This window comes from Elgaria multicarinata, chromosome 5, assembly GCF_023053635.1.
Source record: "Elgaria multicarinata webbii isolate HBS135686 ecotype San Diego chromosome 5, rElgMul1.1.pri, whole genome shotgun sequence".
In the NCBI taxonomy this organism is placed as follows: Eukaryota; Metazoa; Chordata; class Lepidosauria; order Squamata; family Anguidae; genus Elgaria; species Elgaria multicarinata.
Window position 1 is genome coordinate 63,001,257 of NC_086175.1, and position 72,089 is coordinate 63,073,345.

Below are 72,089 nucleotides of genomic sequence, written 5' to 3' on the forward strand. Positions count from 1 at the left end.
GGAATCCCCAGTTTCCTAGATAATGTCTAGGAGCCATAGGATTTCTCCCTAAAGGCAGGATAATGTTAAACTAATTGCAGCCATCCTAAAACTCAAGAGAGATGGTGCCAACTGAATCTCTTTTGGGAGGGAGTTCCACAGTCTACACACTAGTCTGCATCTTTTTGGAACTGGTCAGAAAGAGAGGAAGTTCATTTTCACACGTATTGTCTAGTAATATATTGGTTTGAAAATCCAGTAGCAAAAGAGCAGGAGAAAAATCCTCACTTTTGCTGGACCTCAGGTATTGGAATCACCAGATAAATGTGTCTAAACATGCAATTTATTTTATTCCTGTTATTAGGGCTCAGAAAGGACAATCACAATGGATCCAACATCAAATGCAACCACAGAAAACCCTGATTTTCTAGTGAAGGGAGATCAGCTTGAGACTTCTCCAGCACATACCAGAGGTGTCCAAGATGATACTGCTGCAAGAGAAAGTATTCACACAGACACTGGAGACAAACCAATAATAAGAGATCCGCTTGTGCAGATAACAGATTGGGATAAACAGACTTTACCTAGCCAGGATGAGGAATCTTTGAAGCGCTCAAGATATCGGATAGGAGGCTCTGCTGATAATATATTATCTTTAACTTCTTACCAATCTCTTCTGCCTCTTGAATGGAAGGTTTTGAGATCTAGCCAGTCACAGGGCACACTGGCAAATTTTTCAGGTGTCACTCAAGAAAGCACAGATGGAGGACATAAATCAGCTTCAGACAATAACCAAGATATTGTAGATGATATAATTGGAGATGAAGCCTCTTTCAAAGTGTGTACTAATGTGCTTAACTATACTCCAGGTACTGCTTACACAATAGACTCTAGAACAGCTTTTCCCATAGTACACACTGGATCACTAAGGCCCAGAGATACAAACTACCCAAAGCAATCTTCAAATGGTTCACAGTGCATACCTGTATTTGATCCAAGAACAGAGAAGCTTCCAGAAGTTGGAATGCAATTTAATCAAGCACATAATTCAGGTAACCAGGAAAATTTCCTAGCTTCTTTTGAGTTGCTGAGTGATTCAGCAGTGTAATATTGTTCTTCTTTTTATCTTTTTTTTTTTACAGCCATTGATCAACAAGATCCAGGTTTGATTGACCAGCTTTGGACAGCAGCTGCTTCACCAAACAATTTATACAATACCTCAGCATCAATTAGCTGGGAAAGCCATTCTAATAATCATGAGGTTAAAAAAAAAGTTGTGATTTCATGAATGTAATGTGAATTCAGATATTACGTATGTGTTTGGACTGGAGGTTTAGTTACATTGGCCCAGCATCTTACTTAAGGATTAAATATCCAAAATATATTGGTAACAATACAAAATCTTTCACACAGGGATCATTGGAAAGGAAAGGTGCTGGTAGCGGACAGCATTCATAAAAACAAACAACTGAGTGTGGCAGTCAGGAAAGAAATAATAAAGGAATCAAAAAAGCTTCACCAGCTGATTTTTGCATGTCCAGCCTGTTTCAAAGGGGTAGAAGCAACTAAGCTTGGGGGCATGGTAATCTGACTGGTTGGCAACCCTACCTAGAAAAATCAGAATACAGAGTGATAATGCAAGTGAAAGAGAGACCCAGAAAGGAGATGGCATAATAATTTGAATGGTTGGGAAAAGTTTGGTTTATACATTTGTTCTTCAAGACTGTGTACAGGTAAATTAAAAACCTAAAATCCCAATAAGCAATAGTAATTAAATAGCGCAAAATAAAACCAGCTTCAAGGAGTAAAAACGATACAGCACGTAATAAAACCAGCCACAAAAATGAAAGAGTGCAAAGATCTAAAAGTACTCAAATAGTTCTTAACATGCCTGGAAGAATAAAAAAAGGTCTTCACCTGGCACTTGAAAAGACCACAGTCTAAGCAGCAGGTGAACCTTTCTGGAGATGACATCTGACAGATGGGGAGCCACCACTGCTATATGAAATGAAAAACTCCAAATATAATTTTTAAAAGGTGCCATAGAAGGATACAGTGTCTGACATCCTTGATTCTCTTAAGGCATCTGGAAGTTATAATTATGAACAAATGCTTCATTTGAAGCAAGGATAAAGAGCAGCTTGCCTCTAATTTGCCTAGAACACCACACACACCCCAAGATACTGTCATCACCCTCCAGTAAGTCCCAACTATTGCATGATAATTTATCATCACAGTGCATGGTGGTTAGCACTAACCACTCCAAGTGCTCCTGCCACATGTGCGCTAACCACACTGCTAACCACCCTTCTTGAGTGTGTGTAGCTTCACATTGCACTGCTTTGGGTGCAGGAGCAGCCGTTTTATAACTCGAGAACCACGAGAAGAGGTTTTCATGCCTCTTAGCCATTGGGTGAGTGGGTGGGCGAGGATGTTTTAGCTTTATGTGGTGGCTGCAGGTGTTTGTATATGGGAGCACAGAGCTGTGCTGTTAGCAGCATGGGATTAAAAACATCTTCCCCGTTAGGGCTGTTGTGGGCATCTTGATAAGGGGTTGGAGTCTGTTGCCCCCACCCCGCTCACCCTGCCAGACTGGGGTAAATGAACCCTCACCCAGCAAGCCACTGGCAGCTTAGCAAACACCATGTAGCTGCCTGGCCCCTTAGCCAACCACCATTATGCAGAGAAATGGTGGCTCATTATTCTGCATTAAAGGTCTCTTACAGAAATGGTGGACTTATAGCCACCATTTATGCAAGATTATTCATGGCAGCTCTATGGCAGCACTTGGTTAACCATGTGGACCTGATAGACTAAGTTATGCTAAGTTATGGTTACATGGCTATGTAGTCACCATGGTTAGGGAAAATGCCTTACATATGACATGCTAAGCCATAATGGTTAGTTCAAAATGCTTATACTTCATGGGTCAGTGTGTTGACTTAACAGGCCCAATTGGTAAAAAAATAAAATAAAAAGACAGACTCTGTGCACATGACGCACAAGAAAAAGGTATGGGGAAGGAAGAGGAAATGTAGATTTTTGCTAAAAACAAACAAAAAAACTCCACCCCAATATCCACCATTAAAAGGGGCTAAAAGATACAGCACTGAACAGTAACTATGGTTAAGCATTGAGACTGTTTCATCTCACATTGTAGTTATGGAAAATGACCTGAACAAATAAACATAGCCGTTGGTTGTGTTAAGCCTTCTTGGATATGCCTTGAACTGTAGTACTAGGTACACAAGATTGCATCCCTTTTATGTTACTCTGGGATAATGATCCACCACTGGTTTCTGTTCTCTAGACAGTGGCAATATATGTAGGTCTGGGACTAATAAACTAGGGATCAGAAGGAAGTTGCTTCACCAGAATCCCTACCTAGGATGTTGTCAGTGCTATCAGCCTTGGCTATGTCCAGCCCCTATCTTCCTAGCACTGCTTAACAGAGCTTGATAATTCAGCCTCGGTGTACACAGAGCGGAGATGCATCACATTTGTGGCAGAGTTTTGTTGTGGCATTTAGGGAGACATTGGGGAGCAGAAACCTATTTCCAACATCTCTCACTCGTTGTATTGTGGCATTTGTATGTATTGCAATCCCTTGCATTCTTGCTAATGGTAAATGCACCAAAAGGTGGGGGGGACAGCAAACTTTTCCCCTTTGACCTCCTTGAGCTCAGAATGCAAAGCTGATTGTATAAGTGTCACGGCCCATGTTGGATGCTGCACTCATCATGCTGCTTGATCATCTGGAGGTGAAATAAAAAGGGAGCCCATCACTTGTGTATGGCGCAATGTGAAATATGCAGTGGATAGATATGACATCCACCCTTCCAGATATCTGTGCAAATGTATTCTAAGGCCACAGCTAGACCTAAGGTTTATCCTGAGATCATCCAGGGTTCGCCCCTGCCTGAGCACTGGATCCCTTGTGTGTCACCTAGATGAACAGGTTTGACCTCTGGACGATCCAGTGATAAATCTCAGGTCTAGCTATGGCCTAAGTCATTAAAACGAAATCCAGTGAAATCCACAGCACATGGCATAAAATGGGGGGAAATAGTGTTAATTAATATTGTTACCCAGCTTGATGGTTTATAGAGATCGTCTTAATTGTAGGCAGGCAGCAAGACACAAGTCTTTAGAAGTCTGGATGGTATATTTGTGCACTTAATATGGCCTGGGGATGTATTTTGCTCAGAAGAGACCCTCTTGTCTTCCTTGCCTTTTACATGTTAAACCAGACTTCAGCAGCTGCTGCTCAAGCTGTGCATTTTGACAAAGCCCTGCCTTCGGGCTTGGTGATGGTTAGATTCCCAACACAAAAGCTTTTTCTGGATATAAATGGAAGGCACTGCCATTATAGAAGGATTACTGGTGATGCTGAATCTGAAAGCATGAACGCTGGCCAGCGGAATAAGATAGTGGAGGTAAAAAAGAAAGTGCTGTTAAACTGGGTGTTCTTTTTATAAAACCTGAATAGAACAATGATCACTCGCTAATCGAAAACAATAGCATCGTGCTAGCAGCTTTTTTAAAAAAAAAAACTTCTGTAAAACATTTCAATCAATGTCTAAAGTATAAAATGTATGATAGTGCTTACATGAGTTGTACTGCAAACAGAATCCAGATCCCTCAAATTCTGTCGATATCTGCTGGTGTGTTTTTTTCTTTTTAAAAAAGCTAAAATATTTTGATTTCTTTCACAGATCCAGGCTAAAGGGACTTTTGTCTCAATGTACTTAGCTGTTTGCGAAAATCTGCTTTTACCTACTATTTTTCTCATTTTGAATAGATTTTTATGCTCCAGCTGTCTAATTATTCCCAACGATACTGTTATGTTGCATTACTGTAAAATCGCTGAGCTTCTACTAATCCCTATGATGTGGTTTCTGTAGCTTCAAAAGGTTAGCACATGCAAACATCAGCAATTCGAAAGGTGGAGAAGGAATGTAAGTCTCACATTGATATGGTAGAAGTGTGTCCTTTATTATGGTTTGCTGTGCTTCGTTTAAAATAAGCCTACCACAAATCATGATGTCATTTATATTTATCATTTTTATATTGGTTAAAAGAAATTGAAACTAGAAGTGCTTCCAGATGAAGGACTCTTAGAGTTACCAGTCTAAAGGCATTGTACAATTATACCATATTTTTCTCCTCAGTTTAAGGGAAATGTGGTGGGAAAAGATGGGAGGGCATAAATTGAAGGTTTTTCTGGACCCCTGCAAAATTCTGTGAATGAGGCAGAGCGACTACACTGCAAAAGCCGCATCTGGAAGCAGCCTAAAAACCTTTTCTTGGCAATAAAATTATAATTTAAGTGTAAGGATATATTATTCTCAAGCATTGTGCTATTTATATAGTTAGCAACTGTTACTGGTATTGACCTGCTTCATCTGAGGGACATCTTCCTAGAGACCATAGGGTTACATCCTAATTGACTATGTAGTAAATAGTAGTTTGTAGAGACCAAGTCCCGGTTCACACGATCCCCATAGAGATCCCCACCTTATGCCTGGCACCATTTGCCCAATTACCCACCTGAGTGTGACTGGTACTAATCCTGGCAGCCTGGCTTGTTTGCGGGGGAAACAACCCTCAAATAACCAGAGAGAGGAGTCCACCCTGAGAGATCTGGACTTGCAAGCTTCCTACCTGCAGACAGTGCTTTTCTGACGCTTGGACTCCGACATTGGAGAGGACACAAAGGAGGCACATCAGCAAATGCTGTGTGTCCTGTGTACAGTAGTATTACAGCTACTACCCTCCAAGAGCTGCTGTACAAACATACAAGTTGGGTATGACTGGTAGCAACTAAAAACAGCAGCCCCACATCATCTTCTCCCCATGAGTAACATCTATTAAAAGAAAACACACGACATAGCAGATCATCCAAGTTTCCCTGCTTCACTTCAGCAAATCAAGCAGAGCCAGGCCTGGGAAACTTGGGAGTGCTGTCATGTCACATGGCACAGTTTGGATGACTAAACATTACTAGGGTGCCATTCCTTATACTAGAAAGCAAAATTGAGAGCTAGACCCTCAAAAGTGCTAATAGGGATAGAAACTGGTACTACGGTGATCTTACTTTTTCATTTTTCAAATTATGACAAAAAATGTATGTTCAATAAGTGCTATTTGCAGTTTGAACCTAGCACCTGAGCATCTGGGTTGTGCTTCTTTGCCATCTTTCCTGCATAGGGGATATTTGTAGTTAGCGTGATTGACTTAAGTTGTTTTATTTTTGTATTTTATTGACCTATCTGCTTTGAAGGGGGCACCAAGTAGCTGTAATGTGGTGTATAAATGCTGTAATAATAATAGTAATGTACAAATGAAGTCTTGAGATTGTACAAATGCACAAGCCCTGTGTTGTGCTTAAATGAGATCTTTAAAAAAAGAGCTTTTCTGACTGTCTAATAAATAGAAAACAGCATGTGACACAATATCCAGTACTATGTAATAATTCTCATTTGATAGCACAAGTGAAACCAAATGCTTGAAATATTATCTGACATTTGTTTTTGTTTCTCGGTTAAACAACAAAGACAGTGGAGTCTCCTGCGCTGTCAGAGTTTCTGCTAAAATCGCCAACTGAGAACAAACAGGAACTTGATCAGCCCATGAAGAAAGTGCAAACTGAAGGCCAGCTACTCTTGCAGGGACAGAGTCTGCATCTTGCTGATGATGGCAAGCTTTATAGGAAGGTAAAGGATTTCCTTATTTATTCATTCATTCATTCATTTCATTTCATTTCCATAGCTGAAGCTCTCTGGGCAGTTCACAAGAATTAAAACCATGATGCAGTGTAAAATATGGGAGTTTAAGACCACAATATAAAAACACAATATAAAACTACAACCAGAATAAAACTGAGCAGCGATACAGAGATTTAAAATACAGATTTAAAACAGAGCTAAAAGTCTAGGATGGTAAAATGCTAAAATACTGGGGAAATAAAAAGGTATTCACCTGATGCCAGAAGGAGTACAAAGTAGGTGCCAGGAGAACCTCTCTAGAGAGCTCATTCCACAACCGGGTGCCACTGCAGAAAAGGCCCTTTTCCTGGTAGTCAACCATCTCACTTCCTTTGGCAGGGGCTCACAGAGAAGGACCCCCTGAAGATGATCTTAGGGTCTGGGCAGGCACATATGGGAGGTGGCGTTCCTTCAGATAACCTGACCCCAAGCCATTTAGGGCTTTGAATGTAAATACCAGCACTTTGATTCAGGCCCAGACATGGACTGTAAGCCAGTGCCGCTGGAAAAACAATCCTGCTGTCCTGTTTTGGTCCAGCTGAAGTTTCCAGACCATTTTCAAAAGCAGCTCCGTGTATAATGTTTTGCAGTAATCCAGTAATCCAGAGCATGGATAACTGTAGCTAGGCTATCTCTGTCCAGATATAGGCAAAGTTGGTATATCAGCCTAAGCTGATAAAAGATGCTCCATGCCACTGAGTCCACCTGTGTTGCCCTCATCTAGTCCATGGCCAGACACTGTCTGGGGCCAGGTACTGATTTAGAACAGCCATTTCCTCACTTTGGTTTGATAAAAAAGAGAGGTAGGGCTGGGTGTCACCTGCATATTGATGACACCTCAGCCCATATCTTTGGATAATCTCACCCATTGATTTCATATAGATATTCAACAGCATAAGGGATAAAATAGAGCCCTGTGCAACCCATTGGCCTAGTTGCCACAGCACAGAGCAATAGTCCCCCAGCACCATCTTCTGGAATCAGCCATCCAAGTAGGAGCGGAACCACTGCAGCTCAATGCCTCTAACTCCCAGCCCAAACAACCTATCCAGGAGGATACCATGGTCGAAGGCACTGAAAACCACTTGAGAAGTTCAGGAGGATCAACAGAATCGTAGGGTGCGATACACTTTAAAAATAAATAGAGCAATTGGGATAAATGGCTCACATAGATACGAAGAATAGAAAAAACAAGAACGCTGTTCTGGAGATGTTCTTTTTAGACCACCACCTTCAGAGACGCATTTGGTGATGACCTGAGAGAGGAACTTTTTGGTTCCCAGGCTGTGGAACTCCCTCTGAAAGGGAGCTAGGTTTGTTCCTTCACCCAGCAAGCAAAGACCGTGCTTTACTGTAAATGGGTCTGGTGGGTTGGGTGCTTTTTTAAATTTAATTCCACAGATTTTTTTGCATTTTAATGTATTTATTGTTTTAATCCATTTTAATTGTGCCTGTAAGTCCCCTTGAGTGCCTTTTTTTGGTAAGAAGACAAGGTAAGACCTATTTCAGTAGTATGTCACTACCACTAGCAGATAGTGCAGTGTAGCAATTTTTAAATTTGCTCAGAAGCTTCTTGTGGTCCAGGATAAAAAAATAAACTCTCAAAGCCTTTGTTAATTTGTTACAGACTTAAGGAGAAGACTTCAGTGTAATAATACGACTATCCCCAAAATAAAATCTTTTTTGTCAATTCTAGGATTAGGTACTTTGGGATGTTTCTCATGTTACAAGTCTTTGCATTTCTGTTGCCAGAAAGCCCTATCTCCTATGTAATTAGTGAAGTGAAAAGTGATGGCTTTGGAACAACCCTCTGCATTAAGTTGAGCCAAAGATCTGTGCTTCAAGAGATTTGCAGATCACAATCCTGGAAGAACTGAACAACTGGCTCAAGACAGAGGGCTGAATTCACAACATAAAAAGCAGGGGACTTATTTATAATTATGTAAAGGTTACGTAAATTACTTATGTGCAGTGATAGAGGATACTTCATTAGTAGGACTGGGAAAGACCCCTGCTTATAACCACCTTGCACCTAGAAGAATTTGAAAAAAAAAAAAAACCTTCAAGCAACAGCTCCTCATATCTTATACATACTGTTTTCAACCTTTTGGGGCTTAGCAGCACATTTGGGATTTTGTGAAAGTGCTGTGGATACCACCACAAAATGACTGCTGGTGTGTTCATGGCCAATCACAGAATGATAGGAAGGTAAAAGTCTAATAATGAATTTGCATTGATTTTTACACGAGCTCCTATCCCACCCCATAAACTACCCTAAAATTAAAGTTTACGTTACTGGCTATAAAAATCACAGATTCAGCATTAGCCAGTGCTACCTTGACACAAAAATATTGCTCCAAGGCACGTCTTCTTACGGATCTTCATAATTTTTACATGGCATTCTGAGGAAAGGCAGCTGGTGGATGGTTGGACCTTTGACTGTCCTTTTTGTTTGCAGTAGTTAAGGTATTACACCTTGTTCATTGCATTATTCACCATTCAGTTCCTTTATTTTAAATTTTAAAAAAGGAAAGGATAAGACCCTTTTCTTAAATAAGCACCTGATAGCTGCAGGAGTGGAGTGGTGTATATAAATCATAACCAATTAGCAGAAATGTTTATTTTTACACATTATTTCCCTTCTTCCCTCCCTGTGAGTAGGCTCGATCAGCCTGTACTGAAAAAATGATATAATTGATTAATGAAGCTGTATTATTGCATGATTCTACTACTGGAAGTAGGGAGTTATAAGTAAACTGAAATCCTTCCAAAACAGATAATCTAAGTTGTACACAAGACTGGCAATTGCTGCAAGAACTCAAAGGATAAAAATAGTTCAGTGGTTGAACTGATGCTGCAAGCACAATACTGTACGCAGGGGCTGCAAGCACTATATTGCACACAAATTCAGAAAAGCTTAGAAGTATTTATACACAGAAAACATAACAGAGTGAGAAAGGAATATTATAGAGAAGGGAGAGGAGAAAAATATTAATATTACAATTACTCTTAAAAAAAACAGACAAAGAAAAAGTAAAGACAAAAGCATGTTACATTTTCTAACAAAATAAACTGATACAAATGAATTCATGTTGTAGGAGAAAGATGTTCTTTACAAAGAAGAGTCCTCTCTCAGCCTGATGAAATTTGAATGCTGTTCTCCTGTAGTCCTGCAGCAACTGATTGGTATGAAGGCCTTGCACTTTGTTTAACATTCAGTGCTTTTAATTTGTTCTAATTTGCTTTTATATCTATCAGTACATATGATGCTCTGTTAATTAATTTCTATGAATGTTAAAACAGCAGTTTAGCGAAACATTGAAGCCAAATTCTGCTCCTCCAAAGGCCTAGGATAGCTGTTAGGGCTCAGTAGAACCCCACAATTAACTGTAATGGTGGCCAGAATCCACCCAACATTAATTAATGCTGCAGCAGTACCCATTCTGTTCTCCGCCAGTTTGTCATGTGTACCATGCTGGAGAGATGTATTGCCATAGTGTGTCTCTACAATGACACAGTGTGGTGAAAGATGGTGAACAATGATCTCTTGGGCAGTTATGGGTATTTCCAGAAAAGCTATCAGTCACTGGCCCCATTCAGACAACATGCTAAACCATGCTGCTTAACCACAAAATAGTTAACGGAATGCATTCCATTAACCATTTTGTGATTAAGCAGCATGAAAGCGGCCTTAGACAAGTGCGTTATTTTTAAAATGGGTTCCAGGGCAGTATACATAAAACTTCAAGCTACGATATAAATTAGTCATAAGCGATAATATTGAGGAATAATAAAAACTGAGGGGTGATAAAGAAAAGTGTTCAAATAGCTAAAACCATACAATCAATTTCTTGAGCTGAAAAGCTTACAACAGTTGTATCTTCTTCAGAAATGCATTCGAGTTGGGTGCCACTATAGAAAACGCCTTCTCCTTCATCAATACATAATGCATTTCCCCTACAGATGGAACTCTGAGAAGGGCCTCATTTGATTAACTTAATGCAAGGCTGGTACAGGAGAAAGTACTTGCACAGTGATGTAGCAATGGCTAGCATTCAGACATGAAGTGAATTCACCTTTCCTTAATTTTGCCTCATTTTCCTTCCTCTACAAATACGAGACAAAGCCCAATCAAGACACTAAGCATATGCACATTACTGACTTTGGAGAAAGTCTCATTGACTTCATTGGCCATTATTTTGGAGTAAGCAAACATAGTATAGGACTGCAAGCTAAGCATTTTTATTTCAGTGGGGAAACATTCACAGCACTATCCAATGTCCAAATCCCATTGAAATCTATGAAAGTCACACCCAGGTAAGTGTGCATAGGGTTGCAGCCTTAATGACAATGGGGCTCAAAAGAGCTCTGATACGGCTGAATTGTGTCTACTGTGTGTTTCCATGTTGATACACAGTGAACCTTAAAAGCCAGATCAACGATCTTCAGGAAGCCAACGAGACTGCTGTCTTAGAGCTAGGAAAAGCAGATGAGGAGATTTCACACCTGAAGAATGAAATGGCTCAATTAAAATCTGAATATCTACAAAAGATAGCCGACTTCAAAGAAGAAAACCTTATTTTGAAGAAAAAGGTAATATAGCAAAAGGTAGCTATTAGTTTTCAATTTAGTCTTCCATGGTGCAACTTTAAACCAGTTATTTTATTTTATTGGTTTCATTATGTATGAAACCAAACCTAAAATTATTCAACAACTGATGTCCGTTTGTTTGGTACTTGTTACAGTTTGAACTTAGAGGACATGCATTACGGAATATTTACTACCTTTATGTATTTGTAGCACATAATTATTCATTTTACATATTCACTTTAGACTGGAGGTGGGCAACTGCAGAAAGTCCAGGGGGCATTTTCACCTCTGGACCCCCCATGTAGGCTGCATTCCCAATCTACCCCATGTGCGTGAGTGCTGGGGATTTTTTAATTTTTTTGTAAAAAATTAAAACAGCTTCCATAGCAGCTACGTGCCAAAACGATCAAAATTAGCTTGTTTTTAAGCTAAATTTGACTCTTTGGGTGTTCCGTAACCTCTGCAGATTCCTTCCCCTCTCCCCCCCCACCCGATTTTTTTTAACCAAACTAAGGGGTAATGAATGGGTGCCACAACCGGGACTGTGTGTGGCCTACATAGGCCATGTGTTGCCCATAGCTGCTTTAGACCATGTTGTAAATCAGAATTGGGCAGAAGGTAGATCAGAATCTGGGTGATTTGCAATAGATTGGCAAGAGTTTCTGACTGCTTAACTACTCAACTAAATTAGGCTGCGGAAATGGGACGGCTTGAGGTAACCAGGAACAGACTTATGTAACCTCATTTCCATTCTGGTACTGAAAATTAATTCTTAGCCTCAATATACTCAGAGGCAGCATGCTCTTTAATTCTAAGTGTAGTAAGAATTGGAGTAAAAAAGAGGTGTTCCCCCCTCCCCTAATCATGATGTCCATTCACCCTAATTGTAAATAACTAAAAATAACTCACTGCATACAGAAAAGTGGCATATCCAAAAAGGGTTCTAGTCTAGCTACTTTTCTACTTGCATGCTGTTTTTTATATGTAGTATTCAAACATGAGAATCCAACTTGCATTCTACAGTCCCAGGTTGGCTACACCTTATGATTTTTCAGCACATGCAGATGATGATGATGATTATATTCATTTATATCCCGCCTTTTTCCTAGTACTGGGACTCAAGGCGGTTTACAAGATTAAAACATGTACAATTCAAACATATAAATATAAAATTACAAAAGTTGAAATAGAATTAAACCTGCAGTAAAATTAAAACATATTTAAAACATTAAAAAAAACCAGTAAAAACAGAATCCAATACATTAACACAGGTCCAGAGTAGTTCCAAAAGCCTGCCGGAACAAATTTTTTTTTGCCTGCCTCCAAAAAGTGTAGCACAGAGGGAACCAGCCTAGCCTCCCCGGGGAAGGCAGTTCAAGAGCCTTGGAGCAGCCACCGAGAAGGCCCTCTCCTGCGTACCCATCAGGCGTGCCTGGGATGTTGGTGGGACTGAGAGAAAGGCCTCCCCAGAAGATCTCAGAGCACGGGCAGGCTCATATGGGAGAATATGGTCTTTCAGATAACCTGGACTCGAGCTGTAGAGGGCTTTATACGTGATAACCAGCACTTTGAATTGTGCTCAGAAACAGACCAGAAGCCAGTGAAGCTGTTTTAACAGGGGAATTGTATGCTCCCTGTAACCAGATAAGCTATTAAGACACATTTGATAATTACAGCAGTTGAGCAATGATAAATTATGCGTAATTCCGTACATGCATAGAATTCTATTCTTTATTGCTTCGTTCCTGCTTCAAGATCTAGCATTGAAACATAGTTTAAACTAATTTCCCCCTTTAAAGATCAACAGGATGCACAACAGACATGATCCAGTAGATACTTATGAACAGGTCCTGCATGAAGAGATTTGTGAGCTAAGAAGTGAATCCAGGAGGCTGAGGGAAATCAGTCACCAGTTGAATGAGGAAAACCACAGACTGAAAGAAGAACTATGGGATGGGAAGAGGCAATATGAATGGCTAATGCATACAGTTACTGGCAAACAAGATGGTAAAGGCACAACCATTTTACAGTTTATTGCTCAGGTTCTTAAGATGCTCAGTAAGCAACCCAGTATGTTGGTCTTGCAAAAACGTTGAATGTCACATGGACCACATTGCCATCAGTTACTTTTAAGGAGCAACTACAGCAGGGCTGCATGGAGCCCATTCGTTTGCATGGGTTTATCATGTGTGCCACTGTCATATACCTAATAAGCTAGGAATTTTGAATCAAACAGGTCCCCATCCTGTTTTGCAATGACTGTTGTAGTTGCTACATAATCAGATTGACATGAAACTGAACTATCCCAAAAGTACACAATGCATATGAAAATTCCTATCAGAAAGAAATCCCTGTGGAACAGCTCAGTTCCATGTCGATCTGTGTTGCAAGCAGCAGCTATAATTGTGATGGACCTATTTGAAAAAGCCACTTTGTCATGAATTCTATCAGGCAATTAGAATTTTGCTTAAAGCTCTCAAATAAAGTAACACAATAACCTTTAGTGCAGGAGTTCAGAATGTATGGTCTTACAGGTGTTTTTGGACTGCAAATCCCATCAGCCCTAGCCAGCATAGCCCAATGGCTACGGGTGATGGGAGTTGTACTCCAACAATATCTGGATGGGCACATGCTCCTTCTCTCTGCTTTAGTGGCCAGTGTAGCAAGCCATGCATGAAGAGGGACAGAGTCCAGTTGCCACTCCACTTTGGGTGAAGGCAGTGTTTCTTTTTGTGCTGCATGTGCACGCACATATTGGCACCCTAACTTGTGTGTGTATAGCCTCTGGAAAAGTACATTTTGAACTTCTCTGTAATAGTCAGGTATGTCTTCATATTCTGTCTCAACAATTATTTCTAGTATTTATAAGCCACCCCATGGCCTATGAGAGAACGTTACAATATTAAGACCAATACTACAATAGTAAAATTCACCAACATCAATTAAAATGTATCTTCATTAGAATTTGAAATATTAAGAAGTGGTATCTGATGGTCAAATCTAGACACCCTCAACCAGTGATTAATACAGTCAGAGCTGATGTAAGCATAGAGAGGAGTTCCGTGACTGCTGAAACAAACATGCAGCCTTCTACTGCAGTCAAAACAACTTCATGACAAATATCTATATATAGCTTTCCTAAAAGTCTATTAAGAACAGTGTCACTGGCAACAGCCAGTGTATCCATTTTTTGTGAACATTTTCTAATGAGTATCTAGCACTGCTGATTTCATTAGTTCTGTTTAAAGGCTGTATTTATTTACTTATTTATTTATTTATTTATTTATTACATTTCTATACCGCCCAATAGCCGGAGCTCTTTGGGCGGTTCACAAAAATTAAAATCATTCAAAGTATAAAACAACAGTATAAAACCATAATATAAAATACAATATAAAAGCTCAACCAGATAAAAAAAAAGCAACAATGCAAAATTACAAATTTAAAACACCAAGTTAAAATTTATTTATAGACTGTTAAAATGCTGGGAGAATAAAAAGGTCTTCACCTGGCGTCTAAAAACATATAACGTAGGTGCCAAGCGAACCTCCTTAGGGAGCTCATTCCACAGCCGGGGTGCCACAGCAGAGAAGGCCCTCCTGGTAGCCACCTGCCTCACTTCCTTTGGCAGGGGCTCGCAGAGAAGGACCCCTGAGGATGACCTTAGGGTCTGGGCAGGTACATATGGGAGTAGGTGTTCCTTCAGATAACCTTGGCCCCAAGCCGTTTAGGGCTTTAAATGTTAATACCAGCACTTTGAATCGGGCCCGGACCTGGACTGGCGTAATGTGGTCTCATCGGCCAGCCCCTGTTAGTAAACGTGCTGCCCTGTTTTGTACCAGTTGAAGTTTCCAGACCGTTTTCAAAGGCAGCCCCACGTATAACGCATTGCAGTAATCCAAACAAGAGGTTATCAGAGCATGGATAACTGTAGCTAGGCTATCTCTGTCCAGATAAGGGCGCAGCTGGTATATCATCCTAAGCTGATAAAAGGTGCTCTTTGCCACTGAATTCACCTGTGCCTCAAGTGACAGTTCTGGATCCAAGAGCACCCCCAAACTACGGACCCGATCCTTCAGGGGAGTGCAACCCCGTCCAGGACAGGGCAAACATCACCTCGCCGGACAGATGAACCACCTGCTAACAGTACCTCCGTCTTGTCTAGATTGAGTTTCAGTTTATTAGCCTTCATCCAGTCTATTACCGTGCCCAGGCACTGGTTCAGAACAGCTACTGCCTCACCTGGGTTTGATGAAAAGGAAAGGTAGAGCTGGGTATCATCTGCATATTGATGACACCTCAGTCCTTATATCTAGGATATAAGGAAGACAATTCTTTTGCAGGGATATAAGGGCCAAAGTATATTTTCTATGCATAGTAATTTAAAAAGAAACTTGTTTAAAAATCATGTATTAGAAAGTGGCTAACTTGGAAGCCATTCACCAAAAACATAAAATACAAATGTCACTTTCTGGAAATACATTTTATTAGTCAGAAGGTTAGCATCACTTCTTGACAAAGCTAGCAACAGACTGCATTAATACTGACAAATTAAAATTTTCAGTGCTGGTCCCAACATTAGGCAAGGTATGGCCACTTTGGGTTTCATGAAAGAGCATCAAATGGGTATTTAATTTGTGATCATTGTATTTTTACTGTCAGGGATGGGAGAGGTGCTTCTAGGATTTTCTGCCTCATGTGCCAAAACAACTCGCCTGGCTTTGGATACAATGCAGTTTGACTTGAATGGTTGCAAGGAAAGCAGCTCTACCTCATGCAGCAAAATGCCATGGGCCAACCCTGAAGATTTGCCTTGGAATTTTTAGATATTGTTTCATTACTATAGCAATAACACTTGACTGAGTGGACTGGATATAAACAAGGCTTTTACTTTTATTTAGAAAGAGTGCAAGAACGTTCTAGGAACAATGCTTCTCCGTCATCTATAAATAGTGAGTCTACTGAAATTCTGATTGCTGGGTACTGTGACACAGGGCTAGCAAAAGAAAACAGAGACTTGAAAGGTATGTTAATCCAATATGCAACCCCAAATTCTCAGTATTATCCTGGTTTTGATTGCACAGACAGGAATCTAAGGCTGTATTCAGATTAACTGTTTGTCATAAGCCAAATTCAATTTCTTGCTTTTTTCAGCTTCTGTTCACATGAGCAATGAAAGCCAAGATTTACCAGTTTTGACATACTGACTCCAGATGTACATTGTATTCAGATTTTATTCATTGTCTTCATGGCCAAGATCCTTCCCCAGAAAAACATGGTGGATTTCAATGGCTCCAAAATATAGCAAAAGTTACCTTGAGCTTGAGCTCCATCACTGTTAGTACTGCAACCACAGATTGTATTGGATCGGTTTCAGTTAGGTACCTTGAAATTGTAGACTCTGCACTACAGCACCAGCTGTTGCTCCATACTGGGAAAAGGATACTTGGTTAACATACTGGGTTCAGTATATGCATGGTAGTCAAGACAAGAGATTCTTTATGGTCTATAAGCAGTCACATATATGGCTTCTGTACTTGCACAGAGCCTCATTTTGGAAGTTTCTACAGCCATGTTAGCATTTTGGTGGGCTGCCCAACCCCCACCTTCAGTGTACATGTTCCATGGGGTGTAACCCGATTCCCTACTCAGATACTTTTCAAATACTGCTGCAACAGCAGCAAGGGTCTTTCTCAATGCTAGCATCTTCTCAGCCTCACCAGGTAGAAAGGGGGAAATGTGTTAGTTTTTCTCTTACCTTTGCTCTGTTTATTATTACTTCAGCATTTATGTTTTCCCTTCTGGTTTGGTTTGATTACCTCACCTGCCTCTTTTCAGGGCTTTTGAAAAAGCTACTCTGAAGACATCTACTTTCCACAAGAGTTCTATTTGCAGGAGTAAACTCCTTCCCACCGACAGCCACACCTTGTGTCTTTTGTGCAACGCAAATATCATTTTTGTGGACTTTTGCCAATACTGCCAGTGCTTTGTTAAACAAATACACTTTGCTCCTCTGGGAACAGATTCTGTTTGCAAGCAGATGCTAAAGTCTCACCCTGGGCCCCTGATTGATTCACAATTCCCATTCGAGTCAATCTCCCAGAGATTTTCACCAAGGTAGCAGTCACCTAGGAAACACTGCCATCATAACGAAAACCATTGTTGAGATTCAGGTGTGAGGGACTTGTCTCTGTACTCCCACCTTATTTCATTGGTGATCTTTAGCATGGGAATATTTATTGGGTCTAGGATAGATCTCCATCCTAGTACAGATACTGAAGGAGGAACAGATTCCCCTTCACCATGCTTACCACCAGCAGTTTCTTAGCCTCCTTAACTAATCTCTAACTCTACAAAGGTTGCTACATCTGTCATCAGGTATTAATGCGTCCATGCTATCTATCCTGCCAGTGATATCAACCCATCTTACCTTGGCAGTAAATGGAGTTACATCTTTGTCAGTACAAACATACTTGGGCTTGATGGCTGTAGCACCTTTGGTGTTGACGGATTTTGAGTCAGTAACTTTGCCAAAAGTACTATCCTCTGCAGCATTTATTGCCCCATCTTTTTGGACCACCATTTTGCAATGGTGTCAGCTTGAGATGCTACATGGGCCATGCTGTTTCAGCCTGTCATTGGTGGCACCCAGCCACTGCTCAAACCAGCTGAAAACCAGATCACTCCTTGAGGCTGAGGAATATTTGTCTGACTCAGAATCAATGTGGTTTGTGCTGCCATTCCTCTCTTCACTAGACATGTACACTGAGGATCACACTCCATTATCTGCCACATAGGATATCTGACTGTATTCACAAAACTGCTCCACACAGGCCTTGAAATCCAGCAGCTGCCACTTGCTGCGAAGACTGCCCTCCCCAGTGTTGATCTCCATACTACCAGCATATTTGTAAGTGGCAAAGGAATCATGCGCTAAGCTATCCACCAAGTCTCTGACACTTAAGTGATTAGAGAACCTCTATAAAGTCCAGGAGGATGGCTAAAGTTTTCTGTTTAAACACCCTGTGCCTAATTTCATCATTGACGAGGCTGCTCTGACCAAGTTACACCAGCAAATCCATTCTGTACCTACTTAGAATGAAGGCAGAAATCTGGACATTATAGTTCTACTCAACTGTGCGCTGTCACTCCGTATTGGCAATGATCAGCTATAAAGACTAGACATCAACAACTATAGGGTGATCATATGAAAAGGAGGACAGCTCCTGTATCTTTAACAGTTGTATTGAAAAGGGAATTTCAGCAAGTGTCATTTGTATATACAGGGAACCTGGTGAAATTTCCTCGTCCTCACAACCGTTAAAGCTGCAGGTGCCCTGCCCTCTTTTAAATCTGGTCACTCTAGTATAAAGGCCTACAGAACAAAAAACTGAAATGAAGACCAGCCTTGAGCTGAGAATAAATTCATCATAAAGTAGATTCCTCCTTGTAGTTGACACAATATATTTGTAAAGGTATTTGTGCGAACTGAATGAATAAGCTTATGAACTCTTTTACCCCAACATTACTTTTCTAATACAAAACCTAACCCAGGAACTCAATCCTTCAGTCCAGGGGTTTATTAGAGCCTTTAAGGGTCACTAGTATATCTCATAAAACCTTGCTCAAGTTACTAAGCCATCTTCAGGGCTGAGAAGCCCTTAGCAGGTTAAAGGAGAATGACATGCCAGTGGCTGCGGCTGCATGATGTAAAGGAAGCCAGATTCCAGCTGGACATCAGGAAAAACTTCCTGACTGTTAGAACAGTACGACAATGGAATCAGTTACCTAGGGAGGTTGTGGGCTCTCCCACACTAGAGACATTCAAGAGGCAGCTGGACAACCATCTGTCAGGGATGCTTTAGGGTGGATTCCTGCATTGAGCAGGGGGTTGGACTCAATGGCCTTGTAGGCCCCTTCCAACTCTGCTATTCTATGATTCTATGTAGCATCAGCGTTGCTTTCCCTATCCCCTCCAAATTATCAATGCGGGTTCAAGAACTCTGGCAAGTACAGAAAATTAAAGTCTGCTCAAATGCAGGGCATTAGAGCACAGGGTAAAATTTGCCATTTCCCAGCAGTTATAGTTAAAAGTAGAGAAGGAGGCAGGGGGAGAAACAAATTATTGGTGGTGGTCTGGTAGACTGGAAAGTGTTGATGTGAGACTTCAGTAGGCCTTTGGTATGATGTCTGTGAGCAACACTGGAGCTTTCCCACCCAGCATTGCTGCAGCCCTGGTCTGGCCCCAGTCATCTTCCACCATGTTGCTGTATGTTGCATTCTTCAACACACTTCCACCAACAGTCACTCGGATGCCCGGAATGCTTTTCCACAGTGGGCAATAGCGGCTGAACTTTTGAATAGAAGCAGAGCCAGCATCATCTCAGCAATCGTTCAAACATACTGCAACCAGGGGGAGACATCCAAGAACCAAGTTAGTGATGAGCAGCTCTGGGTGGAAGTCCCCAGTGGTGGAAGGTTTGGCAAAGGCCCCTTCTTTGCCCAAGTGCCATGGGCAGAAGAAAATAAGAAGAGCCATGCTGTTCTTCTGTTCACAGTGGCCAACCAGCTGCTCACAGGAAAACCACAAGCAGGACTTGAGTGCAAGAGCACCCTCCCACCCATGTTCCTGAGCAAATGGTGCACATAGGAATATTGCCTCTCATACTGGAGGTAGTATATAACAATCAGGACTAGTAGCCATTGATAGCCTTCTCCAAGAATTTGTCTAGCCCCCTTTTAAAGCCATCCAAATGGGTGGCCACCACTACATCTTGTAGGCCTATATAACTGTTTTGAGTCTGACACCTTTGTGCAAAATGTTGCATCTGGTGCAAATTCCTCTCTTTTTCATGTTTTATCAAGATGAAGCATCGGGAAGGAGCACAAAAGTGAATGGCAATAACATTCCTTGCATTAGTCAACACAATCAAACAAGTCACGAGAATGCTAAGCAAAACATCTCGATCTTAACTTCAAACAATTTCTCTCAAGTGGACACTTGCAGTAAATATTCTCCAAACAGGTAACTAAAATTCATCTATTTTATTTGGATGAATTTAATATGTATATAATTCATCTATTTAAAAGATGGCACTTCTCCACTCCCCAATATTAATAACAATAGAAAACCTGTCTATATTTCTCAATGAAAAAGAATCTGAAATAATCTCAAAAAGGAGGGATCAGAATTTCTGCCCTGCAATACAGCACAATGTGGTGAGCAGCTTCAGTACAACAGAGAGAGAGAAAAGATTCTACTAAGCAACACTGCATGAAAAAGCATTTACTTATTCTAAAACAAAGTTTGCAGCGCTTTTCTTATCAGAATGTAGTTTTAGCTAAAGCAGTCATTATGCACATTGAACACACCTGCTAAGGTCTCTTAATACAGGCTTCATCTTAGTTTAATGTTCATATATCCCAGGCAGTTTATTCCAGAGCCATCAGATTCATGATCCACACCTTTCAAGGCTCCATAGCATTCACATAGTGAACATCACCAATTTTTATAGACTGATTTTCATAGTCTAGAGAGGGCCAGAAAAATAGATTAATGCAGCAACCAAGGGTCTTAGAATACATGGCTAGCAATGCAGCAGGAGGGGCAGTGATTAAGCAGAAAAGCACATAAAGAAGGTTTCAGACTGAAGATGCCAGGGGTTAATTTTAAACAGGGTCACATGTAGCAAACCTAGGAAATGCCTCTTTTAGATTTTGCAGAGCCATTGTCGGACAAAGCAGACAGTTAGATGGACTATTGTTCTAACTCAATGTAAGGCAATCACTTATTATGTTTTTCTGCTTTTCATATAAACTTTATTTCCCAAAGCAGCTGTTTAAATTCAATATGTAATGCTTGTGGCAGGAATGCTCAACTAGGCAAGTTGTTAACAGGTACTTACATCCAGTCGGGGCCAGGCTTATCGTCTTTTAATAAAATAGAGGTGGTGCAGTTATCAAGAGGCCCTTAGCTCTTATATCCAAGACCTGGGGATAGCCAGTGCATCCTATGGGTCTCATTTAACTCTTAAGGTCGCAATCTTATATATACACTCATGAGAATAAGTTCTACTGACCTGAATGGGACTTGCATCTCAGTAGCTATGACTAGGTCTGTGCTGTAAGTATAATTTTCAGCTGCAAAGAAAAAAGTTTAGAGACCACACCGGATAAGAAAAATAATGAATTTGACATAGCTTCCAACAGACCTACAATCCTGGCTACTCAACTGTTTGGATTTTGTCTTAGCTATTTGCAAATGGAACTGCACAGTCAGGCGTATTCATGTAATACCAGCAGTATTTAAAGAAAACATCCCACTACTTCAGTATACAGTCTCACTGCTGACAATATGAATGCACAGAGCTAGAGTCAGTTTAGCTAAAGCTGCTGGAAAGCGCCAAGATATGACTGCTGTGCTGGATTTCATCACAAGATCAAGGGCCAGTTCTGACTTCCACTTTGTTCCAATTTTGTAGTACAGATCACAGCCAGCACGTTAGATGAGATCAATCATCATCTTTTGTCTGTTCTAAGATGTGACAGCTAGGATTGCTTCACCTTGCAGATGTAATACTAGTGCTAAAGGGAACTACAAATTAATATTGGATTGAGTGACTCGCAGGCCTTCAATTGACAACTGTATTGCTCAGTCAGAATCAAGAGAAGCTCTAGAATATAAAGAAAAGCTGAATGTATAAATATCATAATCTTCCTTTTAACACAAGGGTGGGCAATGTCCAGAAGTCTAGGGGCCATTTTCACCCCAATTCCCGGAGCGGGCTGCAAGTCCAAGGGTTGCCTGAGAAAAAGGTGAAAATGCTATTTTTCACCAAACTTCAGTGGCAAGCCACTACAGAGTGCTACAATGTCACATCGTTTCCAAACTAAATTTAACCCTTTTGGCATTCCATAGCTACCAAAAAAAGCTAAATTTGGCCATTTGGCCTCTCCATAGCCACCACAAATGCCACTTCCCCCCCCCCCCCAGGATTTTTTAATTATTCGCAGGGTGCCGTATGCTTCAATGGATTAACTTATTTTCTTTATGGCAGTAGCTGGCCCCTATTTATGTTTTGTTCCCTTTATATAGAAAACATACAAAGCTTGAAGCAGATATACACTCTCTTTGTCTAGAATGTACAGTACCCCCAATTGCCAAACACCTATAGGAAATTAAGAAATCCTAAAACAGATAAAAGGTAGTTAATCAAGAGATCCATGCAACCTATTATATAACACTGATGGTGCTATATAAATAAATAAATAAATAATTCCCTGCTAAGCACCAAGCTCTTGCCTTTCAAACTTTACTTGATAAAGTAAAGCAGTAATTCCTAGAATGGGAATTCCTACCCAAGACAAAGTAGAATTGCTCCATTCAGAGCTACATTTCCTAGAGAGTTTCAAAACCTCTGCAGAACATATCTGCCAACAACAGCAACAACTAAAGAGATATATTTGTCTGCACCAATAGTTGCAGATTCCTCAGTCACTGAGTTCAACAGCTAAGCCCACTGGGAACCTTTTCTGTCACCAGAATTGTCCTCATTCTGATTAACAGGTTGAATCAACTGTCAGACTAGCATGGAAGGAATCCCCTTGCTCTTTTCTTCACTGACTTAGGTTAAACCAACTTAAACCACAAAGATTGTTCAGGGCAGTTAACAAGCCACATGATTAACAAGCAATCCTCCAGAAAAAAATGTGCTGCGTTCAAATGTGATAGGCCACAGTTTAACAACAACCCACACTGGGTGGGTAGCATGCTGTGTCAACCCAGCCACAATCTTTGGTACTCCATAGTGAAGTACAGAAGTGGCCAGTGTGTGGCTACTGCCACAGGGTGGGATTTAAAATCAAGGAAATGGCACAGGGAGGGGAAGTGTTAAACCCCAGTGCCATGGCCTCATCCAATTTCGTTTATGTACAAAGAGATTGGATTTCCCAATCACAGATTTATCATAAGTCTAATTTGTCTGTAAACATTTACTTCTTTGGTTATGATGAAGTATCTCATTTAAGTTCTGCAGGAATACAAAAGTTATGTCTGCAGTCTTTGAAAGAAAAGCTATTAAATTCTATGATTATTTCACCCAAGGGCTCATATGAATAAGACCGCACCATCAAGACGACCATTTGCACCCAGAAGTGTTGCAGACTTGAAAGTTGGAAACTTAGTGAAATTTTCACGTCCAACAGGGAAAATCAGCAAAGGCACTGTCAAGTATTTGGGACCACTGTTTGGAAGAGAAGAGGATTACCTTGGAATAGAGCTGGAAGGCGATCAAGTGGGAAGGCATGATGGAACTTTTCAGGGAACACGCTACTTTCTTTGGTAATTTTTTAACTTTATGTTTGGTATATTTTACTTTTACATTCTCCCATTTTTCATCCACCAGTTCCCTCCAAGGAAAGGAGAAAGAAAATAAATTCTGCAGTCCTAGACACCATCATGTTCAACTTTTTACCTATACAACTACTAACTCATCACAACATGTATGCCACCAATTGTGTGGTTATGACAGATGAACTGCTGTAGAAGCATGGCACAAAATGCAACACTGCATCATTATGCCAGTACAAATACTTAGTACCATAGTTCCAAATCAGATACCATTGACCAGCATGAATCAATAACTATAAACATTATTGATGAGGTTTAGTGCCATGCTCTTTAGAGTTGGAACGTATATTAAAAGCAGTTAATTACAACTGAAATTCACTCTTTACTGCTAAAGTGATTCTCAGAAGTTAACCATAAGGCATGGTATTAAACAATAATGTCAATGTCAGTGTAAGAACATTGCATTATCCCATCACAGTAAGAACTAGACTGCAAGTAAAGGAAAAGTGAAGTATGTGGGAAATCATGATTCATCACCACCTTGGGTCTTGAATTTCATAATTTTCTTTCAACTAACTCTATTGAAGAGTAACTATGCCTAACTCCTTATTCAGAGTGATAAAACAATGTCTTGTTTTCAAACATTCTAAAAATATTGCTCTCATAGAGCAATGTATGTATAAATGACTTACTAAAAATCAGTAATAGAAATAACGTTTGTTCAAACTCCCACAATGTTCCATTGCTGCTATGATTTGCAATGGAAGTGAGTAAAAAATAATTCCCAGAATTTTGTTTTGCTGGTATTCCACTCATCCCATAATCCATTCCTGCCCACTGATAACGTCTACCCAATAGGTTCTTGCATATAAAAATTATGAAAATTCCAAACAACAAAATTGCAGTGAGCTTCACAAGAGAAATGGTTTGTATGGTTTGAGGTTGTTTTATGCCAATAAAGGTACATTGATTGATTGATTGATTGAAAACAAAGCTTGAGCTCATAGATACTACAATTCCAAGTGTCTCTGTAAACACAGTACCTATTTGTAAAGGTATCCAAGCCACTTGTAATTATGGCCACTTAAATCTATTGTTACAAATCTCTTAGCCAGAGCAATTGCCTTAACTGATCCTTGAACTTAATAAAACATTTGCGATCACACTGCTTTGTAAGAAATACTGTCATTATACATTCCAGTATTAAGGTAACAATTGACATATTATTCTAACTTAGTTTTGATTGCTCTTGCTTTATTGGTCCTTTGCCCGAAGAAGGTGCAATAGCAAAATAGTAACCATAATTGGACCAGTTTTACACAGAAAGCACCAGGAAGAATAAAAAGACAGCTTAAGCAGGTTTACACAGAAGTCAAGTTTAAATAAAATTATATATTTAAAATAGGATTTTAAAAAAAAACTTTGTGAAAGAGCTACGACTCTGTCAATTTCACTTTATGTTCCAAACCCCATGAATTTTTAGTTACAGCTTCTGACTTATTTTGCAAGCCATATAAGTAGTAAAGATATTGTCCCACCTCACATATTGCGTTTCCATACAACCTGTTCTCCAGGCTATTCACATTTTGCTCTGGCCTTTCAGTTCCAATCCTCAGTGGATTGGAGACTAAACTAAAGCTAGTGTCATTGTTATATGCAGTGTTTTAGGAATTTGGTTACATGTTGAAATTAATTACATGGAATAAGAATGGATAGAATACTACCACTGCCAATTTGGATATAAATCCTATTTTCATTTGCAGTTCCCATGAAGTGATTGGAAAGTATATAATGGAATTGAATTAAGACATGCAGTCTTGCTTTAGAGCAGCTCTGGATAACAATTTTTAAAAGACTCCCCTCTTCTCTCTCCTGCCATGGAAATCTAATCTGTTCTTGCCTTCATCTCTAGGGAATTTTCAATGGCACGAAAGGGGATATGCCTCTCCTTAATCTTTCCTCAGTGCATTCTTCTATTACTGCTCCTCTGTTTTCTCTTTCAAAACAGCTGTGTAGGGAAGAAATTCAATAAAGAGGGAACGTCTGCCCCTTGCTCATCCCCCAAACTATCCCTTCATAGGCTGTGCCAGCCTCAGCCATTTAGTCCAGCCGTATCCATTTTCATCCACACTGCTAGCCAGCTAGAAATAGGAAGTTGCTATTTCCAAGGAAAAATGTGTTACAACTATTATACTGTCCACTGCAATCACTTTGGAGTCTATGTACTTCACTGCTGCATTTAAGTGTGTACAGATAGTTGGAAAAGAAATTACTGAGTTGCTTTGTACATGTTGAAACTGAAAACAGAAGCCAGGTAGCGCAATTGTTGAATTATTAAAATTTTAATAAAATTATGAATAAAGTAACTAGCGAATTACAGGAGAAAGGTGAGGAGGTTGCAGGCTTTGTAGAGAATCATTTTTTTAAAAAAAGATTGAAAACTTCCAGAAAAAACACCTGCTTCCAATATTTAAATCTATTTCTCCAACGTCTTGACAGCATGCCCCTCACCAAAAGATTCTCCATACCAAATTTCATCACAATCACTACAATTTGTTGTATAATGTTTGAGTTGAATCCAAGATCTACCTTCTGCGGGAAGGAACCTACCACAGCAGGAAGGACTGTTTGCAGGTCCCTCTGCATAGTTTGGGGCGAATCCTCCTCCTCCTTCAACACAGCTTATCCAGTCAGCAGTGTCTCCCAACCCTCTGTGTAGCATTTCTGAGGTGCTGCCATGGGAGGGAGAAGGTAGGGAAGTCCATTTCTGTCAGCACAGTTGATCCAGCATGAATCTGGATCCAATCCTATGTGTTTTTAACAATGTGATACACTGCAACTGCAAAACCACTCCCATAGCTCTATGGTTTTGGAAAATTTCCATTTGGGTTCTTTGCACAGGGAATGTGCAGCAGTCGTTATTTTTCTAAGCAGAGTCCAAAAATATCCCCTCCAAGTAAGGGGTTTCTATAAAAAGAAAGGCCTCATTTGTCTTTATTAATGGCATTTTAGAAACCAAACAAAAAGCACTGTCCAGCAGCAGATTTCTATTCATTTAACCTACTGAGGTTGTGTGTATCTAAGTTTCAAATGCTAGTTTCTTGTTGGCCTTATCAATTTTATTTCATGAAAAGTCATGCCATAAAGACCATGTGCACATTTACTGACTTTCAACATTTGTTTTCCAGTGAACCTAACAAAGGAGTTTTTGTTAACTTCAGCAAAGTCATTATTGCCTGGGAATAATGACTACCACATTTAGAACGATGAACACATGGATTTTAAAAGCCTTCATATATGTTGTAACCCCTGCTGTGAAGAAGAAACAAAATGGCTAGAACTCTGTTCATTAGTCAGGCAATGTATTTTCTACCATTTTTATCAAGCTCTAATTAAGCATTTTCTAGTATCTTATTATTTTTGTGAAATAAAAGAATAATTGTACCATAAACGTAAATGCAAAGAAGGAACATCTGGAATGAACTCATAACAGGGATATACTTGCCAATGAACTGGTTCTGAACAATTTTTCCCTTCATGTATGTCATTCAAAGCTCAGGACTGCTCATGTATTCACATGGAAAATAGAATGTATGAACAAGGTGGTTACACAGATACAGCTGTAGTGATTCTGGGATTGTGACCATGAGAGGGGGAAATGAAGCAATTACTGCAGAAATAGTTTTCTCCCATGTCAAGTACATTTTTTAAAAAAGCTAAGATATATCTGACTACTACAGAAACACAGTTCACTGTTTATAAGACTGCACAGAACGCTGTGTGTGGTGTGTACACACAAAGCTTACTGACTAATTTCTTTTTCAAACTCCAGCCTCGTAAACTGCATGGCAGACAACTTTTGCAACAACTGATTTGCTGGTGATAATTGCATTACATATAATTATAAAATATCAAGATACGGTTATTACCTAAGGTTCCTCGATCCTATCAAAAATTAACATACAAGTGATCAAATTAAATCTTGACTCTGATAAAAAAAATCTTACAGTATAAATACTAAATATCCCTGGTTCCAATTCCTATTTTAGAGGGAAGTATGGTATGTGGGATGGGGAGAGGGATTCATGCCTAAGGGAGATAGACTGGTGGAAAGGAGTGCAGGATCCCACGGCTCACTTGTTCTCACCCATGCTGAAGAGATAGCCAGAGTCATCTTTGCAAATGTTACTGGGTTAAGTTGAACTTCATGACTGAAATGGGGAAGCCTGAAGACTACAAAGAAAATGATTGAAATAATTATGAAAAGATAAGTTGCTCTTTCTTGTATAGCAGCCCAAATTAATTTTTCCTGGGACAATCCAAGAAGTATTACATAGGTGCCATTTTGGCATCTAAAAACATGATCAGGTGTGAACCACTATAACATTTCTATATTGGACATAAGCTCAAAGATTTCTCTAACACATAAAGCCATAATTCAAATACCTCTAATCTTCAGCAACATTAAGCCACTATTTGTGGAAGATATCTAGATACTAAATTTTTACTTTGATAGACATTGGAGACCAACAAGGGCAAAACATGTTTTCCTTACAAGATGAGATTTAATTAAATTGTCACCAAAAAGATTATGTACTATATAGATATATATACACACACGCACACACTCAGTACAGCAGTATGTTATGGGGAAAGATCCCATTTTAAGATGATACTAGATGTCAAAGTTACTTTTTAAGAAGTTTCTTTACTACATATGAGAACAAATGCAGGATATTATGTTTTCTTAGTTTATTGATTTTTTTCCAGGCAACTGCAGCTTCCAGTATGTCATTTGGAGGTACCAGGCATGCACAGTCTCTTATGCCTTAACAAGTTTCATCTTGCAATAATAGTTTCCATTCACAGCATACATAATCTAGATTGTAAGAAACATCCTATTTACAGGATTCAGAAAGATAATGGTTTGTTTTAGAATGAAAAAAATCGAGAGGATTTCAACAGCGCAGGAAAATATAGATTAGATACATTGGTTTTATCACTTAACACTTTTTTTAAAAAAAAATCTGTTCTAAGGTCTTGCGAACTTTATTGATCTTTGAGCAATAAAAAAGCAAGAAGCCCACCATTAATAACAGGTACAAGGACGCCCCTACCTCCCACACAGGGCAAATTTGAAGAGTTATTTGGGGGGGAAACATATAGCACACAGAGGCAGCAGTGTTGGCTATAATATGCATTTATTTCTGTGCCCATTTTGATTTCTCTGTAGACCCACAGCATTTGACCAGGTAACAGAGGAACTGAGAGCCGATCAGGCCACATGTCATACTATACTATAAACTGATTTCACATTTCAGGCTACACTACATTTTTTTCTTGTGTTATCCAAGGTCACAATCCCATTTATCAGCATATTTAATATTTTCATGTTCTTTTAAAACATTTTTAAAACTTTGTCCTAATTTCAAAGTCTGTCAAAATCCAAGTTATTTTAAAGAAGTTTACAATCAAAGGGGTAGGGGAAAGGAAGAAAAAGGTACATAACTGGAACATACAGTAACTGAGAGAACACATGATTTAGTAGCATGACTGAGACCAGCTCTTTAAAAATTATACTTGCTTATACATCTGCTGTAAGGAAAAATACATACATACCACAGACACACAAACACACTTCTCAATTTGATCTATTTCACAAAACATTTTCTCTTACTTTCTTAGCCCCTCCCTTCCTAAGTGTACAAGCTAGCTTGATAGTTCCACCATATATCCAAGTACAGGATTTAATTTTGGTTTGCTATATTCTGACTTTCCACAAGCTATTCTATTAACTAAAACTTGGAGAGGTTTTTGTAGTTTATATGTGAAAGGGAAACATCTTAATAGCAGTTAAATATAAAATAGGCATTTATAAACAAGTATTTTGGAGAACCTGGACATAGGTTACCCAAGTACTATGGGCAGGAGAAAGGTCAATTATTAAAAAGTAGTGCATTTTTAAAATTCATGATGGCCTCAAAATCCCACCATTCAGATGTGCACATTCCAAAGTTGTATACATTACAGTGCATTTTGTATGTCAAGCAATATAAGGTGTTAGCACACTAACTGAAGGTTTTATGCAATTAGGGTTTATTCTGGCATAACCTAAAACCACTTTAGATTCCCAGATGGCTTCCAAATGTAAGTTGAAACTGAATACTCATATACAACTCATACAAATTAAAATTAATTTCATTGCTATCATCAGTATTACAGTGTGAAAGGATATTTACAAGTAAACATGTACAACAGTATTTTTGCACAATCAAGTAGTGACAGTAACTTAATAATTTTAATTTTCTTTGAATCAACATGATCACTAGCTATCATCTTTTCCTCCCCACCAAAAGCTGATCTTGTCTTCTACTCCATAGGTAAAATATGAATAAAAGGAAATGGATCTCCACAACAACTCCACAGATCCAGAGTGGAGTACTGTGATGTATGTTTACGGCTTCCCTATTATCCTATGAATCAGAGAATACTGTGTACACACAATAAGTCAATCCACATGTGTAGAGCAATCCCTATGCACAAAATGAAACAGGAAATCCCCGTGTTCACACAAATGTGTGCACATACAAAGGCCCTAGGGGAATTTTGATTATGCTGCCTGACTCCAGAAAGTATGCAAAGATGGATGGCACCCAATTTGATAGGTTGCATGCAGTAGTTGTAAGTAAACCCTCCCCAACCAAAAACCCTTGCAGTCACACTGGTTTAAAGAAGTGGTACATACCTTTCAAACAAGCTACTTGTACTCCTAACTTGACTACTATAATTTCCTTGCCAATGGCAGCACAAATAAGTGCCAACAAGAACTTGTGTTCAAAAAAGGCAAACGCATCAATATGAAATCATGACAAATGCTACTGAACAGCTGAAGCGTTAATGTTACTTAATGGGTAACTAAGAAAATACTTTGCCTGAAGTACTTCATCTCTTCTTTTTTTCTATTTTACGGAAGAGAAGAATTTCATAATTAACCTTTCTTTAGGGGAAGCAGAATTCTTAACGTTCCCTTCAGACATTCAAAGGTCAACATATTTATTACTGTAAAAATCAGGATTTCAAACCAAAAAACATCTCAATACTGATTCCTTTAATTTCATTGTACTCCTTACTGCTTGATAAGATTTTAAATGTATGAATCAGTACTTCAGCATCACAGCAGATAAATTCCACTTTGAATGGCAAACATATCATCTGAACATACCAAACAATGAGAGAAAATTTACATGGGTAAGGTGTGAAAAGGCTGCAAGGATGAGGGATAACACATTTTGAGTGTGTAAGAAACTAAATGAACTGTCACAGTATTTCATCAGTGAGAAATAAACATCCTGACTGTTCTTGCACAATTTTATTTTTGAATGACTCCTTCAAAACCAAGAAACCTTCACAAAAGAGTGCTTTATTTCAGCAAACTGAAGCACTCAAATCAAACATCTTTATAATAATCAGATCCATAAAAGTACCAGTACAGTTCCATTTCTTGTATTCTTTATGTCCATTAGCTGACCAAATTCAAAAAAGAAATGCAGTGTGCAACATTTCAAGATCCACCACTCATATTAATTAATACAGGCTGGTTTATTGACAATGTGCAAATAAACCTTTATTGAAGAGTTAATATTGATTACTAGTTTTCAGCTAAATCAGAATGGGGGCACAAAGTACCTTCTGTGCTGTAAACATCATGAATTCTTCACATAATTGGAAGCTGAAAGGCCTAAGAAACAGGGTGCAAACACTTCTCATACATAACAATGGCTGAGCTCAAGTCTTCCAAAGAGAATTTGGAATAGTTCTGCATTTGGCATACGTCCGCTCTACTGTCATCAAGCAGTTTTAAGGGAATATAATTTATAAAAGCATACTTTACTTTTAGCTTTAAAACACAAAGGCCTAATAAAAGCATGCATCTATTTTTTTCATCTGTAATATGGTATAATTACTTAATTACCAGTGTTAACATGACTTGGTGAGCGCTGTACAAGCAAAAGGGATTGTAACATCACCTCTGATTGTACTCTATAAATAAGGCTCATACAGTACTTCCCCCTCCTCACCATGATTCACAATTTCAAGACAGCAATTGTGTAGACTGAAATTACCCTGAAAGAAGCAGCATTTACAAATACCCTTTTTTTTTTTTTTGCGCTTTGATTCCCCACCCCGCCCACCCCTTCTTTTTCAGTAGTTTACAATCTGGAAGCACAGGGAGCCTTTCTTTTCCAGCTTGCTGTGGCCAGATTCTCAGCTCTGGTAATTCACAGTTTGTCTGGATACCTGTAACACTTCACACCACAAAGTAATAGTTCTATGCTTATAAAAATATATATAAGGGCTACTACCCAGCAAATGTAATTATAGGGGCTAGGAGAGCAGCAATCACCTGCTTTCCTGTATACATTCTTCACGGAGGGAATCCATTTAGGATTTACAATATCCTTTCAGCCTTGCTCACCACAATGGGATAAGAGTATTTTTCCCCAAACTAATCTTTAGTGCAGCGTGAGTGGAAGAGGGACTTCTCCCTTATAATTTAAAAATGATTGGCTGTCAGTTGCCTCGTAGATGTACGGAAAGGTGCCTCACGTTCCTTCTATGGCTGTGTGCTCAAGAGCCCATTTTTAATCCAAAGCAGACTTTTATGGATTCAGGCATACCGCGGCATTTCACATTGCTCACAACGATTCAGTGCTGGGTGGTTCAAAAAAGTACAGCTGTCACAATTCCATGGAGCTCCTTCAAAATCTTCATCTCTTGGCTGTGATCGCGAAGCTTGCTTGGAACTGTTCTGATGGTCTACAGAGAATGATTTTCTTTTAAACTCTATAGTTTTAAATACACAAAAATCAAGCATAATAATATAGTAAAATGTCGAAGCTTCAACATTTTTTGTAATTAGACTCTGTTATCCACACACTATTTCATCTTTGCTCTGAGTGAGGATACACAAAATATTTCAGTTATATGAGGTCATGAAAAATCCTATCTGATCTGCCAGATTGGTTTTGGGGTCTAATATGGCAACAGTCATGGCTACTAAAATACAGGTTAACATTAAAAACGAACATTTAATACTTCTTACACTTCTACGCCAGGATGGGTTGGGCTTGGGTAACATCTGTATGTGTATGACACTACCTACAGAATTTATTGCAATATCTTCACTCATCTGCACAAAAACTATTTGAAATACAAAAATGCTATGGTCACCTCAATGTCAACCATGCTCCAAAACTTTACAGCTGCTGCACCCTCCTAGTATACCAATTATTATATTAACATCTACAAAAGACCCGGGCTGTGTTACTTTCGTCTTGACTCCACAGGTAAATTTTATCTTGGAAGTTTCAAGCAGCTGTGGAATTAAAACTGTCAACACTTAAATCCAAGAGAATGAATTTGGCACAGTAGATTTTGGTGTAAGCACACAAAATTTGACTACAGGCAAAGAGATGTTGGGTTCTTTGCTGTTTAACTGACAAATACTTTCCAGCAAATTCAAATTTTGCTCCAGGATATCGAGAAGGACTTTAATGGCACCTCTTTTAGGCTCTCTCATTTCTTCACAAAATACTTAACAGTATTTCCTCCCAATAGCTAGTCTTTATAGAAAGTTAGCAAAATGAATAGTTAGAAAAGTGAGTATTCACGTGTCTTCTATAGAACATAAGCATTTAAACATGCATACTACATTGCCAAAGTACTAACAAATTATTGTAGGTAATTCTTGGCAGAAAGCCATCAACATTCTTGAGTGTATCCTTTTTAGCACTCAGCATCAGGTACCTTACTTTATATAATGTATACCCTCCATACATCTGAGGGCTGACTTATGGCAATTACATTTTCAAGCTGTGCTATCTTTCGCCAATGATTGCAGTTTGTCCAAAACAGCCACAGTACCACAATATTAAGGGTTTAGGTGAACTGTTATTTCCATAAGACCAGGGGCAGAGAGGGAAAGGACAGCAAGATTAATTCATTCTTGGCTTCATCACAAATTAATAAGAACTAGTTACCTGTGCTCTGACACTGCCAATTAATTCCTGCTCTGATGTCCCTTAATTTCTCCATCCTATTCTAAGTGTTTGCCTAATGGGGAGTGCTGCTTAGGCTAGAAGTACAGGATGAAGGCCACCTTAAAAAGTAGGTTGGAGCAGGGGAGAAGGGCAAGATTAGAGCATTTTCACAGATGCAACAGTTATATTATTTTCTCCAAGATGCTGGCCAAAAGAAAGCACAAGCTGTGGTGGATGGTGCTACATTTTAAAGCTTACAGCATTAAGAGGATCAAATATTTGCACAAGCTGAGAGCCATGGCAAGTGTAAGAGAAACCCCTTGAAATGTATAAAGGATTGTAAGTAAAAAAACATCCTAATCAAGAAGGACCTATCGAGGAAAACACAATCATAAATTTGCTGCTTCTCAAGTCTCCACATTATGCATAAACATAATATAATGACTGATCACGACAAATTAAGAACGTTCTGACTGTTGTATTACTACTGCTGTATCATAATACATCTGGCCAAATGTTTTTTTAGCACAATTTGTACTGGGTATAAATAATGGAAGACAAAATGTATTTCTTGATACAACAACTTTGTTAATACAGCTATTATTAGATACAGCACATTAAAATACAGCACATTAAAATTCTCCCAACATAAAAATTCCTCAGCACCAAGTTATTACAAACTAAATCTTGAAAGTTTATCTGATGACTCACCTTTTTTACATGGCTTTGGTGGCACAACAGGACCAGGTTCTATGTTATCATAAAAGTTACTCATGGCTTTCGGGTCAAAGTTCCCTATTAATATAAGACAGAAAATTATGTCCCCATCAGAACAAGACAAGTATTTAAGAGGTTATGGATGTTATTTAAATAACTTCCTCATTTAAATACGCATGTTTTTAACATGAGGTATTTTACAGCCTACACTCTCTCCCAGAGGACTTCATTTGTGCTTTCCTGTCATGATGCCCTGCCATATGGGAGATGTAACTTTATAGTGAAGAATCGATTGCAGTTTTGATTCCTAAATTAACACCCAAATGCAATTCCCTGGTATACTGCCAGAATTGGCTTTTGTCAATATGTTCTAGTTGTTAAGTTTTACCTTCATTTTATTAGGGAAATTGAAATATCCAGCAGCATTGCTCACAGCAGAACTGATAAGGAATTAAAACTGAGTATCTTTCATTCTGCAGCAATGATAGGATAGGTCAGTAATATATAATTGACCACTTACATCGAAATATACAGCTCCATACAAAAACACTTTTGATAAAGGAATGTATTAGAAGTATATACCTCTAGACTGAAGGAGGTCAATTTCTTTCTGTGTACAGTCAACATTTATCTGGAGCTGCCTGTTCACACTTCTCAATCTGGTCATCTCCTCAGGCTAGTAAAGAGAACCAAAAATAGCAATGGAAGGAAAGTCAGCACAACAGTTTTTGTTAAGCTGCACACAAACGTAAAACCAAACAGAAACCTATTAATTAATCAGACCCCTTACCTCTATGGAGATATAACTGCACAGAGTAAAAGGTATTGGCAAGAGTTTTATTAAGTTGAAAACCAATATGTTTTCATTATTATAGCATTATTATAGTATGAACTTTTTCTTCAGTAAAAATATAATTTACACTTGGGAAACTTAATTTACGTTTATCTTCTTGGTAGTTTAAATGAGGATTTAAACTGCTAGTTTAAATCATCTTGATTTAAAATCAATCCACCCTACAGTGGATTCACTAGCGGGAGTTTCAGTCCCACACAGTAAGTAGTACATTTTCCAAAACCTTTTGGAGGTAAACCACAAACAAATTTCAAACTAGTATAGCATAGATGTGCTCTGAAAGCTATTATGTGTGGTTCTTTGTTGTGATAATTAGCTTGCATATGGGCACCCAGATGAAGCTCTTGAAAAATGGCATCATTTTGAGGCAAAGAATCAATTCACTGATGTATCAACCCAAAATAATTTTCAGGATATGAAACCAGTTTAAGATGCAAATGCTCTTATCAGAAGGAAAGCAACTACCAAGTTAACAACATAGATAAATCATGTGGATGTTGAAAAGCACAATAAAGAAAACCTTTTAGAATGCAGCACTGCAAAATTTAAATTAAGTCAGATGTCCCATTCCTTCTACATCTCCCTCTTCCCAACCATGGCAATGCTTGTTCCAGGACCACAAACTTGATCTTTCTGTCTCAGCTTTAGAATGTTTTTTCCAACCAGGGTTCCTTATTTTCAGCTGAAGAGGCCACCATATTGCTGATGTGGTGACGTCATACTGAAGGTGTGCACTTGGAACTCATGCTAGAGGTAGCACTATCACACTCTTTCTGGCCTGGGAAAGAACATGGCGCAATTATGAGGCTGCAGAAGGGGACTGGTTATTTGAACCCTCTCTGGCAGTAATTATTCCATATAAAAGCAATAGATTTAAACATGTTGAGTGAATCCCCCTCATTGCCAAAAGGGGAAACTAAGATTTTATTTTAATACAAATATTGTAGAACCTCCTTACTTACTGTTGGGATTGAGGTTGTACAACTCACTCTTCTCAGACGTCTTTGCATAAGATCATGTTCCATGCCATTCACTTCACCTTTAAGCTTCTCAAGTTCATCATTTTCAAACTTCAGTTCCTTTGCTAATCTCTCCATCCTTGCACGTTGGTGTAATAACAAGGCTAGTATAGTATAGGGAACAAAGTTAATGCAAGGAACAAAACAAAGCAACCCAATCTGTAAGTTGGGAAGTAAATACAAGTGACCTTTTTAAGAACAGAAAGTGACATGCAGTCAAACATCAGTGTAGTGATGCTTCATGCCAACGGAACTATAACTGCAGACGTAAAATTCTTCCACCATAAAAATCATTTTAGACAGTAACGTGAAGATATTACCATTCCTGGCCACTGCTTCTTTTTTGTTTTTGTTCTTTGTCCACTCAAAAAAAAAGGACACCTGTACAAGAAGAAAGCTTCTCAGGATGAAATGGCAATCTAATTTTATCAGCAGTGCACTGGCAAGACTAATATCGAAAGACAAAAGGTCTAATACACTAGCCTACAAGATAGTCTTCATTGCTTCTGATTAATAAAATCGACTGATATAATGGAATGTATTACTAAAGCAAATGCAACCCTGTCTGAAAAGTAGCTCTTGCTCTTTGGAAAAGCAGCTTACAAAATCAGTGCTCAAAGACAAAACGAATAAACTCCAAGAGCATAAGATTAGAGCAGGACAAATTAGTTACCAGAGCTTTCATATTAAAAGACTGACCCCTCCTTGATTGACCCTTTAATCTTTCATTTTAGAGTAGACATTTAACCATTCAATCCTAATCCTCTCATCTTTTAGTATTTTCTTTACAACTCTACACTTTAGAGTAGTAGAGAAGAAAAGAAATCAAGAGAAATCTCAAACTAAGAAGCTACTTGCTGGGGGGAAATCACTGCAAGCAGGTAAAACTGATGACTGCATGGAACAGAGAGGCACCTTTTTTGCTTGGACATTTGTGAGGACACGCCCATTTTGCTTTTTCCACCTGGCTTCCAGCAATACAGTCTGCTGTAATCAAAAGACTGGAGACTTTTGTGCAGTGCTGGAAATGCAGGATTACTCTTTCTGCCTGTTCAAAGTACTTACACCAGCTGTCTTTGGGGAGAATTGAGGCCTTGTGCTATGAACCAATTGGGCAGGACTCAACACTCTGGCAGATAAGCTGTGGCAGACAACAGAATAGCAATCTCTTCCACTTATTGTCAATCATATGGTGGTGCTGGAGAAAATGTAGTACAAATGGGGCCACAACATAGGAACTGTTCAATGCTCCAATTCTTGTCCATCCTCAGCTACACGACCTAAAATACTCTGCACCTTGTGCTGCTTAAAATATGAGTAGGCCAGATTTTCAACCAACTGGATGAAGGCCAACCAATTCCCCCTCCTCATGATAAAGGCATTTAGAAGATTATATCCCTTATAAGGACTCCAATGTGGATTGGCTCCCATCTGGTAGTACATGCCACAGTTGGTAATCTGGAGTCACGCCAAAGGTTCACTGACAGCATACCTCACATATTGGGGTGAGAGAAAGGGTGGCGAAGTTGTGGGAATGAGCAATAAAAGGGGGTGGGGACTGCCTGAAATGTGATGTCACAATCGTATGTTTGCTTCCCCAGCACAATTATATAATACATTATTACTCAGTGCTTTGTCTTGACATATTCTTGTATTGTGTGTCGCTTTCTTAGGCCTCCTTCTGCCATTCAGTATTCTACTTTGTTATGTAACCACACGTATCTTCTCCAGGAGTATGCAAGAAGGAATCCTCAGTCTAGAAGTAAAATGGTTTATACCTCATTTGTTCTAATGTAGGATCCCCACAGTCCTACAATTTATTCCCAGACTTCAAGAGAGAGGGGAGGAAGTATAGAGACCCTGCATCAAATGCATGTGGTATAGCCCCATTAATTTTTACAGTAAGTTGTAACACGTGTGGAGGAAAGTCAGCTGAGTTTCTTGAAGGTTGAGATTTCTACTTAAAAAGTACCACGAGAAGTATCAAGAACTCTTGTGTATTAATGTTACACTGTACCATTAAAGATTATACTAAGAGACCAGGTGAGTCAGTGATATGTATATTCTGGGAAATTTTGAATTGGAAAATTTTACATTGCGAATTACGTTGAGTTGCATAGGGTAATTTGCTTGGGAAATTTTTCAGTTTGTATAGCGGGGGCGGGGGGGACACAACTTCTGGCCTTCCAGATATTTTGTCCAGAACTCCCATTATCCTTCACCACTGGCTATGCTGGCTTCAGCAAATGGGAGCTGCAGGCCAAAACATTTGGAGAGCCACAAATTGCCTACTCCTGCTCTAGAGAGATCTGATTTAGCATGTTTATTTACTTGTATTTAGTAAACAACAAAACTAAAAAAGGACCCCATGATATTTATTTGTCCCATTACATCACAAGTGTTTGACCTGATATATCTGAGGAGGGAAATTAAAGGACACTTAGCTTGATTTAAATGTTCTATTTAGCAGAATTGTGGTTTTTTTAATACTTGTAAAAAGTTAAAGCGTTAGCATAAGTGACCCCTAGTGCAACATCAATAGCATTTCCAGCACTACATCAATGGAATAAGCGGAGCAGCAGCATTGGACACTGCCCAAAAACAAAATTGCAAAGGTACCGAAAACTGCTGACACACTCATTTTAGCAATCCAGTTAACATTAGTCTTGAAGTTAACTGGTAGCAGAAACCAGGCCATTTGAAACAGTACATGAGTCTATAGTTCAAAATATTATAATTGATTGGTGTTAGGAACCCTGCGTAAGCCTTTCTGAACTTTTTGGCTGAAGGTGAGATACAAGTATAATAAACATATTCATATGCATTTATACAAGCTTACACAATTCCTCAAGTTAGATCCAGACTTAGTTGAACTTGGGTCCCCATTTATTTCAATGGGAACTAAGTTCACCTAACTTAGCCAGGATCTGATTCAATGTCTTGTTCTCCAGACATTTCCATAGCTGAAGATAATACATCAACACGCCTTACTCCTCTTGCTTGTTACAGACACATTCTAATTCATACTGAGCCCCATCTATATAAGAATATTCAGTATGCCAGGTAGCAACTCTTTAGAAGCTCAAGCACAAATATTTTGCTGCTGTACAACCTGAGGTCAATGGAGATTTAAGTAGAGTAAAAAAAATTAAGAACACTTACATTGTCACAGCCATATCAGACTTACTATAGAATAAACTGTCACATTTTGTTAAAAACATTTTAACTTGGCCTGAGAATGCCACACATGATAATCCTACCAAAACTAAACAGGTGTCTATCTAATCCAGTAATGAAGCTAGTACCAGTACCTGAAGGATCACTTCTTCCTATATATAGAGGGTTGAATAAATTCCTGGAGAAGGCTGTCAATGGCTACTAGTCCTGATGGCTATGTGCTATCTCCAGTATCAAGGCTGAGGAACATGGGTGCTGCGCTTGTCTCCTGCTTGTGGGTTCCTTGTCAACAGCAGGTTGGCCATTGTGTGAAGAGTGCTGGAGTAGATAGTAGATAGACCCTTGGTCTAATCCAGCATGGCTCTTATGTTCTTATGTACAAACCCAGATCTTTCAATCAACTTTGGAAGGCCTTCTCCAGATACCCCCACCAGAGGAGGTGTGGTGGGTTACTTCTGGTCAAAGGGCCTTCTCAATAGTGGCACTCCAGCTATAGAACGCCCTTCCTAAGGGGCTCGCCTGGCACCTTCTTTATCATCTTTTTAGAGCCTTATTGTTTTCCCAAACCTTTTAAATCTGTTGAAACTTAAAATTTGTTTTAGTTTTAGTCTTTTATTCTCCATGCTTCTTATCTTACTACTTTATTATTTATCTTTAACTTGTTTAAGCCCTTAACTGCCCTGAGAACTTTATTACTAAAAAATGTTGAGACTAGGTTTCTTGCCTTTTCTGAGGTAAACTTACTACCCCTCTGCCTTCCTCTGCTGGTCTAATTTCCTTAATAGAATTTGGTGGATCCTGCAACAAAAAACAGGATGAAGTGCTGAGCCATCTATAATAGGAGGAGGTGTACTCACCAAAGGGGAGACCAAGGCCTGCACCCTTTGCTCCCCTGACAGGGTAACTAGGTGCCCAGGGAAATCTGCCCTGTTACATGGAACCTCAAGCCTGTCTCTGCAGCCACCCTGGGACTCGGTGTGGTCTTTTGAAACACCAGAGCATTCACCACCTATACGGGCTGTCTTTGCTCCTGCAGTGCCAGGCGTCTGGGAGATACTCCCCGGCTTGCACTTTCCCCAATCCTCTGACAGTGCAGGGCTGTCTCCCTGTCTAAAGGACTGAATGACCCAGACTTATACCGGGATGCTTCCCAGACAAAAGGCAGGAAAGAGAAAGAAGGTTGTATAAAGTATAAAAGTAGTCTGCAGGTGGAGCTCTGCCAATGCCCTGCTTTCCGGAGCTAGGCAGGACCGGACTGGGAGGTGCTCTCCCACACAAGGAAGGTGACTTCAACTTTATGCAAATTTGGCCCTGCCTTCTGGAGTGAGTGGGAAGAGCAACCCAGACTAAGATACTCTCCTACACTGTAGGAAAATAAGGCATTCAGTCTAGTCATCAGTGCTATCCAGTCCCACACCCTGACCATTTCTGTGGCATTATATGATGCACTATATGTCAGCAGCTGCTGCCTTCTGCAATAACAGCAACCCAACCCACTGCATCAATGCAACATATGTCATTTATGACATCAGAGTAATGCAACATCATGCCACATTACACTGAAATAGCAGCCATTAAGCCCTGACACCTTATTTGTTGCTGCAGAAAACAAAATGAGTAAACTGCAGAAGTATATGCTTCTTCCACCTCCTCTCTCATGGGACAAGATCACAAGTATTTGTTCTTAACAATCCATACTAAATAACTATGATATTTCACATTGGCTTATGAATTTGGGAGACTATTAGTAGTTTAGAGACACAAGCATTTACGATGCACAACAGTTCAAAAGGTATTTTTTAAAAAATGTTTGAACTGCAAGCTTCAGAAATTCTCAATAAGTTTACCTTGAGTATAAGCATAGTCATCTGATCCAGAACTGGAACTCCTCTGGTACTTATGGCTTCCCCTTTCACCTCCAGATCCTGGTACAACTGAAATGGGCTGGATAGGTTCTGGTGCTGCAGAACGCTCTTCTTGGTCCACTAAATTTAGAAGGTTCTCAGCTGGTGCTCGGCCTACTGTGATTTTAAAAACTGCTGGATTTGGCTGAGATACCATTACCCGGGGGGACTGTGTAAGTACTCCTGTAGGTCCAGCTGGTTGTGTGTATGTTATATATACAGGATTAACACTGTAAGGAGGTTTGGGCTGACCTGACATACTTCTGGAAGGAGAACTTGAAGGAGGAGTAGCAGGTGCATACAATGGGTGCTGGTTCCGTTGGGACGGTTGGTTACTTATAGGCGAAGGGCTCCTATTCATTGTAGTCCCCGGTCTTTGTGGTGGCTCAACTGTAATTTCGATCTTGTTCATGGAGCCTTTAGATAAGGTAGGGCCGCCATATGGGAGATAAGATACTGAGTGTCCACCTGGTTTTTGATACGTCTGGGGCGTTTGTTGATATGGATGGGGTAGCACAGTTGAAGGACTAGGAGGCATAAATACATGGGAACTTTGATGTCCTAACTGAGTAGGCTGAACTTGATGCTGAGGTGAACCAAAAGGAGAAGGACATTGAGAAGTAGGTGGTGATCGAAAAGGTGACTGAGGAATCTGGGGCTGTTTTGGAGAATACTGAGAAGGCTGATAGTTCTGTTGGTGTGGATAGACGGGTAATGGATGTGGACTGTAATGTGGAACTGGACCTTGTGGTGATGAATGCCACTGTGTATTTTGAGTGGGAGTCTGTCGTCCTGAAGAACCTTGAGATGTCTGCCTAATGTAGAGAGAGCCAGGATTCCCATAAGGACTGCTTGGAATCGGAGGAAGAATCTGTAAAGCTCTGGGTACAGTCTGACCAGAAGGGAGGTTTTGTGACACTGTAACAGTTATAGGATTTGTGCTGTACCGAGGTATGTGCATATATGCAGGAGGAGGAGGAGGGCCTTGCATAGCAGATGTATTCATTCCAGGTTGTATGGAAGAAGGTTGCTGAGGTGGTTGTGGAGGAGGAGTAGCTGCATTTCTATTCTGGTCATTCATAAAAAATGGATTGTAGTTGGGAGAAGCTGCCACAACAGCTGGAGCAGAATGTGGTTCTTGAACTAAACATATCAGTTGTTTACCTGCTGTGCGTTGTGGATCTATATGTCCATCACTTGAACTATGTACCAGTGTACGACCACCATTAAGTTGAGCTCCGTCCCCTCCGTGATAGCTGGCATGAGGATGGATGCCCAGGTTAATATGCAGAAGGCGATTCCTGTTCATTCGGGTGTCATCTGGGCTGTGATACTCCATATACAGGTATTTGTTACTCTCTTGAGCAAGAACTCGACAACAAGCATCAAGGTTGTTGTTGTTCTGTTAAGAAATAGCATATGTTAAGTGTTATTAAGTAAATGAAACTGTCACTTTCAATGCTTCCAATATACTAAATTGGCCCAGATGCTATTAGAAATTATCATTCTCAAGCAATCCAATGACAATAGCATCTAGTTCTTAAGGATCAGGCTCACATGTTTGCCTTCACCACAGCATTTCCTTTTTACCTGAACTATATTTGTTATTCTGTTTATCATCTTCCCTATTCTGGAGAGGAGAGGGAACAAAATATGTATTTGAATTTGTGTTTTGATGTAGCAAGACAACGAGTGCCAAACAGTGGGCTCCCAGTCTCTTCAATTCTCAAACTGCAGACCTAACTCTTGGAGTTATTGCTGTATTTGGGGAAACTGCTGATCTTCTACTCTGTATTAAGTAGTGTTTAACTATAAAGTATATAAATGCTGACAGGTCACTGAGAAAATAGAAATGACAACATTTCTACTCCCCTAGTTAGAAATGAATTTCTTCCCCCTCTTATTGGAACTATTGAGAGCTATCAGAGATTTTCTTTTTAGTATCTTAACAAGGAGGGAAGACCTGTTTTAATTCAAGCAGTATCCTTTCCCTCCACACCTCATTGACAGACACTTATACAATTGCTAAACAATGTTTTCACAGCAGCATTTCATTAATAACATATCTTTAGGAGACAGTTATTACTGTTTTTACTAGCAAAATCAATGCAAACAGCACCAGTTTAGTCTAGTTAAAAAATCTCAGTGGCAGCTAAACAGCACGGGCGCAACCCGTACCAGTAGAATTGATTTTACCTGTGAAAAGGCAGTAACTTTTTCCTAAAGTAAAATGAAGTACTGCTGTGAAACATTTGGAATAAACCGCTTGGAATAAATTAGTTTTCATTCCCCCACCACAAAGAGAGGACTTTTATCTTTCAGAAACAAAAAGGATAAAGTTATGCTTGGATTTTACTAGCTTGGCACAATGGAGGCTAAAAAGAGAAATAATGTATCTCTTAAAACCTACCTGGAGCATACACTGAGACACCACACCTTCTGGAATCTCAGGGAAACGTTGCCGGAGGTCATGGAGTACCTGCATGTCAAGTTGCTGGCTGCCCTGCGCCATGCCAGACTGATGTTAATCTCAAGGTTCTCAGGAAACAGCAGTCAACAAGCTTCCCAGTGGTTATGATCTTCTGATGCTTCCAGCATCTTCTATAAATATATAGTAAAACGAAGAAAAACATTTATGGAGAAAATTCAGAAAAACACACACATTGCACACACACACACTGTGCACACACACACAACACATGCCAGTTTAATCTTTTATAAGACAATTACCTTCTTCACTTTGCTCAATGCTATACTGAAACCCACAAGAGGACGTAAAGAATAAATTGCAACTCATATTCTAAGAACTGTACCTGAAAGGGAAAGAAGCTTCTCCTTCCACGCTTGAAAAAAAATATTTACGGAAATCAGACAAAGGCTTTCCCTTGATAAGATATACTAACTCTGTCTTATACTTACAGCAAGTGAGCTTTGGAAAAGCACATCTCTAAAGTCCTTGCCATAAGTTTCCCCCTCTATTCAAGAGACAGGGGGGCACGTAGTAAATTATACTTCTAGCACACCTTCTGCTCCACAACCAACAGGAATGGGAACTTCTATTTTCCTGATTTACTTGCACAGAAAAATAGTGATGGTACCATAGGATCTGTTTGTAGAGAAACCAATTAATTGGTCAGTTTTATATTAAGGAATTAATCTTCTTTGCTTGGCTTTTGAAAGGGCTGTAAAACAGTCCCTTTTCATCTTGCTTCTGAAAGACTGAAAACATTATATATTTTATTTTCATCTCATTTTTATTTAATTTTCTTTCTCTGTGGTTGTAAGGTGCTTTGAACATGTTAGAAAACAGTTTATACCATATTGACGTCTTGCTAATTTGCATCTGATCCACACTGAAGACTGTGATATTGTACCGTTTATTGCCAGTTATATATAATGTAAGTGTTTGTAATGTTTAATGATATTGCCATTTAGGATGTAAGTGCTGTGTGCACTTCAAATACAAGGTTGGTAAGTGGTTAATTCTGGTGGGAGGGGAAGTGAATAGACTGTGAAGTGAATGCTGATTGGCTGGTAGTTCAAAGGTTTGGATTGGCAGATAGCAGTGAGAGGGAGGAGTTAAGGGAAGCAGTAGAGTTGTATGTTCAGAGAGTGAGTGAGAGTCTCAGTTTGTCTGTGTAGGATCTAGAGAAAGAATAGGAACGTCTTTTATTATTTTGGGAACAAAGTGCCTGAGAGGAGAGAGTGTACTCTAGGGGATAGCATAGACAGGGTTACATATGAAACTGTATTGAAATCAACAATTATTGAAATATAAACTTTTGTTGTTGTTTATTCTTTCAGTCGCTTCCGACTCTTCGTGACTTCATGGACCAGCCCACGCCAGAGCTTTCTGTCGGCCGTTGCCACCCCCAGCTCCCCCAACGTCAAGTCTGTCACCTCCAGAATATCATCCATCCATCTTGCCCTTGGTCGGCCCCTCTTCCTTTTGCCTTCCACTTTCCCTAGCATCAGCCTCTTCTCCAGGGTATCCTGTCTTCTCATTATGTGGCCAAATTATTATTATTATTATTATTTATTTATTTATTTATTTATTTATATAGCACCATCAATGTACATGGTGCTGTACAGATAACACAGTAAACAGCAAGACCCTGCCGCATAGGCTTACAATCTAATAAGTTGTAGTAAACAATAAAGAGGGAAAGGAGAATGCAAACAGGCACAGGGAAGTGTAAACAGGCACCAGGTAGGGTGAAGCTAACAGTATAGAGTCAGAACAATCTCAGTTTTGCCTTTAATACCATTCCCTCAAGTGAGCAGTCTGGCTTTATTTCCTGGAGTATGGACTGGTTTGATCTTCTTGCAGTCCAAGGCACTCTCAGAATTTTCCTCCAACACCACAGTTCAAAAGCATCTATCTTCCTTCGCTCAGCTTTCCTTATGGTCCAGCTCTCGCAGCCATAGGTTACTACGGGGAAAACCATTGCTTTAACTATGCGGACCTTTGTTGTCAGTGTGGTGTCTCTGCTCTTAACTATTTTATCAAGATTTGTCATTGCTCTCCTCCCAAGAAGTAAACGTCTTCTGATTTCCTGTCTGCAGTCAGCGTCTGCAGTAATCTTTGCGCCCAGAAATACAAAGTCTGTCACTGCCTCCACGTTTTCTCCCTCTATTTGCCAGTTATCAATCAAGCTGGTTGCGATAATCTTGGTTTTTTTGAGGTTTAACTGCAACCCAGCTTTTGCACTTTCTTCTTTCACCTTTGTCATAAGGCTCCTCAGCTCCTCCTCGCTTTCAGCCATCAAAGTGGTGTCATCTGCATATCTGAGGTTGTTAATATTTCTTCCTGCGATTTTAACTCCAGCCTTGGATTCGTCAAGCCCAGCACATCGCATGATGTGTTCTGCATACAAGTTGAATAGGTAAGGTGAGAGTATACAACCCTGCCATACTCCTTTCCCAATCTTAAACCAGTCCGTTGTTCCGTGGTCTGTTCTTACCGTTGCTACTTGTTCATTATACAGATTCCTCAGGAGGCAGACAAGATGACTTGGTATCCCCATACCACCAAGAACTTGCCACAGTTTGTTATGATCCACACAAAGGCTTTAGAATAGTCAATAAAACAGAAATAGATGTTTTTCTGGAACTCCCTGGCTTTCTCCATTATCCAGCGGATATTGGCAATTTGGTCTCTAGTTCCTCTGCCTTTTCTAAACCCAGCTTGTACATCTGGCAAACTTACTTTTGTTAAATAAAAGTTATTTAGTTTTTATAAAACTGGACTGGATTCTACGGTGGCAGCGGTGAAGGAAAAGGGTTATAAAGAGTGTTGGGCTGGCTGCTGTGAGGACAAAAAGGATTGGTGAGTCACAGTGTCAGTGAGCAGCATTCTGACTACTTGCCCCATAGTTGGGATCCTTTGATTTATACTGAGAAATAAAGGAAGACCCAAGAAGGTGGTCATCACAAAGACCAACAGCAGATTGCTACCCACCAATGAACAGTCAAGCAATATTGGACAAACCTTGTTTAAACATGAAGCTTGGCCAATCATATTTCCAAATGCATTTCCAAATATGCATTTTCGCCACCACACATTACAATAAGCAAGAGGTAGACATGCAATTGACAAATTTGTCTTAGCTGTAACACTGTTTATGGGCTTAGGCAGAGCTGCACTGTTGCATGATATATGGTTCAATCTCTTCTAGTCATGGAGGGAAACACATCACAACACAATTGACAGTCCAGTCAAAAGAGACAGACAATCTTTACAGGTATGAAAACTCCACTGGAGCCTTCGGCTGGCCATACACACATGCTGTCAGTATTGCCAATGCTAACATTCCAATCTAGATCAATACCTTGAAAGTAGCCACTGAGAAGCTGCACCATTGGCTACATATTACTGAACATGTCCCTACATACTTTATGTGTATTTGGGGGTGGAGGGATTTAAGGATTTAGCCCAGTTAAATTCCAGTTTTAGTAGGTCATTTGCTGAAGTGGATAAATATTACAGTTGTGCAATTCAAATAAAAGATACCACATGCACCTCTGTAACATTAGAACTGTGCTTCTTTTCAGACAATTATATGTACCATATCCATCTCTCACTGACACACACTTGATCCCTCAATCAAGCCATTTTCTGAGTATTAAAAAGATATGCTGCTTCCAAAATCAAGAAGGAATTGTTAAGAGCACCTTTAAAAAGGCTTTTATTGTAAGCATAGATTTTTTCAGGCAAGATTATAATTAGGATCTTATTACTGGAGAATCCTCACAAGTACATCTGCTTCCGAAATCTAGCAGTATTACAAAAAAACCATACAAGCCACTAATCGTCTACAAATATAAAACACATGGGGACACAAATGCACAAGAATCAACTTTCTATAAGGTAATGAAGAAACTAACCATTAATTGCTTTCCTACTTATTTGTGAATGTAGAATTATGATCCAGAAAATTGCAAAGCATGGATGCAACTGATGTTCATGAGCAATTCAGATGTTGCATTTCCAATTGAGATCACTTCCAACAGCAATCTCACAAAGCAAATGGGAAAATATAACCGTATTAATTGGTCCTCACAAGCCATGATAAAAGCAGGACAACAATGTCGGTACAGGGAATCATTCCACAGGGTTCAGACAGCTGGTGCCCTGTTCCTAATAATACTACACTAATGTGACTAAAGACATCATTTTGCAACAGAGCAATAAGAGCCAGACTCCCTTCTTTTGATGTGTCTAGCTGTTGTAGGCACAATGCTGCCTCACATCTAAGTGGCACACCACAAAATCGGACAGTCAACATGCAAAGAGGACCACAAAGATCCACTCTGGGATATTTCAGCTCTAGAGCAGGGTAAAACATCTTTAAATAAATAGGTTGTAATGCAGGCAGTTCAGATTCCAGATCCCAAAGCCAGTTTTAGGTCCAATGGCATTTGAGGTCTTCTTTGGCATGGGGGATCATTTTGGAAATATGTGACATACTTATGCCGCAAATAATTTTTCATATTTTAACTATATTTAATTAAGAGAATACACATATGATTTCCATGGATGCCAGACAACAGCAGATGTTATTTTTATTTTGAAATTATTCCCAAATACTACAGTATTGAACTCAAGATGCTTGGCCCCCTCTGAGGATATGATGCCACCACTATCAATCTACCATAATCCAGACTTGTCCCATGTGTCAAAAGAACTAGAAATATGCACAGAGCCAATAACTCGTTCACAAGATTTCATCCACAAATTACGCCTCAAATCACAAAACATATGTTATATCAGTCAGTCAGTCAAGTCCAATTTTATTGTATATAACCATAGGTTTTTACCAAAAAAAAAAAAAAAAAAAAAAGTTGAACAGGCCATCAAATCAATTCATCATGTGCAAAATCTACAGCAACAGTTTTCAGGAGCCTTGCTCTAATCTTTTTAGCAGCCACTGCAAATAAGGCTACTTGATTAGTTACATAAGGGTTTGTATCTTCAAGCAGTTTACACAACTGCTCAGCCAAAGTTCTGTCAGGACATACATATGTAGCATATTCCCAGTTCACATATAACATAACCAACTCAATTGTTGTTGGGTTAACCACTGGGTTATTTAACCCCTAAACAGCACAGGACCCGGGGTTCTCACATCTCATTTACAACCTATGACTAGGCCGATCGAAAGGTATTAAAAGCACGAGAGGAGTGCGCAGGAGGCAGTATGCTCACTCACTCCCACTTGTGCATGGCAAATTGGAGGGTGTGTGTGTTAATAAACCATGCAAACTGCCCCATAGTTAAAGAATTAAGCATTTGTAGAGTACACTACTTCAATTTAATTCTCTAAATATTTCTATTGTTTTCTGCTAGCCAAACAAAGTAAAAGATTAAACGATTACATGTTGGGACACAAATAAAATACCAACTAGGTAGGCTTGGGATACCCTTTAAATAGAGTGACTGAGCCCACCGTGACATCCGCCCATTTAGACTTTAGTTGAGGCATTACCAAATTTTAAAACATGGGTGCACTTGCACAGGCAACCACTCTCTGTAAAAATGAAGTTATCAGATAATCCACTCACTTTGGGATCATTTGAATTATAACTGGGGGAAGGGGGTCCCAATAAGGGCTTGGAGAAATTGCAGGGCAAAACATGCCTCATTCCCATCTCATCATTAAGAATGAGAGCTGATACTGACAAACTGGAGAATGAGAGGAGAAAGCTTCCTACACAGATATAATCATTATTAATAATTATATCTGAAAATCGAATCCAGGTCTGAGCAATTTTCAGGTTAAAACATCTGGAGGGCCATAATCCTTACTATGCCTCACCATTGGTTATGCTAGACAGGGCTGATGGTAGCTATAGGCCAAAATGTCTAGAGTACCACAGCTAGCACTGCTCACCACTGATCTAACCCATAGTTAAAGCTTGGCTGCAAGTCAGGATGTGAAACCATAATCTGAAGTGATTTTGCAAGGTGACAAGCAAATCCCACCATCTCCCTGTACCATTCTTCAAGAGGTAAGGCTTAGATTAGTAAACGAAACTTTTGTTACACTATAGGCCCAATTTGGCCATGGGTTATGACTCTGGCTCATCGAGGAAGAAACAAACCAGAGTTCTCAATTCACATATAACAATAAACAAAGAATGGATAGATAGTCTGATTTGTTTAGCTGCTCCTGCTTGCAGCAGAAACAACCGGGCATCATTTGCAAGCATGCTGCTCATAATCTTGCCTTAAAGTTAGGTCCAAACTGGGCTATATGTTTAGGACCTTAACTAGCGGCTTAGGCCTAATCTACACCTGCCATTTATCCTAGGGTGGACTCGAGCTTGTCCCTGTGGGTCCAAATGACACACAGCTGATCCTGGGATGAACTGGGAAAGACCACACAATTCTCCCGGGGTATCTGCGACTGCTTTTGTCCTGGTTTTTTCTTCAATCTCAGGAAAGTCCCGAGATCCATGGGCAAGTGTGGCTCTCCCACCTGGGGTCTCCCCTCTTCCCCATGATTAGCAGAGCTCAGGAAACAGACAAGGAGCTGTATGGGGAAAGTCTGTGCGTATCAGGGGTGAGAGGGAGAGCATTTTTGCCATGTTTGTGATGGCTCTCAGTGCCTTCCAACGCTGCGTTTGTTGTGTGTGTGTTTTAAAAAATCGTACCTTCGCACAGGATCGTGCCTGCACTGTTGTGCAAACATCTCTGTTTGTAAAAAATAAATAATGGCACTCCAGAACGGCCCTCCTTACTGTAAGATTATTTCTTCATTTGAAATTTTACTAAATATGTGTAAGTTTGGGGTTATAAAAGTTTGTTGGCATAGCATAGAGAAAGAAGCTTCTGGGGGCATGGAATGGGTAGACAAGTGATAGGGTAATGCTTTAGTATTAAGGGGCAAGTAGGCATAGAACACTGTATCAGGGTTTGGATGCTTTAGTTTGGATAAGGCCTGATCAAAAATGATTTGGAAATATGATTTGATATTGTTCAATGACGTTACTCATGGAGACTTGCAACTTGGTATTGCTCAAAAGACATTAGTCATATGAACTTGTGATATGTACTAACTGTAACTAGGGGAAGGGTCCATGGTGAAGGACAGGTGAGGTTGTGGTTGGAAAAATAAGAGTCAGATCCAAATCTGCAAGACTTGTATGTTCTTTTAATTTGCTTTGCTGAATGGAGGTTTGTGTGTCTGACTTTAACTTTCTTAAATTGTTTTAATAAATGTTTTTAAAGTTACAACAGTTTCATTGTGCTTGTGAGTCTGAGTGAAGTCAGTCATTATGGATGTCTATCTCCAGATCTTCTTTACACCTACTATAGTCGGGAATTTAAGGAATACTGTTACAAGGTATTGCAGGAACCTGCACCTATGTTCTGTACCTCTTAAAAGACCACCAGAAAATTCCTCCTACTTCCGAGAAAACTTACTGGTGTGTGGCCCAAGGGATGATCCCGGAACCGCAAAACCCCATGATCAACCCTCCCCATTCCTGGAAGGCCTCCAGGTGTAAATTAGGCTTTAAGGTAATAAAGTGTGGTAAGTGCCAACCATAAATACATATAGTGCAATGTCTGTGCTGATCCCAAGTATTCTAGATGACCCAAGACACTGGAATATCAAGCCAAGATCACTTTACTTGGCCTTGCTCATATCTATCACCAGAGACAGAAGTTGCAATGGGATCTGCCCTTACCATTCGTTCCCCAATTTTCATCAAGCTGTCCCGCTATTTTTTAAAGAGGCATACAAATCCCACGTCACATGCTTCTCATCTCTGAACTAATCACTAGACGGTAGCTTCTCAAGAACTAAGCACAATTCAAGATAGATCAAGATGTATTCTATTCTTTCTAATATAAAGGAATATGTGGGAGTTCTACAAAGCAATACATTTCACTGAGCAATAGTAGAAAATTATAAAGTAACCTAGAAAAAGCATGCTTATGAATGGTTGGCTAGAGGAATTGTTGGGCTTCTCTGCTTGCCAGGCACTCTTTGATGAAAACCGAAAAGGTCACAAAAGACACAAGTCTAAAGATATAATGGTTCATGTGGAGAAACTTTAGTTAAAAGATTATTCAGTTTAATGAAGGCTACATCCTATTATTTACTGTCATCTTTTTTGTGTCCCAGGAGGATGCTGTGCTTCCACTTCAATTCTCACATCAGAAAATGCACAGATGGCATCAGAGGCTCATCAAAATATATAAATTAATGGCAGCTTGTACTACATTTCCAATACGATCATCAGTGCTGATCTCTGTAACAGTGTGTGTTGCCTAACTGCGCTAAGAACTAAATTTGTGGCTCATTAACTTGGTATTTGATGCATAAAGCCTAAAATAAAGTTATCTTCATGGCTAACATCCTTTGTACTTTACACTGATACAAAAATATATATGTACACATACATAAAACCACACAAAATAATATATGTGCATAATCTGCTACAGCAAAGGCTAAATATTAGCCTACTTCTGGTCCCATGCTGAATCAGCCCATCAAGCTTAGCACCATCACTGAAAACAGACAGGATAATGTCCCAGGGAAGCACACAAGCAGTTTGAGACAGTAGCAGTCTTTGCTTTGTTGTTTGTCTCCAGGATCTGAAATTTGAGGTAAGCTGTTTCTGACATAAAGGGTCCATAGTCAGGTATTACTGTTAATAGCCATTGACAGACCTACTGAATTTACACAATTCTTTTTAAAGGCACCTGTTATTATTATTATTAATGAGCTCTCTCTCCTCCAGATAGCGCTTTTGTTTTGAGGAAACCACATTTCCCTATTTAGGCTTCCCACCAAGAAAATAGCACTCAAAGCAAACTACCATTTAATACATAATCACTGGGAAAATGCAGGTTCTCTCACTCAGATAGTGCTGCATGGCTGTGCAAGTGTCACTATCCCTAACAACACTCTTACATTACAAGCAACTCATAATACAACGTTTCAATCCTCCTGTCTGCCTCATTTTGCAATACATTTTTTACTTCTTTACAAGTAGAGCAATATACTGTGTCATTCCAGTGAGAGAGCCCCTAAAGCACAATGATGATTCACTTGTAGCATATGCGAATTTTTATTGAACTACCAGGCAAGAAAGTATTAAAAGTGTTGATTGCCTTCTGCCATAAATAGCATAGGTATGTATAGGTAGATAGGCTCATCATTTCTGTTGACTTATTTACATGGTTGCTTTACCAAGAAGAAAAATAATGTTAAGGCAAATACTAAACAGACAATGTCTCTTCCCTACCCCTCCATTCTGCCACAATGCCCCCACTTCATGTTGATTTGTGGTGAAGAACCAATTCCCCCTGCAGCAAGGTTACCCTGCTGTCTTTATTTATGAGAGAACAGAATATAACACAAGTAACTCTGGATCCAGCCTAGTGTAAATATAGCATTAAGAAAAATATATTGTGTTTTTAAATCATATATGCAAGCCTTTTTTTAAAAAAAGATATGCTCTAAATGTGCACACATCACAATAAAAGTGATCTAAAATTCAGCAAGGCAAAGTTTCAATACATTGCCAAGGCCTTGCTGTCACTCAGGATTGTCTACTTCCAAAGCTGCCAAAACCAAAGAAGCATCATCATACTGCAGTCACCATGCTGAGAAGACATGCCAAAGGAAGAAGCAAGTATTACACATTAAGTTACTTACAACAAAAACAAGACCATAATTGTGGCACTACCCATATCACAGCTAAACAAATACATGCATAGGTGTGGCATATCCAAGCAACCCGAAAACAGTGTCCAAAACAGACAAAAAGTTTTACATGTAGGTGTAGAGAAAAAGACTCACACCCATTTAAATGTCTCCAATTTAATAATTCAGAACCAGAGAGAATCAAATCTATTTGCACAAGAAAAAAGAAATCCAAGCAAAATTGGTTCAGAGGGTAGGAGCAGAAAAGTGGAGGGGGGGTGCATCACAACACCAGACCCTTCACTACAGGCCTCAAGAAGTGGTTCACCATCACTCAGAATTGAATCCCTCCTTCCTTCAAATCTCATCTTATTCACAAAGCCACTGTACCTTCAAGAAAAGCAACCCTGCTAAATTTATAACATAAACAAAAGTGGGGGAGCAAAAAAGTTTATCCTTTACCTAGCATTTGTTTATATAGAGATACGTATGGATGTGTGTGGTCGGGGTTATCTTATTGTTATCTCCCACCCCATGCAAGATTTTCATCCACGTCTGTGTAGCCTTCCCACAATAGCTGGGGGTGGAGGGGGGGCAATTGACGCCCCCTGTAGCTCAAAAAACGTAACTCTCCCCCGCGCGCGCTCTAACCCCAAACACTCCCCGCCCCCCAGCCCACCGCTTTGACTGCGGGACGCTTCCGCCCCACTTAACGGGGTGCACAAGCAGCCCCCTCCCCAGCCTGTCATGCTTGGCCAACAATCCTTTCCTCCCTCCATCAACACACACACGCATCCCGGGCCCTTCCCCCTCTCACCGCTCGCGGGGGGGCCGGTTCCAGTAAGACCATCTCGCGCTTCCCTCCCACTCGGCCCCCAGGGACGGGGGAAGCAGAGGCGGCCAGCCCCCCCTCGCTTCGTGGGGGTGGGGCAGGCCCCCCTTCCCGTCTACGTGAGGCGAGGGGGCGTCTCCGGGTGGTACCGGCAGAGCGCGTTGAGGGAGGGGGAGTGGAGGGAAGGGGCGGGCCAGCGCGCTAGACCCGGCCGTAAAGCGCTTCCGGGATCCAGCCTGCACGGCCCGCCCCGTGTCAGGCACAAGGGCTGCCTGCTTGCCGAAGGCCCAACTGGCTGGAGCGAAAGGAGGGGCTAAGCCGCCCTCCTGCTCCTCCTCCTCCCAAAGAGGTTTTGGTAAGATATCCAAGCGTTCCACATACACTTCACTTCCGAGCCACGATTGAAGCTCCAAGAGTCCTCCATGTGCGGGGCTGGAGTGGTAGAAGTACCGTAGGAATCAGAGTCATAACAACGACCAATACGCTCTATCAAAATTCTCAAAGAGTGCAATCCTATCTATTTTGAGTTCAATGGGGCTTACTCCCAGGTAAGTGGGTATAGGATTGCAGCCTAACCAACCGTTTAGAAATTTTGCCATATACAAGCGTTACTAATAAATTCAATTAAATACACAAATAATGCAGGCAAAGTTAAACGCTCTCTTCAGTTACAGTGCTTCGAGATAATTATGGTAGAAAGGGGGTGTAGATTTATAAATAAGAATAAGAATAATCATGACAGAATTCACCAGGGGTAGGCAATGTGGTGCCCTCCAGATGTTTTGGAGTACGACTCGCATAAATACCAGATAGCATGACCGGGATTATGGGGATTGTGGTACAAAACATCTGGACGGTATCAGGTAGCCTATCACTGGAACTAACACCTTTTGTTCCTGGCACAGCTCCTGTGACTTTAAGAAGGCTAATGATAGGCAGAAATTCGATGATGTGATTTCTTGAAGGGTAGTTTTGTTAGTCTATTAGAGCAAAAGTAACGAAGACATTTGTGGCATCACAAAGACTAACACCAGTAAACAGTTCTGTCCTTACCCACTAACAGCAAAACAGAATAGGTTTAAAGAAAATTATGTGTAAAAATTGACAAAACTTTAATATAAATACTGATATTTCACACAATTTAAATCAATTTATTAAGAATCCATCGCTTTATGACATATGTATAGTTACAACACTGCTTTCCAAATCAAAAGGCTGTACAAATATATAATGCCTATGACCCAAAAGTGTTTCAGCCAAAATGGTCCTCTTCAGCGAAAAATATAAACAGTAATTACAGCTCTTCCTAAAACAATGTTGCCATGATGTTAAACTTACTGTAAAACAAAATAAACAAACTTAGAGCTACCTTATTCAAATAATCAGATAAATGTAAACTAATTAAAAATCAATTTCCCGTAAATAATATCTATACAAACAGACATTCAATCACCAGCCACACGATGAAGATTACAGTTATACTTACTGGTAAATTTATTTTTATTAGTTTGCATTTATCTGATTATTTAATTTTTTCTTAAACCTATTCTGTTTTGTTGCATCGTAAAGCTAACATTAAAAAAGAAATGGCTCAACCTTATTAGATGCATGGAGCATGAATGATCCTCACTTGTCAGCTGTATATGTGTACGTATCACATACACACAGAGAAAGAGATGGGGTGGTTGCCGTTACATAGCAAGGAATGGAACAATCATCTTACCTTTACTAAGTGATGGGAAAGGTTATACTACCGGTTTTATCGGTTTTTAAAGCACATGAGTTAACATACAAACTGCAGTGGCTTAAAAACATTGTGCCCCTCTTCCCCAGTAGAAAGGGATGGGGAAGCGGAGTCAGGGCTCCTGTGTGTGCTTTAAAGTCTTATAGCAGGCAGAGAGGTCCAACCTTCCCAAATCATTCAGATAACTTTAAAGGCACAGAAACCTCCCCCGTCTCCCAGAATATATAAATCCCACCAAGATTATTATTTTATTTTTCTACTTTTTATGGCAAAAGGCGGAAGTAGATCTCTAACTGTGTCTGCTCCTTTCTTTACAGTTATTCCCATGTATTCCAACTACTCTTGCCCTGCATTGTGGGAAATATTCCTAGAAATACTATCAGGAATCGGAAGTACAGCTCAAAAACCATCGAGACCCCAGCCCGTGTACGCAGCCGTCTCTTTTCCACCTAGCTGAAAAAAATATCGCGAGATAGAGCGGAGAGGCTATAACTGCCGATGAACGCTTGGAAGGTGGTTTTAAAGACTGGTGATAGCGTGCAACTCAGAGTAATCTGACAGAAAGGAACAGCGGGCCTAATCCTCGGTGTTTTGTCCAGGCGGGCTCGAGCTAGCAGAAAAGGGGACGTGGCATTTCTGGAAATCACAGTTTCAAAGGAACCAAGTTCGTGGCGTGTGCCCTGTTATCAAGCATACAACTCCCGTCGTCCTTTGGGACACCCGGATGTGAATGGATGTCGCCGTTGCTGTTGCGAGTGCCTTTGGCACGGGGAACAGACCTAAAACTCTATGGTACTGAGGGAATGGTAGGCATGCGAAAAAGGTGAGAGACTGCGCGCCCGGCTATTGGGACGGAGGCATCTTTTTCTTTTCTTTTTCTTATTTCGAGGTCAGCCTAAGCTAATGTAGCCTTCAGGGCCGTGGTCGGCTGTGCTTCAGTTCATTGGGGGGGTGTCTTCTAAAGAAAACAACGAGCAAAAGTATATTTAGCTCTCTCTTTCTCTCTCCAACAGACGGCGAAGTCCCTGCAGAGTTCAAAGCTTTCTCTTTATTGTCCCGCATATAATCGCGACCGGGCTCGACCCCTTACTTCGGCTTCTTCTTTTTTTAAAAAAAAGAAAGTTCGCCACAGAAGGCCAAACCATGTGATGAAGAGTGCTATAGTGAGAAAGCATTTCTTCAGCGCTCTTGTCCCAGTGACCTCAGATCACAGGATGTCTTCTCCTCCCTCTTGATAAGTGATTCGTGGTGGCCTGCAATAGTTCCTTGCTTTTGTCATTTGCCAACTAAAATTACTTGTATTTTCATTTTGCAGCATTGGCAAGCCTCCCTTTCTCTCTCAAGGATAATATGGTAATTTTAAGTGTCTCTGTATTCATCACTCAGAGACAATTTTATGCTACATAGTCATTATTTAGTGCTGATGAAGTATTCTTTGACTAACATATTTATTCCCTTTGTAGTTGTAAAACTAAGGTGGGTTTTCCCCACTACTTTAAGTAGTAATTCTAATCTGCATGAGTGACTGAGAGTACAGAACAAAAGTTTGGCACAGATTTTTGGACTTTCTACATACCTTCTCTCTCTCTCTCTCTCTCTCTCTCTCTCACACACACACACACAGACACACACACACACACACCAACCACATCATGATATTTGAAGAAGGATTTGGGATCAGTGAAATTTAGGTTTGTGTAAAATAAAAGATAGAATCCTATGCTCCTACTGCATCCCCACTAGTTGTGTTGCACTCGCGGAACAGACTATTAGCATAACAGGAACAACCTATTTATTTATTGCATTTCTATACCACCCAATAGCTGAAGCTCTCTGGGTGCTTCACAGTTCTTGAAACAGCCTTGGAAGTGAGCCGAAACACCCGTTTCTGAATCAGGCAGGACAGCAGGCTCCCTTCTGTGAGCTGTGCTGACCTGTCACATTCCATAAATGAGCCTTTCCACGTCATTTCAGGAGTTGCACTAAGAACATAAGAAGATCCATGCTGGATCAGACCAAGGCCAACCAGCTGTTAACTAGGGATCCACAAGCAGGACATGGTGCAATCACACCAAGCCATGAAATAAATGAAATAAATAAAATAAAAATGTTCCCCAGAAACTGGTGAATATAGGCTTACTGCCTCTGATACTGGAGGTAGCACAGGACTAATAATCATTGTTAGCCTTTTCCTTTAGGAGTTTATCTAACCCCCTATTAAAACCATCCAAAGTGGTGGCCATTACCACATCTTGTGGTAGCAAATTCCATAGTTTAACTATGTGCTGTGTGAAAAAGTACTTCCTTTTTTATCTGTTCTGAATCTCCCACCAATCAGCTTCATGGGATGTCCCCAGGTTCTAGTATTATAGGAGAGGGAGAAAAATGTCTCCCTATCCACTAGTGGTCTGTTCTGCTGGCATGGGGCAACACAGGATACTGCCCAATGTTAGCTAGTTAATATAACTAATGTCAACCAGGAAGAAAACTATAGCTCTCACTTTATTATTCTTTATTGGACTCCGTTGGTTTATTAATCAAATGCGTATATTCATAAACTGTTTTTATTCTTAAACAAATTATAACATTGAGTGAACATACATTATGCTGTATCTGTCTCAGCACTGTGAGATCAACTGCTTTTTGTATTTGCATCCCCTGTTCTTCACAGTAGCTGGTGTTCCGTGGTATATTCCCTCTATGTAGAGCAGAGATGGGCAATTTGTGGCCCTCCAGAAATTTTGGTCTATAACTTCCATCAGCCCTAGTATGTATAGCCAATAGTGTGGGATCATGGTATCTTTCTGGAATGCCTGGGAGGTTTGGGAATCAGGGGCACTGTGCTTCAGTGGTTCCAGTCCTACCTCTCGGGCAGGTTCCAGATGGTGATAACTGCTCCACAAAGGAGCTGTTGTGTGGCATACCACAAGGCGCCATCCTATCCCCAATGCTGTTTAACATCTACATGAAATTGCCAGGAGAGAGCATCCGAAGGCATGGGGCAGGGTGCTATTAGTATGCCAATGACACCCAAATATATTTCTCTGTGCCTTTGACAACAACGTCAGCTAAGGATAGTGTGTCTCCTCTGAATGAATGCTTGGAGGTGGTAATGGCCTGGATGAGGAAAAACAAACTGAAGCTGAATACAGGCAAGATGGAGGTGCTTACTGTCAAAGGCCCCAACATGGGTTTAGAGGTGTGTCAACCTGTTCTGAATGAGGTTACACTCATTCGCAGCTTGAGGGTGCTTCTGGATCCATCACTCCAAATGACAGCCCAGATAGATACGATGTCCAGGTGCCTACTATCAGTTTTGGCTGATATGCCAGCTGCACCCCTTCCAAGAGTTGGAAGACCTAAAGATGGTAGTGCACATGCTAAAGTGTTTTTATATTTAATGTTGTTCCCTGCCTCGATCCAGAGTGAGAGGCAGGTAAGAAATTATCATCATCATCATCATCATCGAGCTTGTAGGCCAAAGCAGCTGGAAAGCTACACATTCCCTAACCATGATTGTAGAGGTTCTGTTGCTTACTATCAAGGCTGTCTTAAGAAATATTTTTGTAAGCCACCTTGAGAGCCTTTTTGGCTAAAGGGTGGGATAAAAATGCTTAAATAAATAAATAACATTTATTTATTTATCTATTTATTTATTTATTTTGTACCCCACCTTTCTATCAAAAAATTGCACTTAAGGCAGCTATATCACATTAGAGGTCCAAATAGTATCACCCAGATGAAACTGCCATCCCCACCCGATATAGCTCTCTATTTTATTTATTACATTTCTATACCACCCAATAACCAAAGTTCTCTACAACTGGTATTCACCAGCTGTGATATATCAGTGGCCACCCAGATGTTTCCCAAAAGCCCACAAGGTTTGTGGGCTTTCAGACATTGTTCCCCAGGCACAGTTGTACTGGAGGATGCAGAGTGCACATCTTCTAGTTGACAGACTCCTCTATGCTTCCTGGGAAGCAGAATGTGCAGGGCTAAACTTTGATGACAATGGCCAAATAATCAGTCCCAAAACTTTAATGGAGTGCAACTATTTTAACGAATGCATCAATTTCAATAAATTGAATAATGGGACAGCCCTAAAAAAAGAGGAAATTTTGACAACTCAAACTAATTAATGTTGTGGATTCCCTGGGAAACTTTTTATTAGCCACAAATACTCTATAGAAAAGTCAAATCTGACAAGCCTGAATGTATCCAGCTAACTCCATTGGTTGACCAAAGGCTTCCATCAGCAGAACAGGGGGATGCACTCCATGATTTCCCCTCCCCCATCGCCTCTTGAACACACATCCCAAATCTGCTCCAGATCAGAGGATACCCCAAAGGGAGGGTGAATCATTGAAAATCACATCCCTCCCCATTCTACTGATACAAGCCTTCTATCAATTGATTAGTTGGAGTCTGCCCTAAGTAAATGAAACAAATACAGAATGAAAAATATAAATGTAACAAGTTACATATACTATGTGAAATCTGTTTTCCGCTGCTGTTTGAAGTGCAGTATTCTGTTTTGTGTGGAACACATCAGTGCCAAGTTCTCAATAAATATATTGCTTATAAAATGTTTGTGTATGTCTTCCTTAATTTAGATCTCTATATAGCTGGCTGCCTTCCTATACTCTATATTAAACCAACAAGTTGTGAATCAGCTGGCTTAAGCAATTGAGAATTTTAAGACTTATAAGGGACAGATAATGAGAGCAGTGCTGCTTCTGTGGGGCAGGAAAGACATTGAGTAAGTACCTTAAGATCCACTTGCATAGATGCGGACAAGAGAGGAAAAATATTTACTTGGAGGAAAAAGAGCATTGCTTTCCTGCGTTCAACCCATTTCTGTCAACAGGCCATGCTGAAGGGTGGGGGCTTGAATGTGTCCAGCTACGCCATACAGAATATCAGCTTTGCAATAACTACATCACTATATTAATGCCAATGGAAAACTAACATCAAATCATAGATATTTCAATGAGATGTTAATATAGCACTAATGTGTCAGTAAGAAGATGGGAGTTAATACTATTATGTGTTTCAGTTGACTGGCTTCAGCTGTTTTTTCTGGGTCTATTAAATGCTAATGAATGTTTATTTTTATTTTTTTCACCAAACCTAAATCTATTTCATATCTATTCCCTGAACAGAGATTTTACTCCAAAATTTTAAAAAATATGGATTACATGCGTGTTGAAAGCAAGTTCTCCCATCCAAAGAGATTATACCTTTTTTATCGTGGCAACAACAAAACGTATATATATATATATATATATTCCCTTCATCATTGCCACTGATGGCAAATGAGTTCTCCCATAAGCCTACCATTAGCAGCTGTGTCAAACCGACACATTTATACTTAAATTTATATCCCACTTTTTGCTAAAGCCCCTCGAAGCAGCTGTTCTGCTGAAGAAGTAGGGTAGAGTTTTGAAGCTGTGGCTCCTGACCCATCCCCAGTGTGTGCAGATCCTTTTGCAAACAAATGCATGGATGACACATGCTGCCTTATAACAGGTCAAACTACTCCCATGTCCCAGTATTGTCTTCTCTGACTGGCAGTGGCTCTCAGGCTTGGGTCTTTCACAGCTGTTGCTTCCTGAGCCTTTTTTAAGCAGAGATGCCAGGGATGGAACTGTGACCTTCACTATGCAAAACACGTGTTCTATAATTGACCTATGGTCTCACCACTTAAGAACTGGAGAGACTTCTTCAGCATTATTCTTTTGCCAACATTGACCTCTTTGCTTATTTTCAGCTACTAATGACTTGTCCTGTTCACTAGAAGCCACAATGTACTGTTTTGTTGGCAAATCCAAAACAATTTTGTTCTGACTTTATACTGTTAGTTTTACCCTACCCAGTGCCTGTTTACCCTACCCTGTGCCTGTTTGCTTTCTCTTCCCCTCCTTATTGTTTTATTATGGTTTTATTAGAATGTAAGCCTATGCGGCAGGGTCTTGCTATTTACTGTTTTACTCTGTACAGCACCATGTACATTGATGGTGCTATATAAATAATAATAATAATAAAAAATAATTATATATAATAAGTATGTTAGAATGGGTATAGTTCAATTAAATATATATTTTGAAGAGAGTTAAAGTACACAGGGACTTCATCTCAAATAGAAATTGAGATAATCTTTCTGGATTGTATAATCTCCTTCTCCGGGTTGAAATGCACATGGTGGAATACTTCCCCATTAAAAAGGCTAGAAGCCTGCTCCTTTAAATGCTAGTTTCTGTGTTGGGATTTTATTTTGTACATTATTCTAGTGTAGGATGATTAGATCATGTGAAGTGCCACCTGTGGGCTGAAGTGGTGCAATCCAGAAAGATGTTTACTTCATCTGTTGTTTGTGACAACTAGGACCTCATCCATTTCACACAAGACATACTTTTGTCCCAATAAAGAGTCCTACGAGAAATCTTGTACAAGGGGATCTTTACAAGAGTTTCCCCCAGAAAAGAGGCTGTCAACAGGGAGCCAGTGTGGTTTAATGGCTAAAGAGTTGGACTGGGAGTCAGGAGATCCAGGTTCGAGTCCCCACACAGCCATGGAAACCCACTGGGTGACTTTGGGCCAGTCACAGACTCTCAGCCCAACCTACCTCACAGGGTTGTTGTTGTGAGGATAAAATGGAGAGGAGGATTATATATGCCGCCTTGGGTTCCTTGGAGGAAAAAAGGCAGGATATAAATGCAAATTAACAGTTGGGTCTACCCAGCTGTTTGTAGAGGTCCAAGCTAAGGGCCCCTCCATTCAGCCCAGCTTTTCGGGGGGGGGAAAGAAAAAGAAAAAAGATGCTTTCAATGTTCTTGCCCAAAGTCGAGAAACAGAATATAACAAAAGCCTTGTGGAAATCCTTAGAATATGAGGGGTAGCTTTACAAATGTGCAGTGCTGCATATGGAGATAGTTTTAGTGAGATTCCCTTTTAAAATCACAGAGCCAAATGTTCAAGTATAAAAAGTTTAAAAATATAAAAATCAATAAAGTATAACTTAGCTAGTACATTTTTACCTGCTTGAGTATGATCTTGGGTTTAAAAGTACATGCAGAATTCATTGCAGAGAACTTGGTCTGAGAGAGTATCTTGGCTTCCTGATTAGATGTTGAGATAGCGAGTGAGAGCAAACTCCCACTTTTATGGGAATCAAAGTCAGTAAAAAAAACCCAGCACCATAGCAGAGATTGGCTTTTGTTTTGTCCAATAGTGCAATGCCCTTCATTTCTGATGCCAGTAGTCTAGTCAGCAAATCAGAAAATTATGTTGTGGCTAGACCAATGTTTTTAATAACCCTATACTTCGATTATAAAAAAGAACAAAAAAACCCCAAAGAGCTACACTGATCCATGACAGGGAAAAACCCAAAGCACAGTTGGGCAATACCTTTATTAGGACCAACCAAAATGCCACAAAATTATGTTCAACCATTTGGGTTCTCTGGAATTGTTCATCAGGGCTAGGTGGTACAAAAGCAGTGCATAAAGGAAGAAGAAACAAATAAGTCCTCACACAAAATAGTACAGAGATGTGACCTGTTAGTTCAGGTCAATACTAAAGTTCACTCTCCACTCTTAAATTAAGTTATACACAAACATCTAAAGTAACTTTGAAAATATATTGAATTTAAACACAAAAACTTATTCCTAGACACAACAGGATTACTGCTAGGTAATCCTGTTGTGTTTGTTATTGGAGAGAGTTCCTCAATAAAATCTGTTGTTGTGCTCTTTCCTTTCCTCACGTGCTCTCTTCTTCACCATCTATATACTATAGTTTTGTCAAGCTGGGTATTTGTGCTTTGACGGAGCTAGAGAATACTTCTCCAGCGAATAACTGCAAAATCAAAGTTTTAGAGCATTAAATATGTTTAAACAAGCATATTGGGTGAATTGTCACCTATTTGAGATCAGTTAAACATTTCCCCCTCAAGTTTTACTGCCTGGATTTAATTGGGAACAGCATCTGGCACAGCTGTTTCTGGAGCTTAGCATTCCTCATGGAGAAGTTAGTATTTGTTCAGTTGTACTGACCTTATCCATGGCCTACTCAAATTTATTTAACAACTTAAGAACAGACACAATGAGAAGCTACTATAGGTAGATGTGCATAAAAGAAGCACACCACATTGTAGAAGGTAGATATCAAAGTTGCATCTGGCAGGCTGGGCACTCTACACAAGCATGAAGAGGTATGTGAGGGGAATCTTGAAAGGGTAGTTTGCATGGTGCTTCTGGCCAGTTCCTCCCTCTCTCCACACCTCATCCTATACTGTTCAGGAGAGTCCCCAACCCTCTGGGTATACTTTTTAGGGGCTGCAGGGTCTAAAGGAGGAAGGAGGGGATACTACCCTTCTATAAGCCTTTTCAAACTCAAAGATTTCAGGAATCAAGCTAGATTCTTTAAGAGTTCTTCCTATTGGGTTTGCCAAACCAAATAGATTTAGGATCTTCATATGATCTACAGCCACGGTTTTCACTTTTCCTTCTAAAAGCCTGAAATTAGATCAAATATACTTAAGGGGGTGTGAGATGCACCCCCGTTGTTACAACTAACAACAAATCACAAAGCTATTGTTAATTCATAGAATCATAGAATAGTAGAGTTGGAAGGGGCCTATAAGGCCATCATGTCCAAAATGTAAGTCTGGCAACTTACATTTTATTTATTTATTTATTTATTTATTTATTTATTTATCTATCTTTCTATACTGCCTAATAGCTGAAGCTGTCTGAGCAGTTCCACATTAGCAGTTAGTTAGTCATGCCAGTCATCAGATTACCACACCAGTATCCATTATTCCAGATCTGCCACTGATCCTATGCATGCAATCTAACAATCATTGCACAATACCTTTTCATATACAATGTTAGGGGTAAGCAACTTGTGGCCCTCCAGATGTTTTGGCCTACAACTACCATCTCACCATTGGCTATGCTAGCTAGGGCTGATGGAGGCTCTAGAGAAAATATCTCGGGGTGAGTTCAGACTTAAGTTGGACTTCCCTGCCCTCTCCTTACTATGGCAGCCCCTCCAGCCCTCTGATAATACTACATGGAGAATCAGGAAATCCTACTGAATAGGGTGAGATATGATGTGGGGAAATTCCCCAACATGGCAGAGCAACATTCCATGAGCAAAGCCCATGAGAAAGCAGATCCTGGATCCAACCCCTGGTGGGGTGGGCACAAGTTGCCCACTCATGGATATATAATAACAAAAGTATGTATGGGGGGGGCAACAACCCTTCACAGTATGTATGGGGGGGCAACATTGATGGTGCTATATAAATAAATAAATAAATAAATAATAATAATAATAATAATAACCCTTCACAGGAAACCCGAGGAAGTTCCCCAACACATACACTTTTAAGGATAAGGATTCATTATCAACAAGATGGGAAATACATTACTACATGATAGAAACAATACAAATACATTGTAAGTAACAAAATCTAAATCATGAGGCCCGAGGTTATTCTACATCACTCTTAAGGGCATAAGTCTGGGCATATTTATACAAGAAAAAAAGTCCTACAACTCCCAGCATACCCCAGCCAGCAGAGCTTTTTCCCCCAATGCTGACTAGGGAATGCTGGGAGTTGTAGGGCTTTTTTTCTGTCCAAACATTCTTAGAATTGCTCCTTGAGTGATATTGGATACTTACATATCTTACCTGCATATCTAGTGTGCCTATGTTGAAAAGGTTCCTGCTTGCCTCACTGCTTCAGGTACCAAAAGAAAGCTACAGGCTTTCTAGCTGCTACTGAAATTCCTAACAAATTAATTGGGAATTGCTATGAATGAAATATATCAGTCACATTTTATAACGCAATCTAGAATGCCCTAAAATCTAAGCTCTCCTGACTGCTACTGATTTTAGGAGCTTTTTCTTAGTCATTTTCTTAACCCTCTCTCTCCCTCTCTCCCAACTATAATTTTTCAAAAGCCAGCATTTCACCATTCCTGTCTTATATCTGTAATCTTTTAGGTTTGTTTTAAAGGGCAAGAACCCCTCCTATTGATCTTGCTCTGTTGGAAACAATACAGACAACACTCCAGCCAGAAAACTGTATGTGGGATCTGCATGGGAGCCAGCTAACATTTTTACACACGCAATCTTTTAAAACTCTGTGGTGTAGAAGTCTCTGGAATGAATTAAAAAGGATTTCCCAGTAGAGGAGAGACCTGCAAGATTGGAGCAGGAGAACTTTGGGATGAAGGAACACCAGCAGGGAAAGTTAGGGTGGCTAATTGAACAGAGAAGTATAAGTTTGTGTAATGAACAGAGAGCCCAGTATCAACAATTATCTCTATAGCAGGAAGACAATTTGTGTGCATAACAGCTGGGATCCTGTTATGCCAGCCCATTATCTTAATGAAGACTATCCAAAGAAGTGGCTGGGGCAGGAAATTTGCAGAGCATTTGACAGGGTCTGCACAGAAAAATGATGTGGAAATGAACTCTGTGTACCTACCACTACGTTGTTCATATGCCACAGAGCATCCTTCATTCTATCAGAGGTCACTTATGCCTTCAAATGAAGGAGTGAACTGTAAAGATCTCTACATTTTAATTCCTAATCTGAAAAGCAATTTAAGTAGCGTAATATAATGTAAATCCTTCCAATATAAATGATAGCATTGGGATGGGAGGGAGAGAACTTTTTTTTTTTAGTCATAGTGGGCAGAAAGCTTAATCATTCCCTTCCCACTTGCAAATAGAAGTCAATGGGTCAGATCTACACCTTGTGTCAAATCATTATGATCCCATCATGGTGATGCTCTATCCCTCTTGCATATTTATATCTCGTAAATATGCAAGAAAATACTACTTGTTGCAGTATTTTCAGGGATGTAGAATAAAAAACAGGAAATAACACTATGAAAGCGATATGTGGAATGTGCCCCAACCGTTACCAAAGCACTTCAATGCCACTATAAAGCAGTAGTGTAGATCTAGACTTAATGTAGAGATGCTGGTCTCAATGGCAGAAAACAATCGGCAGGGTCAAAAAGAAAGAGAGCATCAGTAGGCCCAGGGCAATGAGAACTAGTATTCAACAACAAAGTTAAAACAATCAGATAAGAGTAAGGTCCCACTCTCTCCGTCCCAAAAACTCACCTAATGAAGGGGACTACTCAAAGAGCAATAAATACATTCATAACTGTGCAACTTTCACGTTTAAGGATTTAAGTTATAATAAGTTTAGTTTGCAGGTGAACATTTTCACACTGTTAATTATTTCACCTGCAGTAATTCAGAGATGGTGGACAGTGTAATGATATAGCACTGAAGCATTGTATCAAAGTAAATGAGTATAAATAGCTGACACAAGGTGTATTTTGCTCAGCCACAGTGTGATGCTTTGCTAAGTCAGGACATTTTGGGACTTTATAGCACATATATGAGAACATAAATAAGGTTGGACATAAGTGTCTTATTCTGAAGTGCTGACAGCACTCCAAGGAGACCACTTTTGTTTTCCATACTCTAAAACAGTCTCTAATTATATTCCATAACAAATTAAAGAGAATAGCAAATTGCTTCCACATAAAACAGGAAGACTAAAAAAAGTCTACTCTTGGCTCTATCTAATTACTCATCACTCTCTTGGACTGCAAGCTCCAAATGCATTCATGGAGCTGCTAATGAGACATTCCCCATTGTTTCCATTAGATTTTATGAGGTGGAAACCCCAATATTAGTTACAAAATTGGTTCTATAACCATTAGCCACACATCCCCTTCAGTTTCTTTCCCTTTATTTCACACTTCAGCTCATATAATGCAATCAGGTAACAGGACTGTGGAACTTGTTCTTCCTCCAGTAATTATCTTTTGTTCATCCAAGAGCCACGGCCAACAAATAAACAGACACTCTTACTCACCTAGCTTGGTAACCCTGTAACAGTCTGTAGCATTTTTGCCATTGTTCTTTTCCCCATAGCAAGGGGCAAAGTTACAAGTCAGAGAAAGAGTAAGATAAGACTAGAGCAGAGATGTGACCCTCCAGATATTGTTGGACTGCAACTCCCAGCATCCCTCACTGACTATGCTGCCTAGACCTGATGGGAGTTGCAGTCCAGCAGCATCTGGAAGGCCACACATTCCCTATGCCTGGACTATAGGCACTACAGGACACAGGCAGGTGGTGGTGGTTGTTTAAAATAGGTCCTCATTTAAAAATTATGACCTATTGATAATTCCATAGCAGAGAGTGCATTTTATTAAAAAAGAAAATCCCCCCCAAAAAATATATAATGTGAATGAAATTTTTAGAGCACCCATTGCCATTTTGCATACAGATGAGGGAAGAATAAGCACACCTACCCTTTGACTTGGATGCAACCTGCACTGACACAAGCACCTGAACAGATTTGAAGGCCTTTGAAATCTGACAGGCTGGACATTATATACCTTTGTCTTTGGGGACACTAATGTGACATGCTATAAAATGTTGCAGTCCTTGGGTATTTGCTCCTTTTCTTTTTAAGAACCTAATCTATTTTGCAACCGTGTTCATGACTCCACAGTAGAGCGAGCTGCTGCATTATAACTGCATTGTACTGAGTGAGAGATTAATGTCATTTTGGGAACAGCAGTAAACAGACAGTCAATACAGACTACCATTTCCCTATGCATTGGCAGTTGATGTATGATAATGTTCTCCTCACCACTTGGTAGGATGTAACAGATGACCAAGGACCTGATATCTTTTCCCACCCTTCAACCATATCTCTGTTACATAGTCAGGCCAAACTCTGAAATTCTGGAAGTGCATTCTGTCTTGTAGGATCCATTGAAAAACATTCCATTCCAGGTTTTGGTTTTGGTTGGCAAAACTATAGTATTTGCAACTAAAGCAATTCTCCCTTCCTTCTAAGGGGTGGGTAGAGAGGGAACACATATAAAGAGCATAGTACCCAGAAATAGACAACAGAAAAAAGTCACATTTTCTTTAAAAGGCTATAACAAATGTATCGTATCATAACATATATACTATTAGTGGACTAATTTTATGAGTGCTAGTTCTTATGTAGCCAAAACAGCACTATTCATGCACATATCAGCAGAAGTACAAAAAAAACTTTTAGAGGCTGAAAAACCCTCTGGGGAGACCCCACCTCAAAAAAAAAAAACACACTTTTGTGGTGAGATCCCAAGGAGGACTGGACATTTCCAGTTGTAATGGAATGCTGACTAAATGATGGGGATGTGGTGGAATGGAATATCCTGGAAGAGGGCAGGATGCCGACCAGCCAGCCATGAACAGGAGCAGGTCCTATTTGTCTGACCTAAGACTCAGTTTTAGATGGTTTTGCTTGAGGTGTGCATTGGTGTGTACGTGTGCATGCTGTAGTAATGATTTCCTGCATTTACTGGGGTGTGTGGACTAAATGACCTCCAGGGTCACTTTGAACTCTATGATTCTATGCATGAAATTTATCTCCCCATCTGTGGCCAATGCAGCAAATGGTACAGTAAATCAATACACTCTGAACTACAGCATATATAGAACTGAGATGTTTGCTAATCAGAAAATAAGTTGGTAAGACAAATGAGCTCTCTGTCTTTGTCCTGCTGATATGTGCATGAATGCTGATCAGATTTGCAGATGACACAAAATTGGGTGGGACAGCTAATACCCTGGATGACAGAAACAAAGTTCAAAATGATCTTGATAGGCTGGAGTGCTGGGCTGAAAACAACAGTATAAAATTCAATAGGGATAAATGCCAAGTTCTACATCTAGGGAAAAAAAACCAAATGCACAGTTACAAGATGGAGAATACTTGGCTCAGCAATACTACAAGCGAGAAGGATCTTGGAATTGTTGTAGATCACAAGCTGAATATAAACCAACAGTGTGATGTAGCTGCAAAAAAAGGCAAATGCTATTTTGAGATGCTTTAATAGAAGTATAGCTTCCAAATCGTGCCAGGTACTGGTTCCATTCTATTCGGCACTGATTAGGCCTCATCTTGAGTATTACATCCATTTCTGGGCACCACACTTCAAGAAGGATGCAGACAAGCTGGATGGGGTTCAGAGGCAGGCAACAAGGACAATCAGGGGTTTGGAAACAAAGCCCTATGAAGGGAGACGGAAAGAACTGGGCATGTTTAGCCTGAAGAAGAGAAGACTGAGGGCAGACATAATAGCACTCTTTAAATACTTGAAAGATTGTCACACAGAGGAGGGCCAGAATCTCTTCTCGATCATCCCAGAGTGCAGGACATGGAATAATGGGCTCAAGTTACAGAAAGCCAGATTCCAGCTGGACATCAGGAAAAACTTCCTGTTAGAGCAGTAGTACAACAATGGAACCAACTACCTAGGGAGGTTGTGGGCTCTCCCACACTAGAGGCATTCAAGATGCAGTTGAACAGTTACCTGTCAGGCATCCTTTAATGTGAATTCCTGCATTGAGCAGGGGGGTGGACTCAATGCCTTATAGGCCCCTTCTACCTCAACTGTTCTATGATTCTCTGGCTCAGCATGCAACAAAGGATCACGAGATAAGTGCAGGACTGCATTTCGGTAGCTGTTAGAAAGTTACTCATTTTGGCCTATTTCCAGAGGGGAAATGGGTAAAGGATGACTATATATAGGCTCTAGATTCAAAACCTCTGCCAACGGTCCTATAGGAAGAACAGACTTATTAGAAATTATGATGGTGATGAAGCTCATAACTGCCTGGTTTGGAAGATGAAACTTAAAAAAAACAAAAAAACCAGTAATGTTTTAGTTTTATTTTCAAAGACAAAAGTATTCTCTCTTTTTCTGAGAACATGAACTTCATTAATTTGTAATGCTGAGCTTCAACTGAAGGCAAGTTTTAAGAATTGCTGACATTCATGACCAGTTCATAAGACAGACTGGGGCCTTAGCTAGACCTAAGGATTATCCCAGGCAAATGAAGGGGTCGTCCCTGCCTGCTCCCAGGATCCCCAGTGTGTCATTTGAGCCTCATCTACACCAAGCAGGACATTGTGCTATGAAAGCAATATATAAAAGGCATGAGCCACACTACTGCTTTATAGTGGTATTGAAGTGCACTGTCAACTGTTGGGGCCCATTGGCACAGACCATATACCACTTTCAAACTGCTATATCCTGCTTGGTGTGGCTCCTGCTTTTTACATACCACTTTCATAGTGCAATATCCTGCTTGGTGTAGATGAGGCCTTGGATGCACAGGGGTGATCCAGGGATAATCCCGGGATATAGGCCTGGTCTAACCATGGCCTGGGAGAGACCTACAGAACAGGCTGAGCTGGGTTTGGGTAGGGTGACCATATTTGGGAAACCAAAAAAGAGGACACCTAGTGTGTGTGTGGGGAAGCAGCTTTCTGAGTCCTGCAAAAAGTACGTTATTCCCCCGCCACCTTAAAGAACCCGATTGGAGTGGAGGAGGGGAAAGGATTTCATTCTGCACCACCACCATCCATTCCAATTGGGGCCTTCTCTATAATGTCCACGAATGACCCACTTTCCCCTTTAAGACCTCAATTGGAGCTCGGGGTGGGGGAATGATGTGCCTCAAGAAAGCATGTCACTCCCTCCTGCCATGCTAATGATAGCCTTAAAGGGGAAGGTGTGTCATTCCAGGACATTATTGAAAATTATAGAAAATCCCCCCTGACACTATGGAAAGAACAAAAACCAGGACAAATCCGGGGAAATCCTGACAGTTGGTCACCCTAGGTTTGGGGGCTCTTTATGCTAATAGCATTTTGGGGTGCTGGTTGCCTTTCTCTGGAGATTTAATGTTGGACAATGGAATTGGCTGTTAGAAGTTTAAATTCTGTGCCCCCAGCTCAACCTGTATATTTCTAAATAAACTCATAAATTACAAAAATGCCAACATGGCAAACAGAATTGGAAAAAAGGCAAGAATGCTATAAAAAGTCTGTAGTAAATAGAA

General features: G+C 40.0%; 2 protein-coding genes across 3 annotated transcripts; one reads left to right on the forward strand and one right to left on the reverse strand.

Moving 5' to 3' along the window:
- Nucleotides 1-4,856: 4,856 nt before the first annotated feature.
- LOC134399605 (uncharacterized) lies at nt 4,857-16,543 on the forward strand. The gene is made up of 7 exons (XM_063127688.1): nt 4,857-4,937; nt 6,537-6,695; nt 9,845-9,932; nt 11,164-11,339; nt 13,136-13,343; nt 16,238-16,360; nt 16,491-16,543. The coding sequence occupies exons 2-7, from the start codon at nt 6,612-6,614 to the stop codon at nt 16,541-16,543; spliced, it is 732 nt and encodes a 243-aa protein (XP_062983758.1). The 5' UTR covers nt 4,857-4,937; nt 6,537-6,611.
- Nucleotides 16,544-28,869: 12,326 nt separating this feature from the next.
- TAB3 (TGF-beta activated kinase 1 (MAP3K7) binding protein 3) lies at nt 28,870-54,528 on the reverse strand. 2 transcript variants are annotated; one of them, XM_063126500.1, is made up of 7 exons: nt 54,374-54,528; nt 43,806-43,996; nt 41,339-42,797; nt 36,258-36,418; nt 35,025-35,118; nt 34,437-34,520; nt 28,870-32,502 (listed from the first exon to the last, which is right to left on the reverse strand). In XM_063126500.1, the coding sequence occupies exons 2-7, from the start codon at nt 43,905-43,907 to the stop codon at nt 32,354-32,356; spliced, it is 2,049 nt and encodes a 682-aa protein (XP_062982570.1). In that variant the 5' UTR covers nt 43,908-43,996; nt 54,374-54,528; the 3' UTR covers nt 28,870-32,353. The 2 variants fall into 2 exon arrangements, with proteins under 2 accessions (XP_062982570.1, XP_062982569.1); XM_063126499.1 differs by having other exon boundaries at nt 28,870-32,529.
- Nucleotides 54,529-72,089: the final 17,561 nt, after the last annotated feature.

Coding starts and splice junctions, on each gene's coding strand:
- LOC134399605 (XM_063127688.1), top strand. CDS start 6,612: ATGAAGAAAGTGCAAACTGAAGGCCAGCTACTCTTGCAGGGACAGAGT. Junction 6,696..9,844: donor ATGGCAAGCTTTATAGGAAG/GTAAAGGATTTC, acceptor TTCATGTTGTAG/GAGAAAGATGTTCTTTACAA. Junction 13,344..16,237: donor AGTTACTGGCAAACAAGATG/GTAAAGGCACAA, acceptor ACTTTTATTTAG/AAAGAGTGCAAGAACGTTCT.
- TAB3 (XM_063126499.1), bottom strand. CDS start 43,907: ATGGCGCAGGGCAGCCAGCAACTTGACATGCAGGTACTCCATGACCTC. Junction 36,419..41,338: donor TGACTATGCTTATACTCAAG/GTAAACTTATTG, acceptor ATACTATACTAG/CCTTGTTATTACACCAACGT. Junction 32,530..34,436: donor ACCAAAGCCATGTAAAAAAG/GTGAGTCATCAG, acceptor TTAAAACTATAG/AGTTTAAAAGAAAATCATTC.